This window comes from Pongo pygmaeus, chromosome 6, assembly GCF_028885625.2.
Source record: "Pongo pygmaeus isolate AG05252 chromosome 6, NHGRI_mPonPyg2-v2.0_pri, whole genome shotgun sequence".
Classification (NCBI taxonomy): Eukaryota; Metazoa; Chordata; class Mammalia; order Primates; family Hominidae; genus Pongo; species Pongo pygmaeus.
The window spans coordinates 6,775,944-6,838,554 of record NC_072379.2 but is presented as its reverse complement, the minus strand read 5'-3'; the positions used below and the strand labels follow the sequence as shown (position 1 = coordinate 6,838,554).

The 62,611-nt window shown below is 53.0% G+C and overlaps 4 protein-coding genes across 15 annotated transcripts in view; all 4 read right to left on the bottom strand.

The window, feature by feature from the left end:
* ZNF316 (zinc finger protein 316) overlaps nt 1-1,257 on the bottom strand; it is a 19,678-nt gene extending 18,421 nt beyond the window's left edge. For 2 of the 4 annotated variants that reach the window (XM_054496134.2, XM_063668087.1), the window contains exons 1-2: nt 1,121-1,249; nt 559-722 (exon numbers count right to left, since the gene is read on the bottom strand). The gene's annotated coding sequence lies outside the window, so the exon portion shown is untranslated. Of the gene's footprint in view, nt 1-558; nt 723-1,120 lie in introns of all 4 variants that reach the window. The other 2 variants (XM_054496132.2, XM_054496133.2) reach the window with 2 other exon arrangements.
* A 13,139-nt stretch (nt 1,258-14,396) lies between these two features.
* On the bottom strand, nt 14,397-22,981 carry ZNF853 (zinc finger protein 853). 2 transcript variants are annotated; one of them, XM_054496146.2, is made up of 3 exons: nt 22,552-22,981; nt 21,424-21,541; nt 14,397-17,598 (listed from the first exon to the last, which is right to left on the bottom strand). In XM_054496146.2, exons 1-3 carry the CDS (start codon nt 22,561-22,563, stop codon nt 15,713-15,715), a joined length of 2,016 nt encoding a protein of 671 aa, XP_054352121.1. In that variant the 5' UTR covers nt 22,564-22,981; the 3' UTR covers nt 14,397-15,712. The 2 variants fall into 2 exon arrangements, with proteins under 2 accessions (XP_054352121.1, XP_054352122.1); XM_054496147.2 differs by having other exon boundaries at nt 21,424-21,546; nt 22,552-22,977.
* A 7,034-nt stretch (nt 22,982-30,015) lies between these two features.
* Nucleotides 30,016-49,718, bottom strand: INTS15 (integrator complex subunit 15). Of its 3 annotated transcripts, XM_063667229.1 has the most exons (9): nt 49,183-49,718; nt 47,754-47,975; nt 45,002-45,167; nt 39,268-39,795; nt 36,600-36,639; nt 35,989-36,077; nt 31,345-31,549; nt 31,140-31,200; nt 30,016-30,785 (listed from the first exon to the last, which is right to left on the bottom strand). In XM_063667229.1, the coding sequence occupies exons 1-9, from the start codon at nt 49,372-49,374 to the stop codon at nt 30,510-30,512; spliced, it is 1,779 nt and encodes a 592-aa protein (XP_063523299.1). In that variant the 5' UTR covers nt 49,375-49,718; the 3' UTR covers nt 30,016-30,509. The 3 variants fall into 3 exon arrangements, with proteins under 3 accessions (XP_063523299.1, XP_054352126.1, XP_054352127.1); XM_054496151.2 differs by lacking the exons at nt 31,345-31,549; nt 35,989-36,077; XM_054496152.2 differs by lacking the exons at nt 31,140-31,200; nt 31,345-31,549; nt 35,989-36,077.
* A 956-nt stretch (nt 49,719-50,674) lies between these two features.
* Nucleotides 50,675-62,300, bottom strand: ZDHHC4 (zinc finger DHHC-type palmitoyltransferase 4). Of its 6 annotated transcripts, none has more exons than XM_063667230.1 (8): nt 62,211-62,300; nt 60,044-61,153; nt 59,003-59,126; nt 57,985-58,058; nt 57,407-57,585; nt 56,225-56,350; nt 54,395-54,639; nt 50,675-51,037 (listed from the first exon to the last, which is right to left on the bottom strand). In XM_063667230.1, exons 2-8 carry the CDS (start codon nt 60,115-60,117, stop codon nt 50,744-50,746), a joined length of 1,116 nt encoding a protein of 371 aa, XP_063523300.1. In that variant the 5' UTR covers nt 60,118-61,153; nt 62,211-62,300; the 3' UTR covers nt 50,675-50,743. The 6 variants fall into 6 exon arrangements, with proteins under 6 accessions (XP_063523300.1, XP_054352137.1, XP_054352139.1 ...); XM_054496162.2 differs by having other exon boundaries at nt 60,973-61,153; nt 61,989-62,239; XM_054496164.2 differs by lacking the exon at nt 62,211-62,300 and adding an exon at nt 61,989-62,200 and having other exon boundaries at nt 60,999-61,153.
* Between the last annotated feature and the right edge of the window lie 311 nt (nt 62,301-62,611).

Sequence of the window (62,611 nt, the reverse complement as noted above, 5' to 3'; positions counted from 1 at the left end):
CCAAGAGGAGAAGGGAGCGACACAAGGACAGGAAAAAGAGGCAAAGCTTGAAAGTTGATAGAAACTCCTCACAAAAGCTCCAAAGCCAAGGAAACCCAACTCAGAGAGTGGGAGATGTGGGGGTGTGCTTGTGTCTAGTCCCTTCATTCCCTCTGGGTGGCCCCCGCTGCCCTCAGAGCCCTTCAGGTCTTCATGCCGTCCTGGAGGACTTCCTTCCCCGACCACCACAGTCCTCACTGTCTGTCCTCGGATTCTGGATCCCCCTACTTTCCTGGGTTTGCTCCTGGTGCAGATTATTTCCACGGGGGCCATCTCAGGTTCCCCAGGGTAGCCCCCTCACCACCCCACCCGGCTCCCCAGACCTGCTCACACTTGTTGAACCAAACCAAGCACCAAGGTCTCCCCACACAAGCAGAGCTGGGGGCCTGATCCTCCTGGTACCTGCACTTCCTCTTGCCCATCGGGTCCTCGACCAAAGCCCAGCCCCTTTCCTACCTCTGCTGCCACGCGGGACAGCCCAGACCCCATCCAATCCCAGGGATGGGTGTCCCTACCCACCTGCCGGCAGCAGAAGACAGCCGAGCAGCCCACCGGGGCTCCTTCTGCAGATGAGGGAAAGCCCAGATAAGGCCCCCAAGGTCACAAAGCGGGCTCCTGGGGCGACGGGCCGAGCGCCTCCCGCCCCCCAGGGGGCGTCCGGAGCCTCCTCCTCCTGCAGAGACCTAGACGATGACAGCCCCTCCTGGATGGGTGTGTCCTGGGGGCGGCCGCGGCCCAGCCCCTGCCGCTGCGGCCGAGAAGGCGTGGGCGGGCACCCCGAGGTGTCACGCGTGGCCTCCCGGACCTGCCCCCTCCACCTCCTGCCTGGACCGGCCCCGGGGGTCGGCAACGCGCAGGCCCGGAAGGGGGTCCGGGAGGCGGGGGCGCTGCCGCGGAAGGCCCGACCCGCGTTCCGCTTCGACCCCGCAGTCCCCGGCCCCGCCGCCTCCCCGCGGCCTCCCCGCGCCGGGCGTCGAGTGCCAGCCCGGCCCCGCTGCCGCCGCCGCCCCCGAGCGCAAAACCGGCCCGCCCGCACCTGCCGCCCGCGCCGCCGCCCACCGGCCCCGCGAGACCCACTCACCGCGCGGGCCGGGCTGGCCGAGCCGCGGGCCGGACACCGGGGCCGGGGCCTGCGGGCCGGCAGGCCGGCGGCGGGCCCCGCGCTACACAAAGTGACGGCCCGGGAGCTGCGCGACGGCGGCGCGTGGGCACCGGAAGTACCGCCGGCCGGCCCCGCCCCGCCCGCGCCCGCGGGGGGAGGAACTTCCGGTCACGCGGGGGCAGCGGCGCGGAGCGGGGAAGCGCGGGTTGCGGGGCTTTGCCCACCTGGGCCTCGGGCCGTGGCGAGGACGGGGCGTGCGGGCAGGGGACGGGAGCGCCCTCGACACTCGTGGGGCGCCCACAAACTCGCCTCGCTGCTGGACACCCCGGTCAGGTCTCGGAGGTGACCCCGAGGTCCCGCCGCTGCGACCACCGCCTTCCCCGAACCCCAGCCCGGCCTCGTTCATCGGGGCTCCCGCTGAGGACCAGGCCCCGCGCTGGGCCCCCTCCGCCCGTCCACGGGGCCTGCCCGGGACCCCAGGACGGTGGAGGGAGGAGGCCACCCCTGTGGTGGGGAGGGGGCCAGGTGTCCACGCCTCCACCACATCCCCGGGCCCGCGCGGGGTGAACGTCTTGTGGATGGGGAGGGAGGAGGGACGGGCGGGGTGAACGTCTTATGGGTGGACTGTGGCAGTTGAGTGCAGGAGGAGACTGGGGTTGTGGAGCCCGCACTTGGAGGGACATGGGGTCACGGGCAGGGAAGCGATGTCCAGGCAGAGGGAATGGCCAGTGTGGGGGCAGAAGTGACAGGCGACCCCAGGAACCCAGGGAGGGGTCGGTGCGCTCAGCGGCCACCCCCAGACCCCCACCCACAAGCCTGTCTGCACCTGCTCCCAAGAGGTGCAGCTGGGGTGTCAGGATGAGCTCTGGCATTGGTGGAGTCCAGGGTCTGTCTTCTGCCTGGAATGGTGTGGCCCAGGCCCCTTCCCCAGCTCCCAGCCCGCCTGCACCAGTGTTCTTGGTGCTTTTCTGTGGGGACCCCAGGCCTGACTGGGCAAGAGATAGAGGAGGACTCGGCCAGGCGCGGTGTCTGTAATCCTAGCACTTTGGGAGGCCTTGGCGGGTGGATCACGAGGTCAGGAGTTCGAGACTAGCCTGGCTAACATGGTGGGTGAAACCCCATCTCTACTAAAAATACAAAAATTAGCCGGCCGTGGTAGCACACCCCTGTAGTCCCAGCTGCTTGGGAGGCTGAGGCAGGAGAATCGTTTGAAGCCACTGAGACAGAGGTTGCAGTGAGCCGAGATCACACCACTGCACTCCAGCCTGGGCGACAAGGTGAGACTCTGTCTCAAAATAATAATAATAATAATAAGATAGAGGAGGACTCAAACCTTAGTCCCACAGAGGGGTGCAGCCCCAACCCCTTGAATCAGACCCTCACAGTGATGTCGCTTGGCTCTTGGTGTTTTAAAATGTCTTAAAGTTAATATAATAACATTTTAAAATAAGGAGTCCCATTCTTGTTTAAAAAATAAAATTGAAAAATCAGGTTCTAATGCGGGCTCTCACACCTATAAATTAAGCACCCCGGGGGTCTGAGGCGGGTCACACCTGTAATCCCAGCACTTTGGGAAAACAAGGTGGGAGGATTGCTTGAGCCCAGGAGGTCTAGGCTGCAGTGAGCTATGATTGCACCACTCCACTCCAGCCTGGGCAACAGATTGAAACCCCGTCTCTAATAATAAATAAAATTTGAAAAATCAGAAGTTCTGGCAACACAAGGCCCCTGGTTTGCAGGGCACCAGCCAGTAGGGCCTGAGAAGTAACCAGCTTCTGTGGGTGGGACTGAGCGCGGCCATGGTCCTCAGTGCCCACGACTCCCTGTCCCCTTCCTCCAGGCCCACATCTGAATGACACTGCCTGACTCTCCTGTGGGTATCTTTTAGAACCCCTGATCACTAGATTGGACCCTTCCCCACCCTAGCTGATCCGTCAGGTTCAGTAGGAAGGTGCAGTTGCCCCCAGGCAGTTCCCAGGAAGGGCTCTGACCATAGGACAATTAACAGTTGACCAAAAGCAGTGTCGCCAGGTGATGTGGTTTGGCTGTGTCCCCACTGAAATGTCGTCTTGAATTGTAGTTCTCATGATCCCCACATGTTGTGGAAGGGACCTGGTGGGAGGTAATTAAATCATGGGGGCAGTTCGCCTCATGCTGTTCTCATGTTGGTGAGTTCTCATGAGATCTGATGGTTTTGTAAGGGCTTTTCCCCTTTGCTCCACACTTCTCCTTCCTGCCACCGTGTGAAGAAGGAAGTGTTTGCTTCCCCTTCCACCATGATTGTAAGTTTCCTGAGGCCTCCCCAGTCATGCGGAACTGTGAGTCAGTTTTTGGTGGTGGTGGTGGTGGTTGGTGGTGGTTGTTGTTGGTGGTGGTGGTTTGTTTTGTTTTGTTTTTGAGATGGAGTCTCGCGCTCTGTTGCCCAGGCTGGAGTGCAGTGGCACAATCTCTGCTCGCTGCAACGTCCACCTCCCAGGTTCAAGTGATTCTCCTGCCTCAGCCTCCCAAGTAGCTGGGATTACAGGTGTGCACTACCACGCCTGGCTAATTTTTATATTTTTAGTTGAGATGAGGTTTCACCATGTTGGTCAGGCTGGTCTCAAACTCCTGACTTTGTGATCTGCCCACCTTGGCCTCCCAAAGTGCTGGGATTACAGGTGTGAGCCACTGTGAGTTAAACCTCTTTCCTTTATAAGTTTCCCAGTCTTGGGCAGTTCTTTACAGCAGCATGAAAACGGACTAATACACCAGGTAAAGGGAAGCAGCTGGAATGTGAAGGCACCAGGCCTTTGCCACCCTTCGCCCTGCAGGAGCAGGAAAGGGCAGGATGTTGTCAAGCCTGGAGGGAGGTGGAGATATAAAGATGGGGACACTGTGGGCACTGTGATTATGGAGGGACAGTGTGGCGAGGAGAGAGTACCCCAACCCTGCCCTCCTGCACCCTGTCACTTCCCAGTGCTGCCCGTTGCCCAAAACCACCTGTAATGTGGACAGCAAGGGACCCCAGAAGAGGAGGGTGTATAATAGAGTCAGCAGCTCCATCCCGGCCTTAGATCCCTCCACCCTGTCAGGCAGGGACCCCGAATCACCCCAGCATCTCCTCAGATCTCTTCTTGGCCTGTCCTCACCTGATACCTAATCCAAGACTCAATTTCTTCCTCTCCCTCGTCCACAGATAATTTTCCTTTTCCTTTTCCTTTCCTTTCTTTCCTTCTTTCTTTCCCTTCCTTCCTTTCTTCCTTTCCTTTTCTTCCCTTCCCTTTCCTTTTTAGGAAAGGAAAAGGCGTGAGCCACCTCACCGGGCCCTACCAGTGTTTTTTGTTTCTTGCTCCAACAGCACTGCTGAGGGGCTTAGGAGATGGAGAGGAGAGGAAGGAAGCTGGTGGGACTTATGTGTCCTTGGCCTTGGGGAGATGCTAGACCAGGCCTGGGCCACCTGAGGATGCCTCTGACCTGAGGACAATTGGTTTTCATAAATTGTAGTTTAGTTAGATCTTCTTGTCACTTACTACTGAACTCAGTCTTGATAGATTTCCCTAGACTCATTTGAAGAAGGAATTAAAAAGCAGGCCAGGATTGGCTCATGCCTGTAGTCCCAGCAGTTTGGAAGACTGAAGCAGGAGGATAGCTTAAGGCCAGGAGTTTGAGAGCAGCCTGGGCAACATAGCAAGACCCTTTCGCTACGCAACATTTTAAAAAATTAGCTGGGTGCAGTGGCTCATGCCTGGAATCCCAGCACTTTGGGAGGCCGAAGCAGGAAGATAGCTTGAGCCCAGGAGTTCAAGACCAGCCTGGGCAACATAGTGAAACCCTGACTCTACTAAAAATTTAAAAATTAGTTGGGTGTGGTGGTACATGCCTGTAGTCCCAGCTACTCAGGAGGCTGTGGTGAGAGGATTGCTTGAGCCCAAGAGGTTGAGGCTGCAATAAGCTATGATCACACCACTGCACTCCAGCCTGGGTGACAGAGGAAAACTCTGTCTCAAAAATAAAATAGGCCAGGTGCAGTGGCTCACGCCTCTAATCCCAGCACTTTGGGAGGCTGAGGCGGATGGATCACGAGGTCAGGAGATCAAGACCATCCTGGATAACACGGTGAAAACCTGTCTCTACTGAAAATACAAAAAATTAGCCGGGCATGGTGGCGGGCGCCTGTAGTCCAAGCTACTCGGGAGACTGAGGCAGGAGAATGGCGTGAACCTGGGAGGCGGAGCTTGCAGTGAGCCGAGATCGCGCCATTGCGCTCCAGCCTGGGCGACAAAGCAAAACTCTTTCTCAAAAAAATAATAATAAAATAAAATAGCTGGGCGCAGTGGCTCACCTGTAATCCCAGCACTTTGGGAGGCCAAGGTAGGTGGATCACCTAAGGTCAGGAGTTCAAGTCCAGCCTAGCTAACATGGTGAAACCCTGTCGCTACTAAAAATACAAAAATTAAGGGCCAGGCGCAGTGGCTCACACCTGTAATCCCAGCACTTGGGGAGGCCAAGGTGGGCAGATCACCTGAGGTCGGGATTTCAAGACCAGCCTGACCAACATGGAGAAACCCCGTCTCTACTAAATATATAAAATTAGCCAGGTGTGGTGGCACACACCTGTAATCCCAGCTACTCGGGAGGCTGAGGCAGGAGAATCACTTGAACCCGGGAGGCAGAGGTTGCAGTGAGCCGAGATGGTGTCATTACACTCCAGCCTGAGTGACAGAGTGAGACTCCATCTCAAAAATTAAATAATGCAGGGCGCAGTGGCTCACACCTGTAATCCCAGCACTTGGGGAGGCCAAGGCCGGTGGATCACCTGAGGTCAGGAGTTGAAGACCAGCCTGACCAACATGGTGAAACCCTGTCTCTACTAAAAAAAATACAAAAATTTAGCCGAGCGTGGTAGTGGGTGCCTGTAATCCCAGCTACTCAGGAGGCTGAGGCGGGAGAATCACTTGAACCCAGGAGGCGGAGGTTGCAGTGAGCCGAGATCGCGCCCCTGCACTCCAGTATGGGCGACAGAGCGAGACTCCGTCTCAAAAAAAAAAAAAAAAGTAAATCATACTCTTTTTGCACTAGTACAATTCCATGTCAGTCATCTATCTATGAGCAGTTGGTGGGGTTGGGGCTGGGGAAATATCTAAGCATACTCATGAAATAGTTCCTGGGGTGTCGTCTGCCTGGCTCCTGCCCGTCCTCCACGGTGGATGCTAGCAGTGAGGAGGGTGCCAGCCCACCCAGTGATTGGCGTGAAGCTTGTTCTGTGCTTCAGCCTTCGTGTGTCTCACTGGCAGGGACACGAGGTATGTGAAAGGTTACCAGGCATCTGGGACATTTGGAATTCTGTGACGCTGAGAGCATCTCCGTTCAAGTACGTGGGCTTTGGGCCTGCCCCGTATCTGCACAGACCCACCTGCAAGGACTGAACATTGACTGGGCAGAACTCCCCTTCACTCAGCTCTCGGGACTTCCTCAGCTGTCTCTTCCTACAGCAAGCCCTCCTGGGCTCCTCCTGAGCTCTCATACCAGGGGCTGGCAGGGAGCCTGGCACAGAAGGATGCTGATGGATGCCCCCACTGAGCCTCTATGTGCCTGGAGTGGGCTGAAGGCAGTAGTGCTGCTATTAAAACCATAGGTGAGGCTGGGAGCGGTGGATCATGTTTTGTGTTAGTCAGTTCTCCTATTGCTATAAAGAACTGCCAGAGAAAAGGTAATTTAAGAAAAGAAGTTTCACTGGCTCATGTCTCTGCAGCCTACACAGGAAGCATGGCTGGGGAGGCCTCAGGAAACGTATAATCATGGCAAAAGGTGAAGGGGGAGCCAGCACTTCAAATGGTGGCAGCAGGAGGGATGAGAGAGAAGGGAGGGGTGCCACACACTTGTAAACAACTAGATCTCACAAGAACTCACTCTCGTGGTGACAGCTCCAAGGGGAATGGTGTCAAACCATGAGAAATTGCCCCCATGATCCAGTCATCTCCCACCAGGCCCCACCTCTAACACTGGGGATTACAGTTGAACTTGAGAGGCCGGGCACGGTGGCTCAGGCCTGTAATCCCAGCACTTTGGGAGGCCAAAGTGGGTGGATCACCTGAGGTCAGGAGTTTGAGTGCAGCCTGGCCAACCTGGTGAAACCCCATCTCTACTAAAAATACAAAAATTAGCTAGGAGTGGTGGCGAGTGCCTATAATCCCAGCTACTCAGGAGGCTGAGGCAGGAGAATCTCTTGAACCCAGGAGGTGGAGGTTGCAGTGAGCTGAGATCGCACCATTGCATTCCAGCCTGGGTGACAGAGGGAGACTCAATCTCCAAAAATAAATAAATAAATAACAATTGAACATGAGATTTGGGTGGGGACACAGATCCAAACCATATCACTCTTGTCATCCCAGCACTTTGGGAAGCCAAGGTGGGAAGATCACTTGAGCCCAGGAGTTCAAGAACAGCCTGAGCAATATAGTGAGACCTTGTCTCTACAAAAAGTAGAAAAAATTAGCCAGGTGTGGTGGTGCGAGCCTGTAGTCCCAGCTACTCGAGAGGCTGAGGCAGGAAGATCACTTGAGCCCGGGAGGCTGAGGCTGCAGTGAGCTATGATGGTGCCACTGCACTCTAGCCTGAGCGACAGAGTGAGACCCTGTCTCAAAAAAAAAAAAAAGAAAAAGAAAACAAAGCTGGACAATAGTTAAAACGATAAAAAACAGATTTTATTCAGGAACTATTGCAATAGGGAAAAGAGACCTCAGTATAGAACCGGGCTCAATTCTGAATACAGCAGGGACAAGTGGAGACTTCCAGCCTAGGAGCAGGTTGGAGTGGAGTGGGTGGGTGGAAGGGTGGAAAAATACGAAGGAGTGGGGGGTTCTGGTTGAACTGACTCCCAGGATCCTGGCTGAAGGCAGGCAAGAGCGATCAGACGGCACCTGGCAGGTGGTGGGAGAGGAGGGATTTGATCAGATACCAAGGGTGGAGATTCTGGCTAAACTGACTTGACAGGATTTTTGCTACAGCTGGGCAATGCAGAGACGGGCACAGATACTCAACGGTCAAGGCTGAGTGGAAAAGAGGCTCCGGGGAGGCTGAAGTCCGGTTAAGGAAATAGAAAGACTGTGTTTCCAGCCCTGCATATGCCTCCTCATTGGCAGTTGGGACCCTACCACTGCCTGCTCCTTCCCATTCCATTGCGGGGACCTGGACTTGATCTAGCCCTGTCTGGTGGACACACTTTTGTGGGTGCTAGGAGGGAGGAATCTGCTCCTCCTTTCTGCCCCCGACAGCCCCCAGCCCCAGTGGCTACTCACTCCAAGCATGCCTTGCAGCTGCCTGAGTGGGAGACTGTGGTGGACTCAGAGCTGGGGCAGGGAGGACAAGCTTCTTCTGGAAGGGCAATGGGAGGAGGGTGACCTGGTCTTTCACGGTGGTGTCAAGGACCACAGAACCAGGCCACATTCTCCCCACGTTAACTTTCCCAAAGGGATCAGTTTTCTGCTGAACAATCATTCCCATTCACTGGGAATTACTGGGCAGTGCCTCATGCCTGTAATCCCAGCAGTTTGTGGGGGGCTGAGGCGAGAGGATTGATTGAGCCCAGGAGTTTGAGACCAGCCTGGGCAACATAGCAAGACCTCGCCTCTACAAAAAATTGAAAAATTAGAGGTCGGGGCCAGGCGCAGTGGCTCACGCCTGTAATCCCAGCACTTTGGGAGGCCGAGGCGGGTAGATCACGAGGTCAGGAGATCGAGACCATCCTGGCTAACACGGTGAAACCCCGTCTCTACTAAAAATACAAAAAATTAGCTGGGCGTGGTGGCGGGCGCCTGTAGTCCCAGCTACTTGGGAGGCTGAGGCAGGAGAATGGCGTGAACCCGGGAGGTGGAGCTTGCAGTGAACCGAGATCGCGCCACTGCACTCCGGCCTGGGCGACAGAGTGAGACTCCGTCTCAAAAAAAAAAAAAATTAGAGGTCGGGCTCAGTGGCTCACGCCTGTAATCCCAGTACTTTGGGAGGCTGAGGCGGGCGGATCACCTGAGGTCGGGAGTTTAAGACCAGCCTGACCAACATGGAGAAACCCCGTCTCTACTAAAAATGCAAAATGAGCCAGGTGTGGTGGCAGGCGCCTTTAATCCCAGCTACTCGGGAGACTGAGGCAGGACAGTCGCTTGAACCCGGGAGGCGGAGGTTGTGGTGAGCTGAGATCGCGCCATTGCACTCCAGCCTGGGCAACAAGAGCAAAACTGTGTCTCAAAAAAAAAAAAAACAAATAAATAACATAAATTTAAAAATAAAAATAAAAATAAATTAGCTGGGCATGGTGGTGCACACCTGTAGTCCCAGCTACTCAAGAGGCAGAGACAGGAAGATCACTTGAGCTTGAGACCAAGCTCAAAGTTGCAGTAAGCTATGATTGCACCATTGCATTCCAGCCTGGGCGACAGAGTAAGACCCTGTCTCAAAAAAAAAAAAAAAAGAAAGAAAGAAAAAATTCCCATTACCAGAGCTTAACTCTGTCACCTTGAAGTCTTGTCATCTCTCACCTGGTTCCCTTAAACAGCCTTTGGATGGCTTCCTGCTGTCCCTCGGGACCACATGCCACACCCCCATCCACCTTGGCAAGTCATAACCTTCCGCACCACCTGACGCCTTTCATAGCCACCATGAACCCCCCACAGGGGCAAGAAGTTCCAGCCACAGGACCACTCAGGCCCCTGGATTTGCCCCCAGCTCCCACCTCAGGCTCTTGCTCCAGACAGATGTCCCCTACCACCACTGCATCCCCCCACTCTCTGGCTACCTTTCAGGCTGGGCTGAAATACCACCTGTCCCCATGCAGGCCTGGCATCCCTTGATTCCTGGTCTGTGACTCTCAGGCTACACCTCATGGTTGGGACTTGTTGGGGGGCCTTGCCCTACTCCAGGCCTGATGCCATGAGCTGAAGGCCTTGGCTGCCATGATAGCCAGCAGCACGGTGCAGGAGCTCAAGCTGAGGCTAAAGTGAGGGGCTGCCTTTCTGGTGCTCCTGCCTGCCTCTGTTAGCCACCTCCAGTGCCCTCCAGGGAGGGAAAGCTGCCCACAACATCCATGTGGGTATCTGTTTTTCTTGTTCTTGCTGTTTCCTGCTGTCTCAGGGTGCACAGGCCCAGGCAGGCCATGTCCCTGGGGCAGGCTGCCAATCACCTCTCCTCTTTCCTCCTGCTCACATAAGCAGCAGGGTGGCAGGTGGACCAGCCGCTGACATAGGCTCGCTTGTCCTCCCTCTTTCCCTAGGCTGCCTCCTGTTGGCAGAAGGCCAGGAGCCCTTCATGGGGGAGGTGTGGGGGGCATCCTCTGTTTTCAGGGTTTTGTTTCATTTGTTTGTTTGTTTTGAGATGGAGTCTTGCTCTGTCGCCAGGCAGGAGTGCAGTGGCGCGATCTCGGCTCACTACAACCTCCGCCTCTGGGGTTCAAGCAATTCCCCTGCCTCAGCCTCCCAAGCAGCTGGGACTACACGCACGCACCACCACGCCTGGCTAATTATTTTTGTATTTTAGTAGAGATGGAGTTTCACCATGTTGGCCAGGATGGTCTCGATCTCCTGACCTCGTGATCTGCCTGCCTCGGCCTCACAAAGTGCTGGGATTACAGGCGTGAGCCACCGCGCCCGGCCAGAATTGAACCCAGTTCTATACTAAGGTCTCTTTTCCCTATTGTCTGTTTGTTTTTGAGATGGAGTCTTGCTCTGTCATCCCGGCTGGAGTGCGATCTCAGCTCACTGCAACCTCTGCCTCCCAGGTTCAAGCGATTCTCCTGCCTCAGCCTCCCGAGTAGCTGGGATTACAGGTGCCCACCACCACACCCAGCTAATTTTTGTATTTTTAGTAGAGATGGGATTTTGCCATGTTGGCCAGGCTGGTCTCGAACTCCTGACCTCAAGTGATCCTCCCACCTCACCCTCCCAAAGTGTTGGGATTACAGGCATGAGCCACTGCACCCGGCCTATTTTGAGTTTTTGATGAAGTGGGATTGGGTTCCTTTGTCTGATGTTCCTCGTGTTTCCAGCCCACCAGGTGCCCCGTGGGGAGACAGGCGATTGGCAGAACTTATTGTATCTCGAACCCCACCTACCATGTCAAAAAGGGTCATCAGCCCAGGGGCGGTTCCTGGTCTGTGTAATCCCAGCACCTGTAATCCCAGCACTTTGGGAGGCTGAGGTGAGAGAATTGCTTCAGCCCAGGAGTTCGAGATCAGCCTGGACAACATGACGAGACCCCGTCTCTACAAAAAACAATAAAAATAAGCCAGGCATGGTGGTGTGCGACTGTAGTCTGAGCTGCTCAGGAGGCTGAGATGGGAGGATCCCTCGAGCTCAGGAGTTGGAGGCTGCAGTGAGCTATGATTGTACCTGCACTCCAACCTGGGCAACAGAGTGAGACCCTGTCTCGGAAAAAACAAAAAAAAAAGGCAGCCAAAGGTAACCAGCACTCACCCGCCACAAACAGGTCCCTATGGCCACCTGATGGGGGAGTGGCCCCAGCCCAGACTCCACTTGCCAGAACTACAGCATGGGTCTCAGGGCAGGCTGCTGGGCAGCAGACCTCAACACACCAATTTCTGAGTGAGTGATGCTTTAAGGCCGTGCTCCCAGAGGGTGCTGGAGTAAGAGAAGCGGGTCAGGAAGGAGAGGAACCCAAGCAGAGATGCAGCCCCCAGCAAAATCCTGTGAGGCCAGGCATGGTGGTTCACGCCTCTAATCCCAGTGCTTTGGGAGGCTAAGGCAGGAGGACTGCTTGATTCCAGGAGTTCAAGATCAACCTAGGCAACATAGTGAGACCCCCCCCATGTCTACAATATAATTTAAAAATTAGCCAGGTGTGGCTGGGCATGGTGGCTCACGCCTGTAACCCCAGCACTTTGGGAGGCCAAGGCAGGTGGACCACCTGAGGTCAGGAGTTCAAGGCCAGCCTGAGCAACATGGTGAAACCCCATCTCTACTAAAAATACAAAAATTAGCTGGGCGCAGTGGCGCCTGCCTGTAATCTCAGCTACTCAGGAGGCTGAGGCAGAAGAATCACAAACCTTGGAGGCAGAGGTTTCAGTGAGCCGAGATTGCGCCACTGCACTCCAGCCTGGGTGACAGAGCGAGACTCCATCTCAAAAAAAAAAAAAAAAAAAAAATTGCCAGGTGTAGTGGCACACCTGTAGTCCCAGCTACTCAGGAGGCTGAGGCAGGAGGATTGCTAGAGCCCAGGAGATCGAGGCTGCAGTGAGCTGTGATCATGCCATTGTACTCTAGCCTGGGCAACAGAGCAAGACCGTGTGTGTGTGTGTGTGTGTGTGTGTGTGTGTGTGTGTGTGTGTGTGTAACAGAGCAAGACCGTGTGTGTGTGTGTGTGTGTGTGTGTGTGTGTGTGTGTGTGTGTGTGTGTGTGTGTGTGTGTGTGTGTGTATACATATATATATGCAAGAGATGCTTTGATTGGATCCCACAGGCAAACTCAAGCGTGAGTCACACCTTGGAGCTGCCCTGAACAAAAACAGGAGAGCTCAGGCTGCACTCTCCTCTCGTGCCTGTCTTAATGGGTCCAGGGCCATCCTGGGGAAGGTAATTCTCAGGTGCATCCAGCTCTCCGTACAGGTGCATCAACGGGCTCCATCTAGCAAGGCTGGGGGCGGTGGCTTACGCCTGTAATCCCAGCACTTTGGGAGGCTGAGGTGGACGGATTACTTGAGGTCAGGAGTTCGACACCAGCCTGGTCAACATGGCAAAAGCCCTGTCTCTACTAAAAATAATACAAAAATTAGCCGGGCATGGTGGTGCATGCCTGTAATCCCAGCTACTCGGGAGGCTGAGGCACGAGAATCACCTGAACCCAGGAGGCGGAGGTTGCAGTGAGCCGAGATAGTGCCACTGCACTCCAGCCTGGTCAACACAGAGAGACTAGTGTCTCTGAATGAATGAATGAATGAATGAAGACTCTCAGGGCTGGGAGGAGACTCCAGGCCTCAGGATGCTCCTCCAAGTGGCTGTGCAGCAGGGCGAGATCAGCACCATCACTCCAGGCTGCAGCTGGCCTGAATTTTTGGGGGGTGGAGGGGGAAAGGGTCTCGCTGTTTCCCAGACTGGAGTGCAGTGGTATTATTTTTAGTAGAGATGGGGTCTTGTTACGTTGCCCAGGCTGGTCTCAAATTCCTGACCTCTAGTGATCCCCCCACCTCAGACTCCCAAAGTGCTGGGATTACAGGTGTGAGCCACTACCAAGTTGGGCTGAATTGATACAAACGTTGTCCTTACTAGGTCCCAAAGCTGGCCTTCTCAAGCATCCACCCTCTGGTCCCTGACCCTCCCATGAGGTCCTCACTGAGTAAGTCCATTACCCAGCCAAGGGCCTCAGGCTGGAAGGCTGGTCTGGGGTGAGGAGGATTGGGTAATGGGCCTGAACAGTAGGCTCCTTGCTCAAGAGCAACCAGGAACATTTTCCTTGAAATGAACCCCAACAGCCTGGGCGACACAGTGAGACCCCCTCTCTAAAAACAAAATTAAAACTTAGCCAGACATGGCCAGGTGCAGGGGCTCACACCTGTAATCCCAGGACTTCGGGAGGCCGAGGCGGGCGGATCATGAGGTCAGGGGTTCAAGACGAGCCTGGCCAACATGGTGAAACCCCATCTCTACTAAAAATACAAGAAATCAGCCGGACGTGGTGGCGGGTGCCTGTAATCTCAGCTACTCAGCAGGCTAAGGCAGGAGAATCGCTTGAACTCGGGAGGCGGAGGTTGCAGTGAGCAGAGATCGTGCTACTGCACTCCAGCCTGGGCAACAGTGTGAGACTCCATCTCAAAAAAAAAAAAAAAAAATTAGCCAGACATTGTGGCATGCACCTGTGGTCCCAGCTACTCAGGAGGCTGAGGTAGGAGAATTGCTTGAGCCCAGGAGTTTGAGGCTGCAGTGATCAAACCACTGCACTCTAGCCTGAGCAAGAGCCTCTCTCAAAAAAAGAAAGAAAGAAAGGAATGAATCTTTGGCCAGGCACAGTGGCTCACATCTGTACTCCCTGCAGTTTGGGAGGCTGAGGTGGAAGGATTGCTTGAGCCTGGGAGTTTAAGACCAGCCCAGGCAACATTAAAACAAAAAGAAAGAAAAGAAAGAGAAAGAAGAAAGGAAAGGAAGGGAAGGGGAAAGAGGACAGAAAGGGGAAAAGGGGGACAGGGGAAAGGAAGGGAAGGGAAGGAAAAAAAAAAGAAAGGAAGCCCTACGAAGACACAAAATCCAGAGGTGAAAACACCAAGACAAGGACATTGTATTTCTGCATTTTAATTTATTTTTCGTTTCTGTTTCTCACTTACCAACACATGTGTAAAATGTAGCAGGTGTGTTAGTAAAGGAGAAGCAGCTGGGGGGAGAGAGGCAGGAATTAAGCAGCCACATGTGAAGAGTCAGGTCAAGCAGGAAGTGACTGGGGGCAGAGGTGGCGGGCAGCCTCCTCCCTACCCCACCTTCCCACAAGGCACCAGCAACTGCTGCGGCTCACAGCCCCTGCCCCAGACGATTTGGTAAACGTGGTAAAGAGCATTGCTCCCAAACCTTGTCTCAGATATTCTTTCCCCAGCCCCAGCCATGGCACAGGGTCTGCTCAGGCAGCCCTCCAAACCTCCATAGCCTGGTGCAGGAGAAATCTGCCCTGGTCTCCCCGTGCCGGCCCCTGGGTAGCATCTGAGAAGCATGAAGCTGGTGGATTTCAGGGGGGCCACAGTGGGGCTACCCCGGAGCTCCTTCTGGGGCACCCTCCTTCCAGACCTTGGAGAGCTCTCCCAGAAGGCCCTCTGCTTCAGCCACAGGCTCTTATTCCAGAGGACATTAATGCGGGCTGGGGGGACTCGGGGACATGGCAGCAGAGGCCAAGAACCTGCCTCCGACGCCCGCCGGAGCCCCTGGTTCCCTGGAGGGAAGGTTTTGCCTTCCACCCGGAGCAGGACTTGCTGGCTTGGATTTGCACATTGACCGCGTGAGCGCTCTGACCCTGTGTTGATGAACACAGGCGTTTTCATCAGAATTATACCCACCCTGATGAATTTTCATCTTGGAAAGTATTTTCAAGGCAAATGCCTCTGAGGACTATTCGATGCCTTGGTCAGTTTCTACATAGTGCAAACAAGTTTGCTTCCTCCCCGAATTTCTCCTTGCGATCATTTTCACCAGGATCGAAGCTTTTCCATGTGTGTCTCACCACGTCTTTGATTCCCTGGTGGGTGTCCAGTCCTCGGCCAGTGTCATTAATCGTCTCGCCACTGGGAGTTTTTCCTCGTTCGTAGTAAGTCCAGTTTTCCCGGAGGGAAAATTTTTGGCAGACCCCTCAAAGGGCAGACAAACGTGTCCCCTGTGCTGTTTCAGCCCCAGTCCACTTCTCTTTTGGCGGATGGTTTTTTCTGGCGGTGAATCTGTGAACCTGGTATTTTCTCAGGGAATCTGGGAGATGATGATGATGATGGTGGAAGCCTTTTACTCCAGGGATATTCCAGGATGCCTCCAGCGCCCATGAACCCGGGTCAAGGAGCTTTTCAGGTGGAGGCGGGTGGGGGATCCCCCCCACCTCCCGGCCAGGCAGCCCGGATCACGGCCCTCACAGCGCCTTGTCTGCGGGCGCAGTGGCCGTAGCGGCCTGCTCCGTGCGGGCTGGGCCACCGAGGGCCGCGGGCCGCGAGGCGCGCAGCAGGCCGAGGCCCCTGGAGCGGCCCGCGCCATGCAGCTGGCGCTCGTGGCGGCGGATCTGTACCTTGTGTCGGAAGCGCTCGCCGCAGTCCTCGCACACGTAGGGCCTCTCGCCCGAGTGCGTGCGCCGGTGGCGCAGCAGGTTGGAGGAAACGCTAAAGCGCTTGCCACAGTCCCCGCAGGCGTAGGGTCGCTCCCCGGTGTGCGTGCGCTGGTGCTGCACGAGCGCCGAGCTCTCGCTGAAGCGCTTGGCGCAGTAGGAGCAGGCGTAGGGTTTCTCGCCCGTGTGGATGCGTTGGTGCGTCACCAGATTCGAGTGCTGCGAGAAGCCCTTGCCGCACTCGCCGCAGCGGTGTGGCCGCTCACCCGTGTGCGTGGCCTGGTGGCGCACCAGGTCCGTGCTGCGGCTGAAGCCCTTGCCGCACTCCCCGCAGATGGTCGGCCGGTCCCGAGCGCGCCGTCGCCGCCGCTGCCGTGCAGGGGTCAACGCCGCGCTGCCTGCCGGGCCCGGGATGGCCACCACGGCCGGCGCTGCCACGGCGGGCAGCACCATGAGCTCCTGCACCACCACGTAGCCCGGGGGAGCCACCACGACCGCGGCCGGAGCCCCCGGGACCGCCGCTCCGCCGCCCCCTGCGGCTGGCACCAGTTCCAGCTGCAGCTCCGGCTGCACCGGGGTCAGCTCCAGCTGCACCTCCTGCTGCTGGGCGCCTAGCTCCACCGGGGTCAGCTCCAGCTGCACCTCCTGCTGCTCCAGCTGCTGCTGCTGCTGCTCCAGCTGTTGCTCCAGCTGCTGCAGCTCCTCCTGCAGTTTGAGCTGCAGCTGCCGCTGCTCCTGCTGCCGTTCCAGCTCCTGCTGCCGCTCCAACTCCTGCCGCTGCTGCTCCAGCTCCTGCTCTGACCCCAGGTCCACCGGCATGAGCTCCAGCTCCACCTCTTCCTCCTCCTCAGGCTCCAGGGGAGGAGGCTGCAGTTGTTGCTGTTGCAATTGTTTCTGCTGCTGTTGCAACAGCTGCTGTTGCTGCTGCTGTTGCAACAGCTGCTGTTGCTGCTGCTGCTGTAACTGTTCCTGCTGCTGCAGCAGTAGCTGCTGCTGTAACTGTGCCTGCTGCTGTTCCAGCAGCTGCTGTTGTAACTGTGCCTGCTGCTGCTGCAACAGTTGCTGCTGTAACTGTTCCTGCTGCTGTAGCAACAGTAGCTGCTGCTGCTGTAACTGTTCCTGCTGCTGTTGAAACTGTTGCTGCTGTAATTGTTCCTGCTGTTGTAGCAGCTGCTGCTGTTGTAACTGTTCCTGCTGTTGCTGTAACAGCTGTTCCTCTTGCACTTGCTGCTGTAGCTGTTCCTGCTGCTGCAACACCTGTTGCTCTTGTGCTTGCTGCGGCTGTAACTGCTCCTGCTGTGGCTGTAACTGCTCCTGCTGCTGCTGCAACAGCTGTTGCTCTTGCACTTGGTGTGGCTGTAACTGTTGCTGCTGGTGCATTAGCTGCAGTTCTGGTTTCAGTTCCTGATGGTGCATGGATTGGTGTTTTTCCTGTTGTAGTTGAGACAGCTGTTGTTGCCCATCTTGCTGCGGCTGCTGTTGCAGTTCTAGGTGTGGCTGCGGCTGTTGCAGCTGCTCATGCTGCGGATGTTGCTGCAGCTCGGGCTGCTGTTCTAACTGCTGCAGTTGCAACTCCCGTTGTCCCGGCCGGGTTTCCTCAGCGATTTCACTGGCACCCACTGGGGCCGAGACTGCTGGCCGCTGTGGACTGCTGCTCCCCTCCTGGGGCTCTTCCTCCTCCTGACTCTCGCTCCCACCTGTGGAAGAAATGGCAGGAAGCCAAGAGAGAAAGATCTACAGGAAGCTCTCTGGTCCAAACCCCAGGACCTGCCCCTTACCCTGCCCTCAAAGATACACTAACACGCTCTTCGCAGGAGCCCGAAAGTGCTGGATCAAGTAACAATAGCAGCCCAGCAGAAACTGAAATGCTGCAGGGGCCGGGGGTGGCTTGGAAATGTGCCCAGGTGGCCAGGCACGGTGGCTCACGCCTGTAATCCCAGCACTTTGAGAGGCCGAGGTGGGCGGATTGCCTGAGCTCAAGAGTTCGAAACCAGCCTGGGCAACATGGCGAAAGCCCGTCTCTACTAAAAATACAAAAAATTAGCTGGGTGTGGTGCCGGATGCCTGTAGTCCAAGCTACTCAGGAGGCTGAGGCAGGAGAATCACTTGAACTCAGGAGGTGGAGGATGCAGTGAGCCGAGATCATACCACTGTGCTCCAGCCTGGGCGACAGAGGGAGAGTCCATCTCAAAAGAGAGAGAGAGAGAAAGAGAGAGAGACAGAGACAGAGAGAGAGAGAAGGAAGGGAGAAGGGAAGGAAGGGAAGGAAGGAAGGTAGGTGTCCAAGGGACTGCTGGCGACCTCCCTCTGGACCCCAGCTCCCTGATCCCTCCTTGGAGCTTCCCTTTACATGGGCCCCACTCTGATCTTGGCACTGGCACTAGCAAGGGTGCTGGAGGCTCCCTGACCATCCTGAGAAATCTCTTGTGCTTAATCACCCTCCAGTAGAAACCACTGAAATGGCTCTCCCAATGGCCAAGCCATCAACCCCATGCTGAACTCCGACCTCAGTTACAGCCACACCTTAAATAAATGAAATTCTCCTTCTCTGTAAATAATAAAGAATTTATATAAAGCTGCCTGGAGGTGTTACCACAAGTAGTTTCCCAAAATCACCAAAGTGTCAGAGAGACCACTAGGTTTCAGGCGGGAAGTTCTCAGTTCAGAACCTAACTCTACCAGTCGGCAGGTGTACAGCCTCCTGCAGGCTCACAGTCCTGTCTATAAAATAGCTCAGTGATACCCACACCATCTGCTTAAACAGTACAACAAGGAGAGCCCTGGCATAGTACCTGGAACCTGGCAGGTGCTTGAAAATTCCCTCTCTCTGAAGGTTAGGATTGGTTTGCAAAGTAACAAAAAAATACCAAGGAGACTGGGACTGTTTGAGATCGTCATTCAGGAATACAAAGGACTAACTCGGCTGGGCGTGGTGGCTCATGCCTGTAATCCCAACACTTTAGGAGGCATAAACCTGGGAGGCCCTGCAAAAACAGCACTACTCTGTTACTATGCTTCTCTTTCCGCACCGTGTACACCATGAGATTCTCGTTTTGAGTATTACTATTTGCTATTGGAAAATCCCAATCCTTCTTTCTACATGTGACTTGAGGAGGCTTTCTCCGTTCCCAAATCTGATTTCAACATCTCTTCTCCCTATAATATCATATGTTTTCCATTTTGTAATGCAAGACAATGCTTTGATTTATAAAAGTTTGCTTTCTGGCCACTTTTCCAGGAATATATTGATTTAATAAAACCAAGGGATGGCCGGGCGCGGTGGCTCATGCCTATAATCCCAGCACTTTGAGAGGCCGAGGAGGATGGATCACGAGGTCAGGAGATCGAGACCATCCTGGCCAACATGACGAAACCCCATCTCTACTAAAATACAAAAAATTAGCCGGGCGTGGTGGCGTGCACCTGTAGTCCCAGCTACTTGGGAGGCTGAGGCTGGGGAATCACTTGAACCTGAAAGGCAGAGGTTGCAGCGAGCTGAGATCACGCCAGTGCACTCCAGCCCAGCGACAGAGCAAGACTCCTTATCAAAAAACAAAACACAACAAAACAAAAAAACAAAACAAAAACCAAGGGACGTGGTGAAACCCTGTCTCTACTAAAAATACAAAAATTAGCCAGGCATGGTGGCATGCACCTATAGTCCCAGCTACTCGGGAGGCTGCATCAGGAGAACTCCTTGAACCCAGGAGGTGGAGGTTGCAGTGAGTCAAGATTGAGCCACCGCAATCCAGCCTAGGCAACAGAGCGAGACTCTGTCTCAAAAAAAAAAAAAAAAAAAAAAAAAAATCCACCAAGGGAGATCTGTATGCATATAATTTCCTCTAGTAAAATATTCCTAATAACCTTTGGTTAGGCTAATAGATCCGTAAGTGTGCTTTTCACAGACACTTACATCGGCTGGGGGGAAGCACATGGTAGGAGAAGACAGGGTGAAAACTGTTCCCCCAGCAAGTCCAATGTCTCATGGACACTCCTTTCTCCCACCCCTTCTGGGAGGAATGAGACAGATCGTGCCTCTGTGTGAGTCTCCTCTTTTCTGGCAGTCTTGACCACAGGCCACGCTGACTCCCTGGGGCAGCAACTTCAGTTTTTGTTTGTTTGTTTTAGACAGGATCTCACTCTTGTCACCCAGGCTGGAGTGTAGTGGCGCAATCTCAGCTCACTGTAGCCTCAACCTCTCAAGCTCAAGCGATCCTCCCATCTCAGCCTCCCAAGTGGCTGGGACTACAGGTACACACTACCACGCCTAGCTAATTTTTTAAACTTTTTGTAGAGATGGGGTTTTTGCCATGTTTCACAGGCTGCTCTCGAACTCCTGAGCTCAAGTGATCCACCTGCCTCGGTCTCCCAAAGTGCTGGGATTACAGGTGTGAGCCATTGTGCCTGACCTCAGTATTTTTAACAAAGGCATTCTGGTGAACATCTAGTTCAGTGTTATCTGACGTGTATACCTTCCCAAAGTTTTGTCAGCTAAATTTACAAGTCAGAAGGGTCTTCTTTTCTTCTTCTTTTTTCTGAGACGGACTCTCACTCTGTCACCAAGGCTGGAGTGCAGTGGCATGATCCTGGCTCACTGCAACCTCTGCCTCCTGGGTTCAAGTGATTCTTCTGCCTCAGCCTCCCGAGTAGCTGAGATTACAGGCGCCCATCACACCCAGCTAATTTTTGTATTTGTAGTAGAGACGGTGTTTCACCATGTTGGCCAGGCTGGTCTCAAACTCCTGGCCTCAAGTGATCTGCCCGCCTTGGCATCCCAAAGTGCTGGGATTACAGGAATGAGCCACCGTGCCCGGTCAGAAGGGTCCTTCTTGACTCCACACATCCCCATCCACCCCTCTAATTCCCTTCGTCCTTTTCAAGCTCTGTCCCGCCCTGCCCCAGGCCCTCACTGAGCACCCTTAAAGCACAGAATGGAAACTGGCTCTCATGAGTGTGGTCACCAGAGAAGGTTTGCCCAGAGTGGGTCCCAGAGGAAGAGGTCTTGGAAGGTTCTGCAGTACCACATCTGCCCCTGGGCATCGGGTAGAGAGAAACAGATGCAAGCAGAGGTCAAGGTAAAGTGGAAAAGGTTACAAGGCTACAGGGGAGAAGAGGCCGCAGAGCCAACATCTGGGGCAGGAGCGGCAGAGAAACAGAGCCTATCAGTACCTGAATCCCATCCGGGAAATGGAGTGGAAATTGACTCAGGAGCTGGGGGAGGTGGGAGGATGGTGGAGGCCCTCTGGCTGCCAGGAAACACAGCAATGAGTTCCAGCCAGCAGCACGTGTGAGTTTAAGTCCAGTCAGCACCCATGTGGCGAGCGGAGAGCCCCTCACCAGCCTGGCCTCAGCCTGCCTGACACAGCCACCTTGGAAAATCTCAAGGCAGAGCTGCTGGTGTTACTCAATGCAGCTGAGGTTGGCTGGTGTGAGTCTGTGCGGGCTGCCCGCCATCCTTGAGCCTCTTTCTGCCACAGCAGGCAGGCATGGGGCTCTGTCAAGGGATCCCCCGAGGCTCTCACCTGAGAGGGTGTCAGGCCCTGGGCCCCCATCCTCAAGACATCGAAGTTCCAGCACGAAGGTCTCGGTGGCTGGTCCCACTTCCATCCTGGCGGTCAGACCCCGATTCCCGGGAGTCGGCTGTGCTGAAAGGGAGGACGCGGTTTAGACAGGCTGGAGTGCTTTGACCCCCGTCAGGTGCCACAGGCCCCCAAAGGCCCTCCACCTCTGCCTCGGGCCACCCAGAGCGGTCAGCTCCACACCTGCTGCAACTACAGGACTGTCCAGGCCGCAGTGGGGAACGAGGAGTGCCGGCGGCCTGGAGGCTCAGGGCTGGGGAGGTGGCAGACAGCACCAGAGGCCATTACCTGCACAGAGGCAGGGCTGCCTCTCCTGACTTTTCACAGGGGTATGGAGAGTGGGGTAGCCCCACTGAGACACAACTGTGGGTATCAGCCCTTCACAAGGGAGGAAAGCTAGAGTCATCAAAGGGACATTCAGGGCGGGGAGCTCTGGGGCCAAAGAGAGACTGTCCTTCAACATCCTCCCTGCCTCCTTCAATTCTTTTTTTTTTAAATACTTTTTTTTTCTTCATACGGATTCTCACTCTGTCGCCCAGGCTGGAGTGCAGTGGTGCGATCTGGACTCCCTGCAACCTCTGTCTCCCCGGTTCAAGCGATTCTCCTCCCTCCGCCTCCCGAGTAGCTGGGGCTACAGGTGCGTGCCACCACCCCCAGCTAATTTTTATGTTTTTTAATATTGTAGACGATGTTGCCCAAGGATGGTCTCGAACTCCTGACCTCAGGCGATCCTCCTGCCTCGGCCTCCTAAAGTGCTGGGATTATAGGAGTGAGCCACTGCGCCTGGCACCCTTCCATTCTACTGCCTTGCTGGCCTGCTCTGAGAAGGCCACCAGCAGGCCACGTGTGTCACCTGCCACTCCAGCTCCCGGGCAAGGCAGGTGTCCAGAGCACTGTCACCCACGGCCTGGCCCTGTGCCCAGGCGCTCCTGAGAGTCCACCCTGGCCCGTGCAGGGCCCGTGCAGAGCTGGCCCCTCTCCCCTAAACAGGCCGACTCGCGCCATCCAGTCCAAACTCTCTCAGGGGACGCGTCCCCGGATGCCCAGCGCCAACGACCCCCTGGGCCTCACCTGGTGGAGCATTTCCTGCTCCCGGGACAGCCTCTGCACTAGGGAGGTGTGGTCAGCAGAGGCTGCGAGGTGAAGGCCACGGCGTGCAGCCGGCTCCTTCCGGAGGCGCCTCCATCCAGAAAGAGCCGGGAGGCGCAGGGCCACCCCGGGGGCTTTCTGGGCACTCCGGAGGGTCCACGCCGTCTGGGCTGCCGAGGTCGCCCTGGGCCAAGGGAAGGGGCCGAGAGGAGCGGCCGAGCAGAAGTTGGTGGAGACTCTCCGGCGGGGGCCGGGGCGGGAGGCAGCGCCCCGAATCCCGCGCGGGGCTCAGGGCCGGCCCCCCGGGACCATCGCGGGCAGCGGGATCCAGGCCGGCACCCGGGGTCGGCACCACGGGATGGCCCAGCCTGGGGTCGGCGGCGGCCAGGCGACGCGGGTCCTCGGGGGCTACAGGTGCCCGGAGCCTGCGGGCGGCCTGGGCCGGGCCGCGCGGGGGCCGGGGCGGGGGCGGGGCGGGCGCCGCGGCAGGGCCGGGTCCCCCTGGGCTCGCCCGCCCGCCCGGGAGTGCGTCCGTGCGGGCCGCTGGCCGGGCCGGGGGCGGGGGCGCGGGGGCCGGCACAGGAAGTCCCCCCGGCATCCGCATCCTGTCCCCCGCCCCTGCCCGCCCGCCGCGCCCCCGCGCCCCGGCCCCCGCCGCCGCCGCTGCCGCCGCCGCCGCTCTAGGCAGCCACAGCTCGGTGGGCTTAACCCTTCCCGGCCCGGCCACTCACCCGGCCCGGGGGACACGATGCGGCGGCCCCTGGGGCGTCCCGGGCTGGCCGGTGCCGAGCGCAGCGCGCGCTGCGCCGCATCCCTGCTGCGCGTGTCCTCGCGCCACGGGTTGGCGACTGTCACTGCCTGGGTGTCTGGGTAGGGGGTACCCAGCCCGATCCCTGCCACCCCCTAGAGGGCAGGCGTGGCCTCGGGGCGCCCCTGCCGGGGTGCGAATTGTGGCTAATTAGCACTCAATTCGATGGCACTCGGAGAGGGAGTAGGCGCCATCCGGGCCCGGCCCGAGCAGGCCCTGGAGAGGCCACCCGGGTCCGCACCGTGGAGCCCTCCTCCTGGACCCCTGGGCTGGGGAGGGCAGGCCAGTAGGGAGTGTCTGCCTCCCTCCCCTGATCAGGGGCTGTGACCCGCATAGATCAAATGAGGCCACCGTGGAGAACTGGCAGAGCTGGAATCCTCCCTCCCAGCGCCCCTGCGGCCTTTCGCTGACCACAAGGCTGATGGTCAAGCCTCCCACCTCCCTCACCCTCTCCTCTCCTCTTTCCCTACTTGGCAAGTGGATTCCTGCCTGGGTCAGAGGTCTTCTCCAAGGGAGGCCTTCCCTGACCCCGTCTTAATGTTCCACCACCTAACTTTCCTGTTCTCGGTGCACAAACCTCTCTAAACTGGAGAATTCAGATTCAAATTGGGATGCTCAAATTCTTTAGAAAAAACCAAAGATTTGGGGGCAGGGCTTGGTACTTCACGCCTGTAAACCCAGCACTTCGGGAGGATCACTTGAGGCTGGTAGTTTCAGACCAGCCTAGTCAACATAGCAAGACCCCATCTCTACAAAAGAGGTTTTTAAAAAATTAGCTGGGCTACTAAAAAGTAGCCTGTAATCCCAACTACTTTGGAGGCCAAGGTGGGTGGACCACTTGAGCCCGGGAGGTCGAGGCTGCAGTGAACTATGATCGCGCCACTGCACCCCAGCCTGGGTGATAGAGTGAGACCCTGTCTTCATCTAAAAACAAGCAAACATGCTGGGCGCGGTCGCTCACGCCTGTAATCCCAGCACTTTGGGAGGCCGAGGTGGGCGGATCACCTGAGATCGGGAGTTGGAGACCAGCCTGGCCAACATGGAGAAACTCCATCTCTACTAAAGATACAAAATTGGCTGGGCATGGTGGCACATGCCTGTAACCCCAACTACTCTGGAGGCTGAGGCAGGAGAATCGCTTGAATCTGGGAGGTGCTCCTGGGGTGTAGCAGGAATGCCCCCCTGGCGGGGGACAAGAGCCCTCAGGGTGCACAGCCCCCTCCCTTCCTCCTGTCCCTGGGCTCACACTGCTGTGGCACAGGTGGCCACCTTGTCCTGTTTTTGGAATCTCTCTGGCCCCCACAGGCACTGGAGTTTGAGGCTTCCTCTCTGGCCCTTGCCTGAAAAGCCTGCACTCTGGTGGCTTCTGCCCCAGGCTAGAAAAAGTGCAGCAAGAACCTGGCTTTGGAGACAGAGTCATCTAGGGTCATGGGACCTTTTGCAGCCAGGTAACTGCAGGCAAATGACTGCCTGGCATCTGCAAAGTGGAGATGGCAGCCTGCCAGGCAGGATAAGGACAAACAGATAGGGTGAGGAAGATATGGGCAGGAGTTTAAGATCAGAGCAGGTGTGCACCTGCCTCTTCTAGCCTCCTGCAAGACCTCATGCCCTGAGGAGCCCCTCCCTCCTCAGGTCTTTATCCTCTCCCTCCGCTGGCTTCTTTCTGACAGGATTTACACATCCTCGGGGCTCTCCCATCTTAAAAACATGCTACCCCGGCCAGGCACAGTGGCTGATGCTTGTAATCCCCGCACTTTGGGAGGCCAAAGCAGGAGAATCATGTGAGCCCTGGCTTTGGAGGCTGCAGTGAGGCATGATCATGCCACTACACTCCAGCCTTGGCGACAGAGCAAGACTGTCTGCTGGCTGGGCGCGGTGGCTCACGCCTGTAATCCTAGCATTTTGGGAGGCTAAGGTGGGTGGATCATGAGGTCAAGAGATAGAGACCATCCTGGCCAACATGGTGAAACCCTGTCTCTAATAAAAATACAAAAAAAAAAAAATATATATATATATATATATATATATATGGTTGGGCATGGTGGCGCATGCCTGTAGTCCCAGCTACTCGGGAGGCTGAGGCAGGAAAATCACTTGAACCCAGGAGGCAGAAGTTGCAGTGAGCCAAGATCACGCCACTACACTCCAGCCTGGCGACAGTGTGAGACTCCGTCTCAAAAAAAAAAAAGACTCTGTCTGTAAAATATAAAAGAGCTACCCACTTCTCTCTCCTGCCCTTGACAGCCAACCTTCCTTTGCCATATCCCCATCTGCCATCCCTCCTTCTCCTCTCTGACGTGGCCTCACCGCAGCCAGACAACTCCCCGTGACGTCACCGGCAACGGCCATGTCACTAAACCCTCATCATGTTTGGCCTCTGGGCAGCATTGGACACTTCTGCCATGCCGTCCAGGGAGAAACACCTTGGTTCACCTTCCTCTTGGCCCCTTCTCTGACACCTTGCAGGCTCTGCTCCCCTCCCCCAGGCTCGTTACTCACTTGTGCCACCAGAGAGGGGTCCCACCCAGTCCACACACAGTTCCTCCCACTGAGCTTTTTGTTGTTTTTGAGACAGGGTCTCACTCCCATTGCCCAGGCTAGAGTGCAGTGGCACAATCACAGCTCACTGCAGCCTCAACTTCCCAGGCTCAGGTGATCCTCCCACCTCAGCCTCCCAAGTAGCTAGGACTACAGGGATGCACCACCACACCTGGCTAATTTATTTTTTTGTTGAGACGAGGTCTCCCTATGTTGCCCAGCCTTGTCTTGAACTCCTGGCCTCAAGCAATCCTCCCACCTCAGCCTCCCAAAGTGCTAGGATTAACAGGCATGAGCCACTGCACCCAGCTATTTTATTTATTTATTTATTTATTTAGAGATGGAGTCTTGCTCTGTCACCCAGGCTGGAGTGCAGTGGCAGCATCTCAGCTCACTGCAACCTCTGCCTCCCAGGCTCGTGACTCTCCTCCCCTAGCCTCCCGAGTAGCTGGGAACTACAGGCGTGTGCCACCACGCCTGGCTAATTTTTGTATTTTTAGTAGAGACGGGGTTTCACCATGTTGGCCAGGCTGGTTACGAACACCTGACCTCAAGTCATCCACCTGCCTCGGCCTCCCAAAGTGCTTGGATTACAGGCGTGAGCCAGCATGCCCAGCCCGGGCTAGAATCTTTTTTTTTTTTAGATGGAGTTTCACTCTTGTTTCCCAGGCGGGAGTGCAATGGCTTGATCTCAGCTCACCACAACCTCCACCTCCCGGGTTCAAGCGATTCTCCTGTCTCAGCCCCCTGAGTAGCTGGGATTACAGGCGCAAGCCACCACACATGGCTAATTTTTGTATTTTTAGTAGAGACAGGGTATCACCATGTTGGCCAGGCTGGTCTCAAACTCCTGACCTCAAGTGATCCACCTGCCTTGGCCTCCCAAAGTGCAGGGATTACAGGCATAAGCCAGCATGCCTGGCCCCAGCTAGAATCTTTTAGTAAGCCTTCCCACATCCTCGTTTGGAGCTATAAATACCTCCCAGCTCAACTTTCCACCTAGTCAATCTGGTCAGGAAGGTATTTGCTTCACTGTTTCCTGGGGTTGTTTCTTCAGGGGCTTCCTCCCTGCGGACCCACACTGGGCAGGCTGCTGTCAGAGCTGCTGCCCACTGTCAACCTGGGACCCCCTCCTCCACCGCCATCCTTCCGGGATTTGCCTTTGTTATCCTCATACTAATCCCTGTTCTCTCACACCATGTCTGTCTCTTTCTTATTTTATTTTTTGAGTCAGGGTCTTGCTCTGTTACCCAGGCTGGAGTGCAGTCGTGCCATCATGGCTCACTGCAGCCTTGAACTCCTGGGTTCAAGTGATTTTCCTGTCTCAGCTTTTCTTTTTTCTTTTTTTGAGACAGAGTCTTGCTCTGTGGCCCAGGCTGGAGTGCAGTGGTGCAATCTCAGCTCACTGCAACCTCCACCTCCCAGGTTCAAGTGATTCTCCTGCCTCACTCTCCCGAATAGCTGGGATTACAGGTGCCTGCCACCACACCCAGCTAATTTTTGTATTTTTAGTAGAGATGGGATTTTGCCATGTTGACCAGGCTGGTCTTGAACTCCTGACCCCGTGATCCACCTGCCTCGGCCTCCCAAAGTGCTGGGATTACAGGTGTGAGCCACTGCGCCCAGCCTTGTCTCAGCTATAGATTATAGATTGGCAATTGTTTCCCCTCAGAATGTTAAAGACATTTTTTTTTTTTCCGAGACAAGAGTCTCACTCTGTCTCCTAGGCTGGAGTGCCGTAGTGCAATTAACAGTTTCATTGTCTTCTAGCTTCCAGAGTTGCTAGTAGAGAATTCCAGTGCCATTTTGATTCTTGATCCTTTGCGCCTAAGAAGAAAAGCTGGTGGGCCAGGAGCAGGTGCCTTGAAAGGGAGTGGAATAAGACAGACTTAGAGCTGCTCCCGGACGGTAGCTGTGGGGCTGCAGGAAGTTTGTCTCCTCCTGGAAATGATGGAAAAGGTTTGGATTCTGTTCTGGGGAGGAGCAGCAGACCAGGGAGAAACACCGACATTAATGCTGCAGTGAGCATCGATGACACTGCCCTTCATTTTAATGGAGCACGTTCTCATGAGTCCTTCCCTAGAAATGCTTGCATTCTCTGAATAGAACAAAAAGGAAAATAAAAATAATACAATTTTTAAAAATGGAAAGCATGCATTGGCAGTGGCCTAGTGTGCAAATGTCGGTTGTCACTCTTCAGATCAAACACCCAATAAATGCCATCAACCGTTCCAGGACAGGGAAGTGTGTTGCATGAAAATAATCAGCCGGGCACGGTGGCTCACGCCTGTAATCCCAGCACTTTGGGAGGCCGAGGCGGGTGGATCACAAGGTCAAGAGATCGAGACCATCCTGGCCAACATAGTGAAACCCTGTCTCTACTAAAAATACAAAAATTAGTTGGACGTGGTGGCAGGTGCCTATAGTCCCAGCTACTTGGTAGGCTGAGGCAGGAGAATCACTTGAACCCAGGAGGTGGAGGTTGCAGTGAGCCAAGATGACACTACTGCACACCCGCCTGGTGACAGAGTGAGACTCTGTGTCAAAACAAGCAATTGGGGCTCAAGTGATTCTCCTGCCTCAGCCTCCTGAGTAGCTGGGATTACAGATGCACACCATCACACCTGGCTAATTTTTGTATTTTCAGTAGAGACAGGGTTTCACCATATTGGCCAGGCTGGTCTTGAACTCCTGACCTCAGGTGATCTGCCCACCTCAGCCTTCCACAGTGCTGGGATTACAGGCACGAGCCACCGCGCCCAGCCAATTTTCTCTTTTTTGAAACAGAATTTCACTGTCACCCAGGCTGGCATGCAGTGGCACAACCTTGGCTCACTGCAGCCTCCGCCTCCTGGGTTCAAGCGATTCTCCTGCCCCAGCCTCCCGAGTAGCTGGGATTTTACAGGCGCACACCACCACGTCCAGCTAATTTTTGTATTTTTAGTAGAGATGGAATTTCAGCATGTTGCTAAGGCTGGTCTCGAACTCCTGGCCACAAGTGATCCACCCACTTTGGCCTCCCAAAGTGCTGGGATTACAAGTGTGAGCCACTGCGCCTGGCCCCAGGAGGTTATATTTCATCCCTGCAAGGTAAGCTCCATCTTTTAATGCTCCATGTTTGCTGTTTCCATCTCTCACTTCAGGCTAGGAGAGCCAGTGACATGGTTCCTGATCTTTCCTTCCTCCTGAAGTCAGTTAAGGGAGGACTCCAAGCAGACACCTTCCCTTTTCAGTAGGAAAAAGATCCCCTGACAGCTGTGTTTTGTACCTGAGGGAAGAAATGTGACCCAAAGCAAATAGACCTGAAGCAGGCTGGGTGCAGTGGCTCACGCCTGTAATCCCAACACTTTGGGAAGTCGAGGCTGGCGGATCACCTGAGGTCAGGAGTTCCAGACCAGCCTGGCCAACATGGTGAAATCCTGTCTCTACTAAAAATACAAAAATTAGCCAGGCATGGTGGGTGGTGGGCGCCTGTAATCCCAGCTACTTGGGAGGCTGAGGCAGGAGAATCGCTTGTACCTGGGAGGCGGAGGTTGCAATGAGCTGAGATCACATCACTGCGCTCCAGCCTGGCTGACAGAGTAAAACCCTGTCTTAAAAAAAAAAAAAAAAAAAAAAAAGACCTGGAGCACTCTATGCCCGCTGACCTCAGCTGCCTGGCTCGGCTGGGGACATGGGTGTCCAAGCTGTTTCCGTCAAAAGAAATGACTAAAAACTACGATGATCATAAGAGATTGGGAAGGAGGCCAGGTGCAGTGGCTTACGCCTGTAATCCCAGCACTTTGAGAGGCCAAGGTGGGCGGATCGCTTGAGCTCAAGTGTGCAAAACCAGCCTGGGCAACCTAGCAAGACCCCATCTCTAAAAAAATACAGAACATTAGCCGGGCGTTGTGGCGTGCACCTGTAGTTGCCACAATCGATTGAACCCGGGAGGTGAAGGTCGCAGTGAGTTGAGATCACTGCACTCCAGCCTGGGCGATACAGTGAGACTCTGTCTAAAAAAAAAAAAAAAAAAAAGGAAGAGATTGGGATGAAGAAAATACCTGCAGTTGGAAGCAACATTTATGAAGCTGTTAAAAATACATTCCATAAAGTCTACATGACTGTTTAGAAAAATTTATTTGAACATATGAAAGGAAAATTTAGACACCCCCAATAAAACTGAGAAGTTCCTTTCCGAGGTGAGGGGAATTCCTGACAGCTTCCCTGAGCAGTGCTGCACATAAGCTTGTGGTCACTGTGCAGCCTGGGCTCAGCTCACGGGGCTGCAGAAGGAGCCCACTTTTTCTGGCGGGGACACATCGTCTTCACGAGGAAGGAGGCCAGACACAAGGGCTTGCACCTGTGGCTCCTCCTGTCACACTCCTCGCCACACAGGCTGTGTGTCTGAAATGCGTAGAGAACACAGGCTCCCAGGATCAGCATGTTTTAAAAACGCACGCAGCAGGCTCTCGGCAGAGGCTGGACTCTTCCCATCACCATCCAATCTGCATGTCAAAGAATGCGACCGGGTGGGAAGCACCTGGACTCCATGACACCGAGACGGTTCTGCCGGCGGGGAGGGGCTGCCCGGCCCCTTCCGCGAGGTTCTCTTCTAGGGGTCCGGCCACCCCTTCCTTCTCGGAAGGCTTCGTCCAGCGAGGGCGCAGAAGGCACACGCGGGCCAGCCTAGCGGATGGGCCTGAAGGGAAACGTCACGCCCGAGATGAAGGTGTGCCCGGGGTGCGTGGGCAGGGCGGGGTGGGCGGCGGGGTGGGCCGGGACGGCCCCGTAGCCCAGCGGGGGCGTATGGATGTGGGGGTAGAACCCCGGGGGGAGCGCGGCGTGAGGCGACTGCTGCACGGGACCCGAGATCACCAGCTGGAGGAGGCTGCGAACACAAGGAGAAGCGTCAGCGCGGGCGGGCTCCGGGGACTCCGCAGGTGCGCACGGTAGGCTGACCCCGTCCCCCCGCATCCCGCCCGGGAGAGGCACCGACACAGGCACGGACTACCCGGGGGTCCAGGCAGTGGACGCGGAGAAGCAGTGGCAGAGCCAGGACCCCACAGGCGAGGATGCGTGGGAGCGGGCTCTCCACGGGGCCTGTGGCCCACGGAGCTCCGCAGCACTCCCGGGCGCGCAGCCCACACAGGTGGCCTCCGCATCAGCCTCTGAGGCTCTCTGCTGCGCTGGGACACACAACAGCTGGCCAGTCTCCTCAGAGCCGAGAATGACCGCGCCCTACCTGAATTCCAAGCAGAAGCCCCAGGAAGCTGGCCTTGCAAACGACCCCGAAATTCAGAGTCCTGAAATTCAGAATGAGTCCGGTGCGGCCCCCTCGGGGACGGCCCAGGCCTGGACCCAGCCCTTACAGACCTCCGGGACCCACCCACCTCCCACCCCGCCCCGCGCAGCCTCAGCTTCAGACGCCCCCGCTCTTGGGCACTCACCCCGCCCAGCACCCAGCACCGGGGCTCCGAGAACAGCTGCACGCACGGTCTCCCCATCCGCCACCGCGCTCCCACCAAGGCCTCCGGGCCCCAGAGGCCTGGACCTCCCGACCTGGTGGTACAGCACACCACGGCCGCACTTCCTGGAATCCTCCTCCCAGCAAATTCAACGTGGCTTTCCAACACCGGGTCCCTTCCCAGACTCCTGAAAGAGTTTCTCATGCCCCTTGCCTTCTAACCACGCCCTCCCCAGGATGATCCCCCAACACCCCAGAACTCCCTGGCTTGGCTCATCACCCCCAGCTCCCCCAGCCGAGGCGAGGCCTGCCCCGCTCTGTGTCAGCCGGAAACGACCAACTCCTCATGGGTTCTCCCCAGTCAGAACCTCTCTTGGCCGGGTCTGGTGGCTCACGCCTGTAATGCCAGCACTTTTGGAGGCCGACTGCTTGAGGCCAGGAGTTCAAGACCAGACAGAACAATACAGTGAGACTCTATCTCTACAGAAAACAAACTAAAAATTAGCTAGGTGTGGTGGTGCACACCTTTAGTCCCAGCTACTCAGGAGGCTGAGGCAGGAGGATTGCTTGAGTTCGGGAGTTTAAGGCTGCAGTGAGCCATGAGCCATGATTGTGCCACTGCACTCCAGCCTGGGAGACACTGTGAGTCCCTGTCTCAAAGAAAAAAAAAAAAGGCCCTCTGGGGCCCTTCTCAGCTTCAGGTCCCAGGCCTCCTCCCTACCCTGCCTTCCGCTTGCGTCCCCCGTCGGAAGCTTCTGCTGCAGACAGACAGGCTCTGCCCGCCCCTCTCCTGACCTGCCCCAGGATCTTGCTCCGGATGGGTCCTGTGTCTGCAGCGCCTGCACTGGTCTCTCCTAACACCAAGGCCAGCCTGCCGGGCTCTACTCACACCCTGTCACTCGGCCAAGGCTCTGTCCCTGCATATTGTCCTAACTGGGTCCCACAACAGCCCGTTTTCCCAGCCACGGCCCTGCCTGCTCTCTGTCTACTCCCCCATGCTCCATCAAGGGGCTGGTCTGTCACAGACTGAACCCCCAAGCTCCCCAGTACAAAGGCTTAGGCCCAGGGCCCCCAGGAGGGGCTCAGGCAGTAAACAGACGGTATGTGGAGGGCTGGTGCATTTGGTACCCAAAGCTCTTCTGAGCCCCTTTTCTTTCTGTTACTACTATTAAACAACCCTGGGTAAGTAATTTAGCGAGAGATTAACGAACCCAAGGAGGAGGTACTGCAGAGTATTGCAGAGGCCAAATTTCGGTCATGTGATGATTTGAACCTGTACACACCCTGCCAGAGATAGAAAGCACTTCAAGAAGTTTCCAGTCTATTTGGAAACACGATGAACACAGAGACTGTCAGAAATCTAAGAGGTAGGCCAGGCGTGGTGGCTCACACCTGTAATCCCAGCACTTTTGGATGCCGAGGCAGGCAGATCACCTGAGGTCAGGAGTTCGACACCAGCCTGGCCAACATGGCGAAAACCCGTCTCTACTAAAAATACAAAAATTAACTGGGCGTGGTGGCAGGTGTCTGTAATTCCAGCTATCCGGGAGGCTGAGGCAGGAGTATCGCTTGAACCCGGGAGGCAAAGGTTGCAGTGAGCCGAGATCACACCACTGCACTCCAGCCTGGGTGACAGAGCGAGACTCTGTCTCAAAAAAAAAAAAAAGAAATTTAAGAGGTATTCCAGGCGACCCCCTGTCCTTCCCCAACAGCAGTGCCAGGCCTGCACTGGGAGGTTAGGGCTCCCCAAATCTGCATCAGGAGAGGCGGCCACTAGCTACTTGGAAGGGATGGAGTCAGAGGCTCTGGAGCAGGACCAGCAGGGGACTGCTGAGAAGTTCCGGGGGGCTCTAACATGGACCCCTAGTTATAAGACTCGGATGATACACAGGATTTGTATCCTGCTGTCTTTTTAATTCCCTGAAGAAAACACTAAAATGTTAAATAAAAGCGGTGGACAAAGAAGGGAACTATCACAAAGGGATTCCTGCAGGAGGGGAAAGGTGCCAGCTGATACCAACAATGTCCTTCGATGCTGTGGAAACTTCCAGAACCCAGACCAGAAAAAGGAAAAAGAGGCCAGGCACAGTGGCTCACGCCCGTAATCCCAACACTTTGGGAGGCCGAGACAGGCAGATCACTTGAGGTCAGGAGTTCAAGACCAGCCTGGCCAACATGGCGAAACCCTGTCTCTACTAAAAATACAAAAAGGCGGCGTGGTGGCGGGCACCTGTAGTCCCAGCTACTCAGGAGGTTGAGGCAGGAGAATCGCTTGACTCCAGGACGCGGAGGTTGCAGTGAGCTGATATCAGACCACTGCACTCTAGCCTGGGTGACACAATGAGACTCTGTCTCAAAAAAACAAAACAGAACAGAACAAAACAAAAAAAACAAAGAGAAAAGGAAAAAGAGGAGAGGAAGAGTGTGGGCCCCTGGGAGAGGTGGCCCTCTGATCTGTCTGTGATGCTGTTATGACACCTCAGGCAGGACAGTCTCATTCCAGAGACTGTTCCCTTCCACCCTCTCAGGCTTTGTACCCATCCAGACACCTGCCCTGGCTCCTCCCTTGCAGAACCTGGCAGAGTGAGTGTGGCACGCATGGGAGTCCCCAACCCCCACACAAGGATGCAGTTCCTCTGCAGGCTGTGGACCAGCATCCGGCTGAACCCTGGACTTGAGTTATGCATGTTTCTGTCTCAGGCTGCAAGCACTGCCCAGCGCTATGCCACTGGACCTGACAGAGCCAGTGGGCCAGGCTGAGGCTGTGTGCACCCCCAGGGCTGCCAAGCCACTCACTGCCCCTCTGTCCATACTGCTTGCCAACACCTGCCCTGGAAGCCTGCTTCTCCTTGCTAAAGACCAGTGTGAGGGCTCCGAAGGAAGAACATTACTAACCCCAGCAAGCTCACTTTATCATTTCTATAAACCCTGTCCATGTGCACAGGAGTTCTGCTTTCCACTACCAACATTTCCTCCCCAGCAGTCAGTTACTATTTTTAGCAGATGCATAATGTTCCATTCTCCTGATGTATCACAACTCATTTACTAAGTATCACCAAGCTGTAGGACAGGTTGTTTCCAGTTCTTTGCTAGTTAGTAACTGCATCGGTATGAAACATTTTTGTGCATACAAAAATCAGCCTGCTGTGGTGGTGCACACCTGTAGTCCCAGCTACTTGGGAGGCTGAGGTGGGAGGATGGCTTGAGCCCAGGACGCAGAGGCTCGCAGTGAGCCAAGATCGTGCCACTGCACTCCAGCCTCTACAACAAAGCAAGACTATCTCAAAAAGAAAAAAAGTAGCTGACACTTATTAGATATTCACTACAGGCCAAGTACTAGTTTAAATGCATTCTGTGTTTTCACTTTTTTCTTTTTAAGAGACAGGGTCTTGCTCTGTTGCCCAGGTAGTACAGTCGCGATCACAACTCAGTGCAGCCTCAAACTCCTGGGCTCAAACAATCCTTGTCTCAGCCGCCCGAATAGCTGGGATTACAGATGCATGATGCCACCATATTTGGCCAATTTTTTTTTTTTTTAAACGGAGTTTTGCTCTTATTGCCCAGGCTGGAATGCAATGGTGCGGTCTTGGCTCACTGCAACCGCTGCTTCCTGGGTTCAAGCAATTGTCCTGCCTCAGCCTCCCAAGTAGCTGGGATTACAGGCACCTGCCACCATGCCTGGCTAACTTTTGTATTTTTAGTAGAGATGGGGTTTCACCATGTTGGCCAAGCTGGACTCAAACCCCTGACCTCAGGTGATCCGCCCACCTTGGCCTCCCAAAGTGCTGGGATTACAGTTGTGAGCCACCATGCCCAGCCTTTTTGTTTTTGTGAGACAGAGTCTGGCTCTGTCACCCAGGATGGAGTGCAGTGGCACGACCTCAGCTCACTGCAACCTCCACCTCCTAGGTTCAAGTGGTTCTCCAGCCTCAGCCTCCCAAGTAGCTGTGATTACAGGTGCATGCCACCACGCCTGGCTAATTTTGTATTTTTAGTAGAGATGGGGTTTCACCATGTTGGCCAGGCTGGTCTCAAACTCCTGACCACAAGTGATCCACCTGCCTCATTCTCTCAAAGTGCTGGGATTACAGGTATGAGTCACCACATCTGGCCTTTTTATTATTATTATTTTTTTTGACAGAGTTTCACTCTGTTGCCCAAGCTGGAATGCAGTGCCACGCTCTTAGCTCACTGCAACCTCCACCTTCCGGGTTCAAGCGATTCTCCTGCCTCAGCCTCCCGAGTAGCCAGATTACAGGTGCGTACCACCACACTCGGCTAATTTTTGTATTTTAAGTAGAGACAGGGTTTCACCATGTTGACCAGGCTGGTCTCGAACTCCTGACCTCAGGTGATCCACCTGCCTCAGCTTCCCAAAGTGCTGGGATTACAGGCGTGAGCCACCGTGCCCCAGCCCTGGCCTGTTTTTATTCATTTAATCCCACAAAAACCTTACAGTGAGAAGCTGGGGTAGGCAAGAGGGACATGAGGCAGGTCCCGTGGTTTTCTTGATTTTACACAAGGACTTCAGGCAGAAGGCAGGGAAGCTGCCCAAGGACATACGGACTTTTGGAAGTGGCAAGGCCCGGATTCTCTCCAGAATCTGATCACAGTTCCCACTTTTCACCTGATGACTGCGTTTGTGGAGGTCTCCACGCGGCAAGGAGTAGGATGAGAAATTCACAAACACCACTGGGTCTCATCCTCACTACCACCCTGTAAGTCAGGGAACAGTATCATCCCCATTTTACAAGGTGGTAAGCTGAGGCACAGAGACAGGTCAAGAGACTTCCCAAGTGTCACAGCCAATCCCAGACAGGGCCGCGCCCAGAACCCAGGTCCGTGCCGCCTGATGGCCAAGCGCTGGCAGCTAGCCTAACAAACGTACAGTGCTCTAGGGCTGTGGCTCTGTGAGACTTCCCAAAGGGCTGTGCAGTTCACAGTGCCACCAACAGAGGGCCCCCTGTGCCACACCCACAACTCAATAGGTGCACCTTCACTAGGGAGCTTTTCGTGATACAGGGACTGGCCTCTTTCACGGACTCCCAGCAAGATGACCGTTTTCAGGTTTACTTTCTACTTGAGTTCTGTTCATGTGCGTTATCTGATGCTCCACTTATCATCATGTCCTTACCGGGCTCTCCCCAAAGAACCCAGGACAAAGGGGTTCACCCTGTCTTGCCTCCCTCCACCCTGCTCCAGCAAGCTGTCCCAGCTAGGAGTCCTGAGGATACTTACTTATTATGGGGCAGCCTGGAGCACAAGGTTCTCAGGTCATCTGCAATTAAGGAGATATAAGATTAACGAACATACTGGAGATAACACGGTGAAATACACACTGATATTCTTTGCAAGGATGCTAGCAAGACAGCAAGAGTGCCTCATACTACATTTCCCTAGCGTCATTTAGAAACTGAGTTCTAGCCGGGCGCGGTGGCTCATGCCTGTATTCCCAGCACTTTGGGAGGCTGAGGCGGGTGGATCACCCGAGGTCAGGAGTTTGAGACCGGCCTGACCAACATGGTGAAACCCCATCTCTACTAAAAACACAAAAATTAGCCAGGAGTTGTGGTGGGCACCTGTAATCCCAGCTACTCAGGAGGCTGAGGCAGGAGAATTGCTTGAACCTGGGAGATGAGGTTGCAGTAAGCCGAGATCACGCCACTGCACTCCAGACTGGGCGACAGAGTGAGAGAGATCCCGTCTCAAAAAAAAAGAAGAATCTGAGTTCTCCTTGTCTTCAATTTTTGCTTTAAAAAACCCGTCCCCTGGCCGGTTGCAGTGGCTCACGCCTGTAATCCCAGCACTTTAGGAAGCCGAGACGTGCAGATCACCTGAGGTTGGGAGTTCGAGACCAGCCTGACCAACATGGAGAAACCCCATCTCTACTAAAAATACAAAATTAGCCGGGCGTGGTGGCACATGCCTGTAATCCCAGCAACCTGGGAGGCTGAGGCAGGAGAACTGCTGGAACCCAGGAGCGGGAGGTTGCAGTGAGCCAAGATTGCGGCACCACACTCTAGCCTGGGCGACAGAGTGAGACCCCGTCTCAGAAAAAAAAAAAAAAAAGAATCTGAGTTCTCTTTGTCTTCAATTTTTGCTTTAAAAAACCCGTCTGCAAACAAAAGATGGCACTTAGGAAAGGAGGCGGCCCTGCTGGCAATTTGTCAGATGGCTGGAGAAAGCCCATAGGCCGGGCTCTCCCTGGGCAATCAGGCACCCAAGGCAATCTGAGAGCAGCAGTAAGATGGGAAACCCATGGCCATCCCCTGGCACCACAGGCAACCTTTTGAGTGAGTCAGTTGTTAAAAAGCAAACCCAAGCGTGTCATTAGCACCATATCATTCTCCAGGAAGAGTCCAAGCACTGAAATGCAGCAGAATGAAGGAACCTCAAAACAGGCCATGAGGCTGGCACAGTGGCTCCTGCCTGTAATGCCAGCACTTTGGGAGGCCAAGGCGGGAGGATCGCTTGAGCCCAGGAGTTTGAGACCAGCCTGAGCAACATAGAGAGACTTCATTTTTACAAAAAATTTAAAAATTAGCCAGGTATGGGCTGGGCACAGTGGCTCACGCCTGTAATCCCAGCACTTTGGGAGGCTGAGCCGGGCGGATCACAAGGTCAGGAGATCAAGATCATCCTGGCTAACACGGTGAAACCCCATCTCTACTAAAAATACAAAAAATTAGCTGGGCTTGGTGGTGGGCGCCTGTAGTCCCAGCTGCTTGGGAGGCTGAGGCAGGAGAATGGCGTGAACTCGGGAGGCAGGGCTTGCAGTGAGCTGAGATCACGCCACTGCACTCCAGCCTGGGTGACAGAGCGAGACTCCATCTCGGAAAAAAAAAAAAAATTATGCCTCAATAAAAAAGGACAAGGACAGGCACAGTGGTAATCCTAGCACTTTTGGGAGGCTGAGGCGGGAAGATCACTTGAACCCAAGAGTTTGAAACTAGCCTGGACAAAACGGTGAGACCCTGACTCTACAAAAATCTTTTTAAAAAATTAGCTGGGTGTGGTGGTACACGCTTGTAGTCCCAGCTACTCTGTGTGGCTGAGGGAGGAGGATTGCTTGAGCTCAGGAGTTGGACACTGTGGTGAGCTACGATCGTGCCACTGCACTCCAGCTTGGGCAACAGAGTGAGAGACCCTGTCTCATAAAAAGAGAGAAATAAGAATCAAAAAGGACACAGAAAAAGAAACGGCGCGGTGGCTCATGCCTGTAATCCCAGCACTTTGGATGGCAGAGGTGGCCACCAGGTGACTATCCTGGCCAACATAGTACAACTGTCTCCACTAAAAACACAGAAATTAGCCAGGCATGGTGGCGCATGCCCATAGTCCCAGCTATTCAGGAGGCTGAGGCAGGATAATTGCTTAAACCCAGGAGATGGAGGTTGCACTGAGCTGAGATCGCGCCACTGCACTCCAGCCTGGACAACAGTGTGAGACTCTGTTGCAATAAATAAATAAATAAAAATAAGATAAAATAAAAAAGAAAAAGGGTTTCTCGGAAGGAAAGCTATCTAGGCTCTCGAGGAGTCCCCAGTCCTGGGCGACACTGAGACCTCCCATCTGTGGGATGTTAGGACCCTGACGGGGTGAGCAGGGAGGGTGCAGTGCGTGGGGCACGGCTGGGACACCTTCCTCCCATGTTCACTAGGAGGAAAAGAAGTCCTAAATGAAGCAAAAACAGTGTCTGTCCAGGAGCCCCTCTTTCCCTCTGCAGGGCGGTGGTGTCCCCGCACTAGGAGACCTGGGCCAGGGCTGGGACACCTTCCTCCCGTGTTCACTAGGAGGAAAAGAAGTCCTAAATGAAGCAAAAACAGTGTCTGTCCAGGAGCCCTCTTTCCCTCTGCAGGGCGGTGGTGTCCCCGCACTAGGAAACCTGGGCCAGGGAGGCACCCACCTCTCGTGCACAGCAGAGCTCCTGAGGCCATGGCCACCTGCAGAGCCTGCGCCAGCCGGTCCAGCGAGAGCTCGATCTCCTGGGAGGCGTTGAGGGGGTTCAGTTCATCCGCCAACCTGTTGATCTCCTCTACCAGCGGGACCATGTGGTCGAAGAGGATCAGCCCCAGGCGCCCATACAGATTCTTCTCGGTCAGGTGCAGCTGCAGCGTCATGAGGACCTGCAGGACGCTGAGGTGGAGTTTCGAGTACAAGAGGTGGGAGTCTCTGTCCATCCCCACGCCCGGGTCCTTTGTGACCTTGTTGCTGACGTGGCCATTGGATAAGGGAGGCTTCTTTTTCCTTTTATAAGCCAGGGGGGCCTTCACACACCAGCGGATCAATCCAACAAGCGGGGTGAGCTCTAAGAATCCTATTGGCAGATTGGCCGCAATCGGAGTATTTAAAAAAGTGATAAGAATCAACCTTGGGTCCTCAAAAATCCAGGTGACAATCATTTCAAGCAAGTCCATAGGTGGGATGAGGTCATCTGCAAACAAAGACCATTAGGTCAGGAGCGCTCTTGGCCTCGAGGACAGGGGCAGGAGTGGAGAGAGGGAAGCCTGACCCCAGGGCCCATGGCACTGCCCACCTGATGATCCAGATCACGCCTCCTGGCTTAGCTATTTTCTGTCCCCTTTCCTAGAACATCCACTCCAGGGGGACTGGGACTCTCATCTCAGTCACTTTCACATCCCAGTGCCCAGGACCCTGGAGCAAGGGAGAGGCTGCAGAAATACTTTAGTCTACAATTCCCTGGAACTCCATCATGCTTTGGAGAAATTTCCTCCTGCATGTTAATTTAGATAAAATTCCACACTTTTTCTATCCCACACTGCCACACGTCACCCCTTCCCTCCTGAGTACGTGTCCTCCCGGTGCTCATTGTCTCCTGTATGGGGCAGTGACAGCAATGGTGGCCTTCAGGGAGCAGCTCAGAGTCCTGTCAGTCATCTGGCTGCTGCCAAGGGCCATCCCAACCCCAAACCTGGAACCCTCATCTAAGCAACCCTCAGAGATGTGATCCCTGAGACCTGGCAGGCTCTGTGGCCCAGACACTTAGTCTGGGCTTCCTATGAGCCCAGCACAGGTCTCCATCCTTTACACAGACGAACTCGTTTAACCTCCCTCCACCCCAGTGACTAGTCTCATACAAAGGACAAGGAAACTGAGGCACAGTCATGTCAAGTGATTTCCCCAGGACTCGTCACAAGTATGTGGCCCAGACTCACACCTGCAATCCCAGCACTTTGGGAAGCCAAAGCAGGAGGATCACTTGAGTTCAGGAGTTCGAAACCAGCCCTGGAAACATAGTGAGACCCAGTCTCTACAAAAATTCTTAAAAATTAGCCGGGAGTGATGGTGCACATCTATATTCCCAGCTATTCAGGAGGCTGAGATGGGAGGATCACTTGATACTGGGAGGTCATGGTTGCAGTCAGCTGTGATTGTCCCACTGTACAACAGCCTGAGCGACAGAGTGAGATCCTGTCTCAGAAAAAAAAAAAAAAAAAAAAAAAACACACACACATACACACACACAAAAAGCGTACGGCCCAGATGTGACCTCAGCAGCCTGGCTTTTAATCAGAAGGCTATACTGCGCATGTGGGGCTTGGTGTGCAATACCCTTAGGCTGGCTGTGTGCACAGGAGTGGGTCCTCAGCCCCCTCTCTCTGGGGCTGTGCCCACCATCTGAGATGATTCCTGCCAACTGTTGGAGTATGAACCGCCCTGCCCACCTACTGTGGTGAGACGATGGCTACAGCGGGGAGCAGCTGCTGTCCTGTGTGCCTTTTTTTTTTTGAGACGGAGTCTTGCTGTTTGTCCAGGCTGGAGCGCAGTGGCGTGATCTCGGCTCACTGCAAACTCTGCCTCGGGTTCAAGCGATTCTCCTGCCTCAGCATCCCGAGTAGCTGGGACTATAGGCGCCTGCCACCACACTGGTTAATTTTTGTATTTGTAGTAGAGACGGGGTTTTGCCATGTTGGCCAGGCTGGTCTCGAACTCCTGACTGCAGGTGATCCGCCCACCTCGGCCTCCCAAAGTGCCGGCATTACAGGTGTGAGCCACCCCGCCTGGCCATGTGTGCAGCCTCTTGATTTCACAGAGATATTTCTGTCTGGGCAACGCCAGGTCATACCCACCTCTCCAGTGTATCCCTGCCCCCTCAGATCTGAGCTGACACATCTCTACCAGCCTGTAGAAAATGTGTGTGTGTGCACACTTGTGCAGGTGTGCCCTCATCATACACGTTGGTGTGTGCACTTCGTGAGTCCTCAGTCTCTAGGATCCCAGTTAGGATCTCTAGAGTCCCGCGTTCTCAGCGCCATCCAGGTAAGGGGGGATATCATTATGTGGGTATCTTCCTTTTTGTGCTTTGAAGACACAGACTCCCCAAGAATGCTCTCCTGTTACCAGAAGTGCCCAAAAGCGGTTTCAATCACCATTCGGATGGTGACTTCCAGGGCCACTGCTGTGTGGCAGTGACTTGAGAAATCACCAACATCTCAATGGACATACTGGCTTAAGAGAAAAACACTGTGTTTCAGATCTGCTCTGCTGTGTCAGTGGCATTCCCTGAATATTATTTCCTGTTCCATATGCTAACTCATCCCTTCCCCATGGTAAGGCCAGTTTCTGTACTCGTTGGTCTGGAATAACCAATGACTTAAAAGGTAGGTCAGGTGCGGTTGCTCATGCCTGTAATCTCAGCACTTTGGGAGGCTGAGGCAGGGAGATCACTTAAAGTCAGGAGTTTGAGATCAGCCTGGCCAACAGGGTGAAACCCTGACTCCACGAAAAATACAAAAATTAGCCCGGCGTGGTGGCGCATGCCTACAGCCCCAGCTACTCAGGAGGCTGAGGCAGGAGACTCGCTTAAACCTGGGAAGTGGAGGTTGCAATGAACCGAGATCACACCACTGCACTCCAGCCTAGGTGACAGAGGAGACTCCATCTCAAAAAAAAAAAAAAAAAAAGCCAAAAAGGCAACTATGATACCATAGCTGGGTTCAGTGAAATCTTTCCTATTGGAAGATGAAAGACCTGAATACTGCTCCCAGCTGTTAACAGCTCTTAGGAAGCCTTTGGAGGAGGGAGACGGGAAATCCCACTGCAGCAGCATGGCCCTGCTCCCCAACACCTGCCTCCCATTCCACGGGGAAACTGCTAGGAAAAGGAGAGTATGAAATTAGCATATGCGGCTGGCATAGTGGCTCACGCCTGTAATCCCAGAACTTTTGGGAGGCCGAGGCGGGCGGATCATGAGGTCAGGAGATCGAGACCATCCTGGCTAACACGGTGAAACCCCGTCTCTACTAAAAACACAAAAAATCAGCCAGGTGTGGTGGCGGGCGCCTGTAGTCCCAGCTACTCGGGAGGCTGAGGCAGGAGAATCGCTTGAACCTGGGAGGCGGAGCTTGCAGTGAATCGAGATCGTGCCACTGCACTCTAGCCTGGGCGACAGAGCAAGACTCCGTCTCAAAAAACAAAAACAAACAACAAGAAAAAAAGAAATTAGCGTACAAATATGGCATGTGCTTGCACGTTCACAATATTTCCACACAAACTTTCTCAAGAGAGCTACAAAACCTAACAACAAGAGAAAAGGTGGCCGGGCACAGTGGCTCACACCTGTAATCTCAGCACTTTGGGAGACCGAGCCGGCTGGATCATCTGAGGTCAAGAGTTTAAGACCAACCTGGCCAACATGGTGAAACCCCACCTCTACTAAAAATACAAAAAGTAGCCAGGTGTGGTGGCACACACCTATAATCCCAGCTACTCGGGAGGCTGAGGAAAGAGAATCTCTTAAACCCAGAAGGCAGAGGTTGTGGTGAGCCAAGATCATGCCACTGCACTCCAGCCTGGACAACAGAGTGAGATTCCGTCTCAAAAAAAAAAAAAAAAAAAAAAAAAGGGGGTGACAGATAAAAGAAGGCTCGGCTGGGCGCGGTGGCTCACGCCTGTAATCCCAGCACTTTGGGAGGCCGAGATGGGTGGATCGGGAGGTCAGGAGTTCGAGACCAGCCTGGCCAATATGGTGAAACCCCATCCCTACTAAAAATACAAAAGTTAGCCACGCGTGGTGGTGCATGCCTGTAGTCCCAGCTACTCAGGAGGCTGAGGCAGGAGAATCGTTTAAACCCAGGTGGCGGAGGTTGCAGTGAGCCGAGATCATGCCACTGCACTCTAGCCCGGGCGACAGAGGGAGACTGTCTCAAAAAAAGAAAAAAAAAAAGAGGGCTCAAAAATAGTCAGGAGGCTGGTGGGAGACCGATACTGGACTGAATAAAAATGACAGATGCTGTTGAAGGCTTTCAAAGTGCTGGTTTGGCTATGAGACCACGAAGAGAAAGAGACTATCCGTCAGCCCTGTGAGCAGCAACAGCCAAGGGCAGAGGAGGAGGAATCGGAAACAGCAGCAGAAAAGCAGGTTTTGTCAGCCAGGCCTGGTAGTGTGTGCCTACAGTCCCAGCGACCTGGAACGCTGTGGTGGGAGGATCACTTGAGCCTAGGAGTTTTGAGGCTACAGTGACCTACGACTGCACCACCATATTCCAGCAGCCTGTGCAACAGAGCAAGATTCTATATCCAAAAAAGTAAAAAAAATTAAAGAAAGCATGGGAATGATAAAAAATCAAGTCATATGTCCAGGGAGTGGGTCACATCTCACAGACACCAGACCTTGCTTTCTGGGCTGCCTGCCACTTGGACCATTGCACCTCAGGCAAATGGGTATCACTAAGAATAGTTCCCTCTTAGCAAACTGCACACGTCCAGGTGGCCCATACCTTTAGCTTTTAGCCTAAATTAAACACACACATTTCAGGCTGGGTGCAATGGCTCACACCTGTAATGCCGACACTTTAGGAGGCCGAGGTGGGAGGATTGCTTGAGTCCAGGAGTTCAAAACCACCCTGGGCAACACGGTGAAACTCCATCTCTACAAAAAATATAAAAAATTAGCCAGGCATGGCGTTGCAAACCTGTGGTCCTGACTACTCAGCAGGCTGAGGGAGAATTGCTTGAGCTCAGGGTTCAAGACCAACCTGGACAAAATGGCGAAACCCCGTCTCTACAAAAAATACAAAAATTAGCCAGGCGTGGTGGCATGCACCTGTAGTCCCAACTACTTGAGAGGCTGAGACAGGAGAAACACTTGAGCCTTGGGGGCAGAGACTGCAGTGAGCAGGGATCACGCCTCTGCACTCCAGACAGGGTGACAGAGTGAAACCCTGTCTCAAAAAATAAAAAATAAAAACTCAGCTGGGCACAGTAGCGCACGCCTATAATCCCAGCAGTTTGGGAGGCCGAGGCGGGTGGATCACTTGAGATCAGGGGTTTGAGATCGGCCTGGCCAACACAGTAAAACCCCATCTCTACTAAAAACGCACAAAAAAATTAGCCGGGAGTAGTGGTGCATGCCTGCTATAGTCCTAGCTACTCGGGAAGCTGAGGGAGGAGAACTGCTTGAACCCGGGAGGGGGAGGTTACAGTGAGCTGAGATCACACCACTGCACTCCAGCCTGGGCAACAGACTCCATCTCAAAAAATAATAAAAATTAAAATATACATTTCAGAGACAAAACAGCTAAAGCATTCACTGGACACTTCACCTGGGTATTCAGTGGAAAATAAAACTAGCCATTGACTGAAGCTTCTTTCATAGAAATAACCTGTTTAAAGTTTACCTGACGACAGGTCATAGAGCGCGGTAACGGAGGTGATGAACTGGCAGCAGAATCTTGGGCTGGCACTGAATATCTGCTTCAGCGTCTGAATGGATCCCGGCACCAAACAGCAGTAGTCATCCACAAGGGCCTTGGCTAACCTCACACAGTAAACCACGGGCGTCCGCTGGAAAGAAACCACACAGTCCATGTAACTACAGATGTTGTGAGTGAGTAGACCAGCAACTATGCACACACAGTGACCACCACCAGAACTGGCAGAACCACTTCCAAGACAAACAAAAGATGTTAACAGGGCCGAGTGCGGTGGCTCACATCTGTAATCCCAACACTTTGAGAGGCCGAGGCAGGTGATCACCTGAGGTCAGGAGTTCGAGACCAGCCTGGCCAGCATGGTGAAACCCATCTCTACTAAAAATACAAAATTAACTGGGAATGGTGGGGCATGCCTGTAATCCCAGCTACTTGGAAGGCTGAGGCAGGAGAATCGCTTACACCTGAAAAGCAGAGATTGCAGTATGCCAAGATCACACCACTGCACTCCAGCCTGGGCAACAAAAGCAAAACTTCATCTCAAAAAAAAAAAAAAAAAAAAAAAAAAGTTAAAGGCTTACACTGAAGCAGGGATGGGCAATCTAAAGCCCACTGACCAGGCTGGGCACGGTGGCTCATGCCTGTCATCCCAACACTTTGGGAGGCCGAGGCGGGAGGATCACTTGAGCCCAGGAGTTCCAGATGAGCCTGGGCAACACAGCAAGAACCCATCTCTCTAAAAAATAGAAAAAAATTAGCCAGATATGGTGGCAGACACCTGTAGTCCCAACTACTCAGGAGGCCGAGGTGGGAGGATGGCTTGAGCCTGGGAAGGCTGAGTCTGCAGTGAGCCCCATGGTCACACCACTGCACTCCGGCATGAGCAACAGAGCAAGACCGTCACCAAAAAAAAAAAAAAAAAAAAAAAAAAAACCACCTGACTGGGTGCGGTGGCTCACGCCTGTAATCCCAGCATTTTGGGAGGCCGAGGCAGGCGGATCACGAGGTCAGGAGATCAAGACCATCCTGGCTAACACGATGAAACCCCATCTCTACTAAAAATACAAAAAAATTGGCCAGCACCACTGATGGCAGGTGCCTGTAGTCCCAGCTACTCGAGAGGCTGAGGCAGGAGAATAGCGTGAACCTGGGAGGCGGAGCTTGCAGTGAGCCGAGATCACACCACTGCACTCCAGCTTGGGCGGCAGAGCAAGACTCTGTCCCAAAAAAAAAACAAAACCCACCCCACAGACCAAATTTGTCCCACCACCCGTTTTTGTTAGTAAAATTTCCCTGAGACATGATCGCGCTTATTCGTTTGCCTACTGCCTAAAGCTGTTCTTGCACTAGAAGGGCAGAGGTGAGCAGCTGTGAAAGAGACTACAAGACCCAGAAAGCCTAAGATAGTTCACTATCTTGCCCTCTACATAAAACATCTGCCAGCTCTTGCTTTACAGTTTACTTAGGAAACACCATTTCTGCTTTCAGGTAAGGAAATGACAACTTCTATACCCTACAGGATCCCAGGTGAGATGCCACAGGTAAAAATTAACAGCTGCTATCACATTGAAGAGATTCAGGAGAGTCTGTGAACTGCTACATGATGAAAATGTTTGTTTACAGCAGTACTTGCTAAATTTCTCTTAAAATCCTATTCTTAGGCCGGGCGCAGTGGCTCATGCCTATAATCCCAGCACTTTGGGAGGCTGAGGCAGGAGGATCGCTTGACCTCAGGAGTTCGTGACCAGTCTGGGCAACATGGTGAAACCCTGTCTCTACAAAAAATACAAAAATTAACCAGGCATGGTGGTGTGTGCCTGTGGTCCCAGCTACTTGGGGGGCTGAGGTAGGAGGATCACTTGAGCCCAGGAGGCAAAGGTTGTAGTGAGCTAAGATTGCGCCACTGCACTCCACCCTGGGTGACAGACTGAAACCCTGTCAGAAAAAAAAAAAAAAAAGGAAAAGAAAAAACACACACCCTAATTAAAAAAAAAAATTTTTTTTTTTTTTGAGACTGAGTCTCACTCTGTCACCCAGGCTGGAGTGCAGTGACACAATCTCGACTCACGGCAACCTCCACCTCCCATGTTCACATGATTCTCCTGCCTCAGCCTCCCAAATAGCTGGGACCACAGGCGCGTGCTACCATGCCTGGCTAATTTCTGTATTTTTAGTAGAGACAGGGTTTCACCATGTTGGCCAGGCTTGTCTCAAACTCCTGACCTCAAGTGATCTGCCCCTCTTCAGCCTCCCAAAGTGCTGGGATTACAGGAGTGAACCACTAAGCATGGCCTAAAAAAATTATTTAAACAAACAAACAAACAAAAAACACTTCAGAAATCTAATTAAATGAGAATTCCGAACAGCAAACTCCTCTTCAGAGACTCTCAGGAGAAACTCTCTCTTTTTTTTTTTTGAGATGGAGTCTTGCTCTGTCACCCAGGCTGGAGTGCAATGGCACCATCTCAGCTCACTGCAACCTCTGCCTCCTGGGTTCATGCGATTCTCCTGCCTCAGCCTCCTGAGTAGTTGGGGTTACAGGTATGCAACACCATGCCCGGCTAATTTTGTATTTTTAGTAGAGACATGATTTTGCCACGTTGGTCAGGCTGGTCTTGAACCCCTGACCTCAAGTGATCCGCCCACCTCAGCTTCCCAAAGTGCTGGGATTACAGGCATGAGCCACCGCACCTGGCCGAGGGTCTCTCTTGAGCAGTACCTGAAGCCAGGAGGCGGCACACTCCAACACCGGGATTCGACACACAGCCACCGCCATGGAGACCAGTTTTCCCAACAAGCTCATCCGGCTGTCATCGGCTTTGTTCCCTTGAGGGCTGAAAAGGGATGAAAAAATAATCTGCCGAACAGAGTCCTTGGTTTGCTCCTGGAAATAATTGCACATGATTTCAAGAAGTTGAAGCTCCTGAAGTGAATTCAGTCTCTGCAAAAGAAATCCAGGAAAAGCGTTAAGAAATGTGGCTGTAACGTACTTATTAACTCATACATTAAGAAAACAGGAAATAGACTGGGCGCGGTGGCTCCTGCCTGTAATCCCAGCACTTTGGGAGGCCGAGGCGGGCGAGTCACGAGGTCAAGAGTTCGAGACCAGCCTGGCCAACATGGTGACACCCCATCTCTACTAAAAATACAAAAATTGGCCGGGCATGGTGGCAGGCACCTGTAATCCCAGCTATTCGGGAGGCTTAGGCAGGAAACTCGCTTGAACCCGGGAGGCGGAGGTTGCAGTGAGCCGAGATCGCACCACTGCACTCCAGCCTGGTGACAGAGTGAGACTCTGTCTCAAAAAAAAAAAAGGAAAACAGGAAATAACAGTATTTTCCCGTAGAACTCACTTTTCGCCCTTCGTAAAGCTCCCTTAGAACTTTTCGCCCTTCGTAAAGCTCCCTTAGAACTTTTCGCCCTTCGTAAAGCTCAGGTCTCAGGGAGATCTTTGCTGTTAATCTTAGAAAAAAGTCATATAGGCCAGGGGTTGTGGCTCACGCCTGTAATTCCAACACTTTGGAGGCCAAGGAGAGAGAATCTTGAGCCCAGGAGTTTGAGACCAGCCTGGGTAACACAGGGAGGCCCCATCTCTACAAAACATTCAAAAATTAGCTGGGCATGGTGGTGCATGCCTGGAGTTCCAGCTACTCAGAAGGATGAGGCGGGAGGATTACTTGAGCCCAGGAGTTCAAGGTTGTAGTGAGCTGTGATTGCACCACTGCACTCCAGCCTGGGCAACATAGTGAAACCTTGTCTCAAAAAAAAAAAAAAAAAAAAAAGGGAGAGAGAGAAAAGAAAGAAAAAGATGTAAGAAGAAAGCCATACAGATCATTATACATCCTCCTGGAGGGCTCAGGATGAGCCTTTCGGTAACAGCCCAACAGACCTCTAGGGAGCGGGCAGTCGCCAGTTTGTCCCTTTAACACAAGACTCGGCTGTCACACGCCCCGCAGACTGGACAGGCAGCTGAGCAACACTGCAGGACCCGGAGACGGGTTTGGGGGCTGCTGCAGGAACGAGGCCGAGCGCGAGCGCGGGGCTCCTGGACATGGGGCGCCCGCGGCTTGACACAGCCCTGCATCGCTGGGGAAAAGGCCCGCCCGCCTGCCTGCGGGGCCCAGGCACCCGACCGTCTCGGGCCGCACCTTGGGCTGCGCGCTGCGCTCCTTGGGCACCTGGAACACGAACTCCTCCAGCAGCTCCACGGGGCCCTTGTCCACGATGGGCAGCGGCGCGCTCTGCAGCTGGCTGCTGAAGTAGATGTCCAGGTGGTACAACACCTCCTTGGCGGCGCTCAGCGCGTCGCGGCGCAGCAGCGAGTGGCGGATGTCGCTCATGGTGCGGCCGCCGCGGCCCCCGCGCCGAGCGCGTCTCACTTCCGCCCGGGGCCCGGGGCTGCGCCGCTACCCGTGGAAACAAAGAGGCGCGACCCGGACCTGGGCTGCGGCACCCGCCCGCTTGCCCGCCTGCCGCCGCCTGCTCCCTGCCTGCTCAGGAGGCCATCGCCGCTGCCGCCGGCCAGTAGGCGCCCGAAGGTCCGATTGCGGCGCCGCCAGGAGCCGCCGGGAGCCGCAGCAGCGCAGCAGAACGGCGGCCGAATGCCGGGCACGGAGACGGCGGCCCGCAGGGGCCAAGCGCAGGCCACGGCCTAGGCGCACTCTCCGGAGGGCGCCCCCTGGCGGCGCGAGCGGTGAGGGGCGCGCCGCGGTCCCAGGTGGACCCCGCCCCCGGAGCCCGCCCAACCGCCGGTGCAGGCCCGCTCCGTCCTTGCCCAGGCTCCCTCGCCGGCTCTGCGTCGCGTTCAGAGCTGCCGCTGGTTGATTTCACGGTGCTTTCCACCAGCAAGGATAGGGGGTGGTGCCGGGCTTTGGCTTCGGCCAAGGGACTTGGGTTCCCTGGCCGCCCCAGCTACCCGTCTTCACGTTTCCATCTGTTCTCAGCTGGGGGGCTACGGGGGAAGATGGCTGGAAGGCCCCCTGCCCCTGACTCCCACTTCCCGGCCTCTCTGACTGAGGGCTCCTTGGCCTAGCAAGGTGCAGAACACCTGCCACCTGCACCTGAGAGCCCTCCCACTCCAAAGACCTTCCGCACCAAGACCTCGTTTCTGGCAGTCAACTCTCCTCTGAAATAGGTGGCAGTTCACTTTCACAAATTTTAAACTGATCAGAAAGGACTTGAATGTGGCCAGAGGAGGGCAGGCTGGAGGCCACACATGCAGGAATGTGCTGGTGTACAAGCCCATACTGGCCAGAAGGCAGGCCTGGGTGACAACACTCTGTTGTTGAGATGAAAATCCCCTCGGGGAGAGAGGAGAATACAGGGGGCATAAAAGAGCACAGCCAGGCACAACGCGCAGGCGCTGAGTCAATGAGACCCTCCTGCACATCAGACAGGTCAGAGACACGGCCGCAAGCCCCTCCTGTCCACATGCCCAGAGTTTAGAGACACCAAGGTCTCAGCGTCACCTGGAACCTCTAAGAAGTCATCTCTTGATCCCCTTGACACCAGGACTTCAGAGATGCCAGGTTTCAAAAGAAGATAAGCAAGGGGGATTCCTCAGTCAACACCCATTTTCCCCTCTCCCTTGCCCACCGAAAGTGATTTATAAGCACAGCAGAAATCAAAACAAACAAGCCGTGCTTGGAAAACGAAGATCCACATGTGTAAATAAACGGGAACTACAGCTCAAAGGCAGTCACACACTTGTCATTCTTGTTTCTTCCTCTCATGACATGGAAAGGCAGGTAGAAAGATCTCTTGAAGGTTGCTCCGAAGCCCGTGGGAGTGAATGTTCCGGTGGACTTGGGGCTCTGCTGACGGAGGCCGGGCCACAAGGGGACAATGCTGGCACCAGGCCCAGTCACCTCTGTACCACTCATTAGTAGTCTGGTTGGTGGCCGCCAAATACAGGGCAAAGCACAGGTAGCCACCCAGGAGGAAGCTCAGGACCACGACAAAGCCCAGCATGAAGACAATCCGTGGAAAAGTCAGGAACAGGTACTAGGGGCAGAGAAAAGGCAGTGCTTCAGGTAGCTGGACTGTGACATCCGTGAGAGTGAACACCAGCCAACCCTGGGCCTGCCACAGCCACCAGCGCTGCTTCCTCAGCCCACCTACCTGTGTCCGAATGTGACAAACTGAACATAAACAGCACTGAGAAGCAGCCCAGGAATAATCCCAGTACATACAAGAGTTTCCTGTGGGATGAATGAAGTGTTCCCACTGAAGGAAAAGGGAAAGTTTACTTAGGAAATGTGCTATTCCAGTTAGCTGTTTATAAAATAAATGCCAACTCCATTCATCAAAGTAAAATCCAGATGGACAAAAGAGATCAATGTCTTTCTTAAAACAATACAACCCCAAAAATAGATGTACACGGATATTCATTGTATCATTGATTTTATCAGCTCCTCTTCCGAAGTTTTCTTCCTTTTCTTAATAAATAGAAACAGGGGCCGAGTGCAAGGGCTCACGCCTATAATCCCAGCATTTTGGGAGGCCGAGGCGGGCAGATCACTTGAGGTCAGGAGTTTGACACCAGCCTGGCCAACATGGTGAAACCCCGTCTCTACTAAAAATACAAAAATTAGCCAGGCGTGGTGGCACATGCCTGTAATCCCAGCTACTCGGGAGGCTAAGGCAGAAGAATTGCTTGAACCCGGGCGGTGAAAGTTGCAATGAGCTGAGATTGTGCGACTGCACTCCAGCCTAGGCAACAGAGCGAGACTCCATCTCAAAAAAAAACAAATAAATAAAAAAGTCAATAGAAACAGGGTCTTGCTGGGTTGCCCAGGCTGCTTTCAAACTCCTGGCCTTGATGATCCTCCTGCCTTGGCCTCCCAAATTGTTGGGATTACAGGCATGAGCCACTGCGCCCGGCCAAGAAACAAGTTAACTGTCCATCCATCAGGAAGGGTAAACTCTGTGATGGTCACACAATGGGAAAACAAGGAGCCATTAAAAATGATGTCAATTTCTATGTACTGATTGTGAAAAGATTTAATATATTGACTAATGAGAAAGGCAAGATGTAAGGATTACACTGTCATCTTGTTTGGGTAAAAACAAAACTGACTCCATAAATGGTGTATGACCATAGGAACTGCGCTGCTTAAAGTTTTGTAAGCTATTTTTGTAATAAGCAAAATGAAGAATTTAGAAAGTTTAATATTTTTGAAAGTCACAAGAAAAGAGAACATTTAACAAAACTCCTGATGGAGGAGACTTTCTTGTTGAAGTTACAAAGAAAAGAGATTTGATGAGAAAGAATGTCTGAACTTTTCTATACCAAAAAACCCCAAAAAACCCAAAACCCCATTCCCAAGATCCAAAAGATCCACAAACAAAAAACCAGTATAACAAAAGATTCACTGTCATTATTATATAAAGACCTCAAATCAAGTTATTCTGGGCCAGTCATGGTGGCTCACACCGGTAATCCCAGCACTTTGGGAGGCTGAGGTGGGAGCATTTGAGCCCAGGAGTTCCGGGTCATAGTGAGCTGTGATGGTACCACTGCACTCCAGCCTAGGTGACAGAGTGAGACTCTGTCTCAAAAAAAAAAAAAAAAGTTACCTTATGACCCAGCAGTTCCACTTCTAGGTGGAATTTACCCAAGAGAAATATAAACATAAAACATAAACACATAAACATACAACATGTTTTATAAACATAAAAACATATGTCCACACAAAAAACTTGTACATGAATGTTCACAGCAGTATTATTCAAAAATAGCCAAAAAGTGAAAACACCGAAATGTCCATCAACTGATGAACAAATAATTAAAATTCAGTCTATCCATACAATGGAATACTATTCAGCCATAAAAAAGAATTAAGTAAGGCCGGGCACGGGGGCTCACGCCTGTAATCCCAGCACTTTGGGAGGCCGAGGTGGGTGGATCACTGGAGGTCAGGAGCTCAAGACAAGCCTGGCCAACATGGTAAAACCCCTTCTCTGCTAAAATTACAAAAATTAGCCAGGTGTGGTGGCTCATGCCTGTAATCCCAGCTACACGGGAGACTGAGGCAGGAGAATTGCTTCAACCCGAGGCAGAGGTTGCAGTGAGCCAAGATCACACCATTGCACTCCAGCCTGGGCAACAAGAGCGAGACTCCATCCCAAATAAACAAAAGGAATGAAGTAGATTCGTGCTACATGAATTAACCCTGAAAACCTTGTGCCACAAGAAAGAAGCCAGTGGAAAAGACCATATATTGCATGATTCCATTTATATGAAGTATCCAGAAAAGGCCTATCCCGAAAGACAGAAAGTAGATTAGTGATTAGCTGGGTCTGGGGGAGGAGGGAATGGGGAGTGTTTCCTTTTGGGGATGATGAAATGTTCTGAAATTAGATAGTAGTGAGGGCTGAACAAGTCTGTGAATATACTCATACCACTGTGGGATACTTTAAAGGGTGAATTTTATGATATGTGAATTTTTTTTTTTTTTTTTTTGAGACGGAGTTTCACTCTTTCGCTCTTGTTGCCCAGGCTGCAGTGCAACGGCGCAACCTCAGCTCACTGCAACCTCCGCCTCCCAGGTTCAAGTGATTCTCCTGCCTCGGCCTCCCGAGTAGCTGGGATTACAGATGCTGGCCACCACGCCTGGCTAACTTTTTTGTATTTTTAGTAGAGACGAGGTTTCACCACGTTGGCCAGGCTGGTCTTGAACTAGTGACCTCAGGTGATCCACCCACCTTGGCCTCCCAAAGTGCTGGGATTACAGCTGTGAGCCACCATGCCCGGCCCAATATGTGAATTTTATATCAGTTTAGAAAAAGGAAAAACTTCACGTTTGTTTGTTTCTGAGACAGGGTCTTGCTCTGTCACCCGGGCTGGAGTGCAGTGGTGCAATCTCAGCTCACTGCAACCTCTCCCTCCCGGGTTCAAGCGATTCTTGTGCCTCAGCCTCCCAAGTAGCTGGAACAATGGGCACGTGCCACCACACCCAGCTAATTTTTTGTATTTTAGTAGAGATGGGGTTTCACCATGTTGCCCAGGCTGGTCTCAAACTCCTGAGCTCAGGCAGTCTGCTTGTCTTGGCTTCTCAAAGTGCTAGGATTACAGGCATGAGCCACTGCACCCAGCTCCGGCTCATTTTTGTATTTTTTGTAGAGGCAAGGTCTCTATAGGAGACCAGTTATTCAATCATCAGTTGATGGACATTTGGGTGTTGCCAAGGCTGGTCCTGAACTCCTAGCCTCATGCGATCCTCCCACCTCGGCCTCCAAAAGTGCTGGGATTACAGGCATGAGCCACCACACCCCACCTAACTTCATGCTTTTACTGGAAAAATAAATGTCCTTTTTGCAATTCTGAAACTTGAAGTCAGAAACCTACAGCATAATTACCTGAATAAGAAAGACTGTGTCCATAACATGGAGGTGTCCAAGGTCATCAGTGTAAGTCTCCTGGTATAGATCTGACATCACCACCAAGTGGACCAGAAAAGTGGTGCTCACAATGGCGACGGTGGCAGCCGAGGCCGTCAAGGTCAAGAGGTAGATGAGGAAGTACCTGATGTTCCAGGCCCCGATGCAGTTGTTCACCCAAACACAGTGATGGTCGAAACGGTGCACACACCAGTTACACACACCTGCACAGAAACGAGGGGGCATGTGCTGGGATGGTGCTTGATGAGACAAGGACACCGCACACCTGCTGAGATTTTCACAATCTGTCCACTGGATGTGTCATCAGAGGAAAATGGCAGCTGCTTAGTTCCAAACTAAGCTTTTGGTACTGTGGTGTCCAGTACAGGAGCCACCAGCCAAATGTGGGTATTGAGCATTTGCAGTCTGACTACAAGACAAATCTGAGGTGGTGGCGGCATGCACCCGTGGTCCCAGCTACTCAGAGGCTAGGCGGGAGGATCACTTGAGCACAGGAGGTCAAGGCTGCAGTGAGCTATGATCACACCACAGCACTCCAGCCTGGGTAACGAAGTGAGACCCTATCTCAAAAAACAAACCAAAAAACGGAAAGGACATTTTGTCAATATTAACAAATTTACAGTTTTTTTTTTTAGTACAATACTCCTTTGAATTCAGTGTGAATATGGAGGCAACACAAGAGTTAGTTAATTTACTTGACTTGGATAGACATAGTTTTAAAACTGGTGTTCCTGCTTTAAAGTCAAGTCAGTTCTTCTAATTAAGATGAATCATTATGTCAATGTAGACATGGATGGTAAAGGAAAATTATTTTTTTGATACCGAGTTCAGATATTGGAAAACTTTTAAGAATATCTGAATATAGCTTGCACATGTGAGCCTACTTTTTCAACTGTACATTTTATTAAATCTAAATACACAAGTATTTCCACATGAAAATTTAGTGTCCAAATCAAGATGTGCTGTAAATGTAAAATACACACACCAGATTTCAAAGGCTTCGTATGAAAAAGAGAATATAAACTATCTCATGAAGAATTTTTTACATTGATTACATGTTAAAGTGATATTTTACATATGTTAGGTTAAATAACATCCTGATTAAAACTGTCTCCAAGCACAGCCACATTCTGAAAAACATTTTTAAAAACTTTCTATTCATGGTGTTTTTTTTTTTTTCTGAGACAGGGTCTTGCTCTGTTGCTGAGGCTGGAGTGCAGTGGTTTAATCATAGCTTACTGCAGCCTCGATCTCCTGGGCTCAAGTGATCCTCCCGCCTCAGCCTCCTGAGTAGCCAGGACTACAACTTTTCTATTTTTCATAGAGGTGGGGTTTCCCCATGGTGCCCAGGCTGGTCTTGAACTCCTAGGCTCAAGAGATCTGCCAAAGTACTGGAATTCCTGGCATGAGCCGCTGCACCCAGCCACATTCTATTTTTGTTAGACAGCACTGGTCTAGAATGTTGGGCCCTCCCCAGAAGACTAGGCTTTGTGGGACTGAAATCTGCAAACACAACATCCGCAGAAACAACTTGTGGGGAGCATGTCCTGCCACGTGGCAAGGGAAGGGCTGTTATGCCCAGAGATGAGGACTGTCTACTACACAGGAACACAAGACCTGACCCTCACTCATCTGAAAGAAACCATTATCTCAACTCTACAAGTAGTGGCCACACCATGTCTAGGGGTGAACTGGCTCTGCTTTTGGATTCAGGAAACATTCCCTCACAGACAAAGCCCACACATGTGCTGTTGGGGGTGCCGCTGGAGTCACGAGAGCCACACTCACTGCAGTGCTTGGATCGAGCTGGTTTCCTTAAATCACAAGTAGAGCACCTCACGTTCTTTGGAAACATCAGTTCATCAAATTCATAAACATGAAGAAATAATAATTCATTTGCTTTTGTTATAACGCCTGGGAAAAGTAAGGACATATGTTCAGTTTCGTGCAATATGGTGGACTGGATGGTCACAAAACCCGTCCTGATAAAACACAACTGAAACTTCTATCTTTAATATCTTAAGTAATTCTTTTTTTTTTTTGAGACAGAGTCTTACTTTTTCGTCCAGGCTGGAATGCAGTGGCATGATCTTGGCTCACTGCAACCTCTGCCTCTCGGGTCCAGGTGATTCTCCCAAGTAAGCCTCCTGAGTAGTAGCTGGTATTACAGGCGTGCTAACGCATGCCTGGCTAATTTTTGTATCTTTTTTGTTAATACAGATGGGGTTTCACCATTTTGGCCAGGCTGGTCTGGAACTCCGGACCTCAGGTGATTCTCCCACCTAGGCCTCCCAAACATGCTGGGATTACAGGTGTGAGCCACCGCGCCCAGCCATGCAATTCATTTTTAATAACAGCTTTATTGAGACATAACACAAAAACCTAATTCACCCATTTAAAGTGTACAATTTTGCCAGTGCAGTGGCTCACGCCTGTAATCTCAGCACTTTGGGAGGCTGAGGCGGGCGGATCACAAGGTCAGGAGTTCGAGACCAGCCTGGACAGCATGGTGAAACCCCATCTCTACTAAAAATACAAAAATTGGCTGGGTGTGGTGGCGCACGCCTATAGTCCTAGGTACTTGGGAGTCTGAGGCAGGAGAACTTGAACCCGGGAGGCGGAGGTTGCAGCGAGCCGAGATCGCGTCACTGCACTCCAGCCTGGGCAACAAAGCGTGACTCCGTCTTAAAAAACAAAAAAAGGAACAGTACCATACCGATCACATGCTCTATATATGACAAAATGAAATGAAAGTATTAAAAAGATAAACTAAAAATTTTAAGTGGTTTTAAATAACCCATGGGTTGAAGAAGAAAAAAAAATTAGAAAACACTCAAAACTGAAAGATAATGAAAATGCTACACATCAAATCTTTTACAAAGTCCTCAGGAGGGGCCTCTCCTTGTTTGCAGCACTATTAGTAAGACAGTGGAGCTGTCACCATGCTGTATGCTAAGAGCCTCAACTTACCAGGATTGGTTACACAAGTCAGGGTGAAAGAAAACAGGTTTACAACTAGCAGCAGATAGGGCAGAAGAAGGTAATACAAGGAGAAGTCCAGCTCCTGACAGTAGCCAAATACTTCCCAGGTGTACTCAGTATAAACCATCCCTTGCAAGACCAGGTGCAGGACAATGAAGGTGTGGTTTCTGAAAGAAAACAGGCACATGGCTTGTTCATGGGGGTTTTTTCTTGAAGAAATTGCATGATACTAAAGAAAGTAACCAACGGCCAACCACTTCCTTTGGGCTTGAGATAATAGTAAGAATTACATAGAAAACTATGTGAAACATTCTGCATGTATTTAACAGAAATATGGTATTTTCCCAATCTTTAAATATCGCTTTTTAAAAGTAGACAAGTTAAAACCTCCATCTCAAAAGGTAGATTAACTATGAGTAGAGGCTCCCAACTCAGGACTCCTGATTCTTTCCGGCCTTCTTTCCCTCACCATGCTGGAAACCACAAGGAGCTTCCTGAAGCTAGAGGATCTCAACAATTAATAAAGCAGAAAAGAGGAGAATATTTAAACTCTGAAATAGAAATACCTCGTATGGAAAAGGTAATGAAGCAATCCATGCACAGCTCTCTGAAGACGTTCTGGAATTATACAGGAAAATATCTGAAACAAAAGGAAAGAGACTCAATTTCATTTTTCACTTCCTCCACTCCCAAACAAATCAGACACTCCACATACAGCTGGCAATCTGGGTAATAGCAAGTTTTGTTTCCCTATATGGGTAAAGAAGTGATTTAGCGGAGAATAAAGAGGGGAATTCTTTCTACTAGTCTTCCTTTCTACTAGTCTTCCTTTCATGCCAACTCCATTTCTAGTCTGATTCTGACGAAGGCACCTGTCAGTGTCTTCAGGGAAAGAGAGGTGAGCAAAGGGGATGGGTCGGGGAATGTCAATGTGAAGGCCGCTCCTTCCCCAGCTTGGGTTCAATCCCGGGTTCCAGCATCCACACCCAGATCACTGGGCATTGGCCCAGGTCCCTCCCAAGTCAATGCCTTCCCATAGGCTGCTTGCCCCATTTTGCTCACTTTGATCCCTGAAGGAGGGGGGCCAGCCGATGCTGAGCTTTCTGCTCATACATCCCCCAGAGTCACCCATTAAGCCCCCCAGGCGGACCCTGCTCACATCCATGCCCAATCACAGGCATCTAATCTAGAGGAAAACAGCAACCTCTTCTCTCAAAGCACCATCGCAAGAGGACTTTCAGCAGGAACACAAAACACACACAGACAGAGGCTCTGAAATATCCCACAACTGCTATCAACGAAATAAATCCATCAATGACGTTAAGTGGCATCTTTTTTGTTGTTGTTGAGACAGGGTCTCACTCTGTAGTCCAGGCTGGAGTGCAGTGGCGTGATCACGGCTCACGGCAACTTCAAACTCCTGGCTCAAGGGATCCTCCTGCCTCAGCCTCCTGAGTAGCTGGATTACAGGTGTGAGCCACTGCACCCAGCCTGGCATCTCTTTTTTCTCCTGTAGCAAAACCAGTGAGTCTCTTAGACTAGCACAGTATTCAAATTCCAGTGCCATCCAAGAATCATTCTTACCTGTGCTCCTCCCCTGGCCAGGCCTTTCAAGCTATGGGTTTTCGAGCAGACGCAGATAAGAACAAGACCCATCAGCACTGAAGCCAGGTAGAACAAGAAGAGGACCAGAAAGTCCATCCTGCAGCTACAAAGGAACAGAAAGAGTGTGACTGTCTGCTACTGAAAGGTTTCTTCCATGGCACACATTCACAGACATCAACTCCCAAATGGCTACCAAAACAGAATTCATCTAGACTTTAATGACATCTCAAAGCAAAAAGCAGAAAAACAAACAGAACAGAATTCACCAATTCTTAGGCACACATAACAGAGGCCTGCTGGCTCTCAGTGGGGCCTCCAAAATGGTCCTGAGCTCCCTCCATCAGGATAAAAATTCTGGGCCAGCTGCAGTGGCTCATGCCTGTAATCCCAGCACTCTGGGAAGCAGAGGTGGGTGGATCGCTTGAGCTCAGGAGTTCGAGACCAGCCTGGGCAACACAGTGAGACCCTGTCTCAATTTAATAAAAAAACAAAAACAAATAAAAACAAACCAAAAACAAAAAAAGAAAGATAATTTTTTTTTTTTTTGAGACAGAGTTTCGCTCTTGTTGCCCAGGTTGCAGTGCGGTGGCGCGATCTTGGCTCACTGCAACCTCTGCCTCCCGGGTTCAAGCAATTCTCCTGCCTCAGCCTCCCGAGTAGCGGGGATTACAGGCACGCACCCCATGCCTGGCTAATTTTTGTATTTTTAGTAGAGATGAGGTTTCACCATGCTGGCCAGGCTGGTCTCGAACTCTTGAACTCAGGTGATCCACCTGCCTCGGCCTCCCAAAGTGCTGGGATTACAGGCGTGAGCCACTGCGCTGGCCCAAGATAAAAACTTTGAATCTAACACTCTAACACTGTGGCCTGCCTTTGAAGCATCTCCAACCTGCAAATCCAAAATAAACCAAGAAAGAAAATGCATCCTCCTTACTTGCCCCCAGGCATGAATCATTCTTTTACTTCCTTAAATATTCACAAAGATACAAGATGTGTCCCCAAAGAATCTGCTGACAATACCTTGAGAACAAGCATCTCCTAGAGGCAGTCAGGAGCCCTACACCCAGAATCAGGCATCCTGTCCTAAGAAGCATCCCTCCAGGACACTGGCCACAACCATCAGGAATCACCCTCTGGAACCAGAGTCAACACACAGGCCTGCGTTAAAATACTGGATACTGGGGCTAAGCGTGGTGGCTCACGCCTGTAATCCCAACACTTTGGGACATCGAGGTAGGCAGATCACAAGGTCAGGAGTTCAAAACCAGCCTGGCCAACATGGTGTAATCCCCATCTATATTAAAAACACAAAAATTAACCGGGCATGGTGGCGCATGCCTGTAATCCCAGCTACTCAGGGGGCTGAGGCAGGAGAATCTCTTGAACCCAGGAAGCGGAGGTTGCAGTGAGCCGGGATCGCGCCACTGCACTCCAGCCTGGGCAACAGAGCAAGACTCCGTTTCGAAAAAAAAAAAAGAAAGACACTGGATACTGGAATTCTTTTCCATAGTGTAGTGGTTAAAAAAAAAAAAAAAAAGAGAGAGAGAGAAGAAAAAAAAAGGTACTGGAATTGGCCGGCCATAGTGGCTTGTGCCTGTAATCCCAGCACTTTGGAAGGCTGAGGTGGGAGGATCACTTGAACCCAGGAGTTCAAGACCAGCCTGGGCAACAAAGCGAGACCCCCATCTCTACAAAAAATACAAAAGTTAGCCAGGTGTGGTTGCGCATGCCTGTGGAGGCTGAGGCGGGAGGATTGCTTGAGCACAGGAGTTCAAGCCTGGGTGACAGCATGAGACCCTGTCTCAAAAACAAACAAAAAAAGATACCAGAACTGGTTACTTTTGACCTTAGCAGATAAGATTCTGGGCTGGAATTCCAAGTGAGATAACCAAACAAGAAACTATTCATGACATGATAGGTGAGAGTAAACAAACAGCAGCAATTCTCACGGGGTGATTCAGGCTGCCCAGCCTACATTTCTCTTGGTTGGGTAATTTTTAGCCGGCAGCTCTGGCATTCCTCTTTCCAACATTCACAGATAATTCAAACAGCAGCTCCTCTTGGGCAGCAGTGTGTGCCTGGCACGACCAGTAGCTGCCGGACATGGTTCTTCCAGGAGCCTGGATCTGGCTGCAGAGACAGATCAATTCAACACTCACATAAGACAAGAGTTGCAGTCAAAGGCAGAATACCTGTGGAAAAGGATTTGGAAGTAGGGGATTTTCAGCACCCCCAGCATGAATGGGTAAGACTTTGGGAGAAATGGCCCAGACTAAGTTGCTCAGGCCTGCTCCCAAATCTTTGGGAGGCCCAGGCAGGAGGATAGCTTGAGGCTAAGAGTTCAAGACTGGCCTGGGCAACATAGTGAGATCACTACATAAAAATTTAAAAATCAGTGGGGCGTGGTGGCCCACGCCTGTGGTCCCAGCTACTTGGGAGGCTGAGGTGGGAGGATGGCTTGAGCCCACGAGGTCAAGGCTGCAGTGAGCTGTGATCGTGCCACTGCCCTCCAGCCTGGGCCACAGAGCTGGACCCCATCTCTAAAAATAATAAAATAGGTCGGGCGCGGTGGCTCACGCCTATAATCCCAGCACTTTGGGAGGCCGAGGCGGGTGGAACATCTGAGGTCAGGAGTTCGAGACCAGCCTGACTAACATGGTGAAATCCGTCTCTACTAAATATAAAAAAAAAATAGCTGGGCGTGATGGCACATGCCTGTAATCCCAGCTACTCGGGAGGCTGAGGCAGAATTGCTTGAATCCGGGAGGCGGAGGTTGCAGTAAGCCGAGATCGCGCCACTGCACTCCAGCCTGAGAAACAAGAGCGAAACCCCGTTTCAAAATACAACAATAATAAAGACTTTGTGAGAAACAGCTAGTTGGGAAGAAATAAGCCAAGTTGGTAGCCTTGGGTCTCCCCGCCACTCCCCATTAGGGCCTCCCGAAGCCACCCCCATCCAAGGCACCTCCTGGGCGGGCCTGGCCGAAGATTTCCCTGGGGACTGGAGCCCTGATAGGGGGACGTGGAGTGCAGCAGGCTTGGAGGGGACACCGGGGCCGCCCCGGACTCGGGCGAGGTGGGGGTGGGACGGCGGCCCCACACACAAGGGGAAAGGGAGGGTCAGAGGAGGAGACTGACGGTCCTGGGACAGCCCAAGCTTCCCACAGCCCCGCGGAGGCGGCCTTACCGCCAGCCGCTGGGCTCCGGCGCCTCCCGGGCACGATACGAGACTTCCTGCGGGCTCGTGACATCAGCGCGGCTCCCCTAAGGGGCTGACTTCCGGCGGAAGTGTGCGAGGGCCGCCGCGGGTTGCGGGGCTGGAGTAACAGTGACCTCTCCGGCGCCCTCGCAGCCAGCCTGGGGACCTCCGTGGCCGGGTGTAACCGCTGGGAAGTGCGATTTTATTTTATCTTATTTTATTTTATTTTATTTTATTTTATCTTATCTTATTTTATGTATTACCTATTTTCTTATTTACTTATGTATTCGTTCATTCATTGAGAAACAGCCTGGCTCTGTCGCCCAAGCTGGAGTGCAATGGCGCTATCATAGCGCACTACAACCTCCAACTCCTGGGCTCAAGCAGTG

What these genes read in the sequence shown, in the direction of transcription:
- ZNF853 (XM_054496146.2), bottom strand. An exon ending in AGGGCCTGACACCCTCTCAG is followed by an intron (nt 17,599 to 21,423) that starts GTGAGAGCCTCG and finishes TTTCTTCCACAG; the next exon opens with GTGGGAGCGAGAGTCAGGAG.
- INTS15 (XM_063667229.1), bottom strand. Translation starts at nt 49,374, where the DNA reads ATGAGCGACATCCGCCACTCGCTGCTGCGCCGCGACGCGCTGAGCGCC. An exon ending in GCTCTATGACCTGTCGTCAG is followed by an intron (nt 39,796 to 45,001) that starts GTAAACTTTAAA and finishes CTTTGTTTGCAG; the next exon opens with ATGACCTCATCCCACCTATG. An exon ending in GGTGCTGGGTGCTGGGCGGG is followed by an intron (nt 31,201 to 31,344) that starts GTGAGTGCCCAA and finishes TCTGAATTTCAG; the next exon opens with GACTCTGAATTTCGGGGTCG.
- ZDHHC4 (XM_063667230.1), bottom strand. Translation starts at nt 60,117, where the DNA reads ATGCTTCTTAGGACAGGATGCCTGATTCTGGGTGTAGGGCTCCTGACT. An exon ending in CATTACCTTTTCCATACGAG is followed by an intron (nt 57,586 to 57,984) that starts GTATTTCTATTT and finishes GTTTTCTTTCAG; the next exon opens with AAACCACACCTTCATTGTCC. An exon ending in GACTTGTGTAACCAATCCTG is followed by an intron (nt 56,351 to 57,406) that starts GTAAGTTGAGGC and finishes TACTTTTCCCAG; the next exon opens with GCGTTATAACAAAAGCAAAT.